Consider the following 72,089-nt stretch of genomic DNA (forward strand, 5'->3'; position numbering starts at 1 on the left):
CATCTTCTTTTTCCCTTATCACCAGAATTGCCAGACGAAATACTGCCAGCAGAAGCATTAGGAACATAATTTTTGCCACTTGCAGTAGAACCATAAGAAGTGGCTGCATTACTGTTACCACCCTTTCTTTGAGAAGCAATAAAGGCCTGTTCAACTGCACGCTGCCTAGTCCTGTTTTTTCTAGAAAGTGACTCTTGCAACAACAATGTGCATAATGCATCAAACTTGACAACTTCAGGATTTCCTTGGGTCATTAGTCTCCAAGTACTAGCAAATGTCTGGTAGGAATCTGGTAAGGCATCAAGAACTATCTACACAAGGGAACTATCTGAAATGACTTCACCTGCAGAAACAAGCTGCTCATTGATATCCTTGACACTAGCAAGGAAAGTGTCCATATCATCTTTCTCATGCATAATCTTCGACTCCAGCTCTTTACGTAGCAAAGCAATTTTAGCCTCATTGCGGCTTGCATAAAGACCTGCTAGAATATCCCAAGCCTGTTTTGCAGATTTTGTAGAACGGATGTGAGGAACAATGGTCCGCTTCATAGACAACGCAATCAATGCATGAGCTTGCGCATCCTTAACATCCCAACGAGCTTGTTCTGTCGTAGGCAAAACAACTCTAACAGCTGCAATCCTTGCAGCAAGACCTGCAACATCCTCAACATCGCCTACATCCTCAGAACCAGGACGTACATCAATGCCCTGCACAATGTTCCAGACACCCTTTGACACAAGAACATGTTGCATCATATAAGCCCACATAGGGTAGTTGTCCCCATCCAACCTGTCCTCAGCAGCAAACATCTTGAACACATCTGTGTTGTTGTTGTTAGCCATGGTAAATGCTGCACCTGATGTGAAAACTGCTCGAAAATAGGAGAAACGGAGCGGGAACAACCTGTGCTATATAGCACAAACCGTAGAAGATTGTAAGGCATCTGTTATGCAGAAAACGGCACTGAAAGAAATTCTGCACAAAATGACAAAATAGCCTGTGCAGTACTGCCTGTAGTGGAAACGGAGGCCGAAATGAGCCCAAATCAAAATTCTGAGCAGGTGGAATCGGAGAAGGTGAGCAGGCGTGTGCTGGAGCAGCTGGCGACTAAGCCCGGGAGGACGTGACCTGCTCTGATACCAATTGTTGGAATTAGGGTTGCAGAGAAACACACACAGCTTGGAGAAGACAAAGGAAGCTCAAGGCACACAATTGAGAGTGTGTTACTTAGTGTGCAATAGAAAGATAGATAGCCCTAGAGTGATGGGCGTATATACAATGCATGGGGGAAAAAACCTCCTAAAGAGGGAAAAAATGCCCCGTCGGTCCTAGTGTGTTCACACACATCAACACCACATGTATATGGTAACAGAAATCAGGAAGGCACAGAAATGTGTTGATTTGTGCATACCAAAGCTGCCCTTTCAGAGGATGGTGAGGTCCATTTGTGAAGAAGTTACCTAGGGCACTAAAAGGTGGAAAGTGGTTGCATTGATGGCTCTTCAAGAAGCAGCAGAGGACTTCCTGCTTGAGTACTTCAGTGACATGACCATTGTAGCAACCCATGCCCACAGGGTGATTGTAATGGACAAAGATAGTGAGACACTAAAAAGGATAAGGTGGAGGTATGACAAGCTTCTGGTCCCCAATGTCTGCAGGGATAAGAAAATGAGGGAAATTTTGCTATATACCCCTGAGCTATTGCCACAAATCACAGTTGTAGATGTCACACATGATGTGAATACAAGGGCAAGGGTAGCGGCGGTTGCTCGCCAAATAGAGGGCATGAGGGAAGCAGAGCTTAAGGAGAAAGAAAAAGTAGTAGTGGAGTCCCAGAGGCAAACAGAATGCAATGTGACCCTGTCCATAGAGGCAAGCAACAAAGAAACTCTACTTTCAATGAAGGGTGGTTTGCTTGCAGAGATACCATTTATAGATGGAGCCAGAAAGCTGGCTCTGGAAAAAGTGGGCATTAATTTATTTTGATGAATCCAGATGCTCAGATCTCAGATACAATTATCTATGCTTGTCTTAAGTAAGTGTTACTATCTTGCTAACTTTGAAAACTTAGATCATAGGTGTACTAACTCAGGTACACTGCCCTGCAGTTTGATCAAAAGTCAACTTCCACCGCACACCCACCAGGAGGTGTTTCTTCTTGATCCAAAAATGTCAGTGATTATTAGACAGAAGAACAGCCCATCTGGCACATTTGAGAGTTGGTTTCTCCACTGTGCTATGCTGGAAGTAACTATGATCATCTTTCCATATGAGAACAACCATCACTGGAGTCTCATATGCCTTGATGTTGAGCAGCCAGCAGTGTGGGTGTTCAATTCAATAAAAGGAACCCACCCTGAAATTAGGCTGTAAGTGTTATGTATCAGAAAGTGTTTCTTATAGATATCCATGTAAATTTGAAAGCCTCAATCTAACATCTTGATACTACTTTGTGCAGTTGTATAAAGAGGTTGTTGCTTGCTTATGGGAAGCTATGTGGAAGGTATGAACTATACAAGGCCCCAATCAAAGATGTACTTGTACCAAATCAAACCGATGGAACTTCTTGCGGTTGGAGATGTCTTCTCCATGCAGAATATGTCCTGCAGAGCTACTTTGCATTAGAACTTTTCATGACTAAGGTAACCATTTGGCAATGCATTCAGTCAGTTTTGGTTTTCTTTATACAAGACTTCTCACCATGTGGTCTTTCAATTTTGCAGAGTGCTGTGCAAAACTACACATATGATTATTTGCAAAGATATTGGGTAAGTCTAATACAACACCTGCTCACTATGGCGAACCCCAGAGAACCTGAAGATAGTGGCTTGGACGACCGCACAATTGATATGACAATACATGATGAGCCACCACGACAAACCCCTGCATCAGATACAGTGGAATCATAACGGGCCGAGGGGGTCATATCAGCCGAAGATGAAAGAGCCGAGGATGAAGAAAGGTCAAATGAGCATATGGAAGGTGCTAGTGTACAAGCAGAGGGGCTTATGGAGGAGACAATGAAAGAGCCAAGTAGGCTAGTGGAGGAGCCAAAAGAGCCCATGGATGAAACCCTGGATGAGGAAAGCAGGCCTACGGATGAGCAAAAGGATATGGATGAGGCAAGGATGGATGAGGAAAGCAGGCCTACGGATGAGCAAAATGATATGGATGAGGCAAGGATGGATGAGGAAAGCAGGCCTACGGATGAGCAAAAGGATATGGATGATGCAAGCCGGCCAACAGAGGCAGAGGAAAAGACCTTGGAGGAAACCCTGAATGAGGCAGAAAGAGCCATGGGGGAGACCCTTGATGAAGATGAGAATGATGACTATGACGATGAAGCTAAAGCAGAGGATAGCAACAACGACAACAACACTATAGAGACCCAGTATGGACCCTTGCTACCTATAGATATGGTTGTTCTGGTTATGTCTATTCCAGTATGGCAAAATATGTTCAGCTTCTAACTACTTATATGTACTTGTCAACTTTTACAGAGGTTGATTATCTTGGACATCAATGGATTGCTGCTGATGCCCGTGCCTTTGGGTATCGCAGACCCCTTCGAGGATTTGCAAACATTTCGGATGGGAACTTGTTGAGTCGTGGTTTGTCCAGGAACCAAAGAATTTATTCAGTTTCTTCTTCCACGCTTCAGAGTTTCCGTATGGTCTTCAATGCAAAGGCAAAACTTGTCACCACTAGTTACAATAGTTTGCGGTGTATGCGGTGCTCACACGTCAGATTTTTCCTTTTTGTATGATCAAAGAAAATGTGTTACCGTCGAGGGCCACTACCACCCTAAAAAACCACATTTACCTCTTTTTGTACAAACCGTTTAGCCAAATCGATGTACCCTTTGATGCAAATAATACACTACTCATTGATGATACTCCTGAAAAGGGAGAACTAAATCCACCAAGAACAACTATCTCACCACCCTCTTTCGAGGGGCATTCCTTTGATTTTTACCTTGAAGACATTTTGATTCCATACTTACAGAAATTGTATCTCAGTCCATTGTTCACGGACAAGTTTGTACTTTCTAATGAATTACGATGACTCTTCTATCATGTCTTTGTCTTGACTAACATTGAGAGAGAGAGAGAGAGAGAGAGAGAGAGAGAGAGGTGGCAATGGCTAAAGAAATGTATTTCAAGAACACTTATATTCACAGAGCACAATTGACAAATGAGCTCAAAAAACTTCATGTATTGAAAGTCATTAGTATACACTTGGGTTCACAAGAATCCCTGTTACATTGACACTATTTCAACCCGACCATCCAACTCTTTGCACAAAATATCCTTTTCCCTACACCGCATCAGCTTACGGCCAGCTAGGAAAAAGGAAAAATCTGAAAGGTCCCTGTCCATTGACTCTTCAATTATTTCATGCCGCAACTGCAGAAGACTGCATAGCTCCCTTATTGTAACCACCAACATTAGGCCTTGCTCTTTATCAATCACTTCCACATCCACAACAATATTATCTTCCAAACGTGCAGAAACCTGGTCCATAGGAATGTACTTACCTCTGAGCATTTGTGATCGCATATACCAAAAGGAGACTAACAGTGATTGTCTTGCAATCATGTACTTGACAACTAGAGTGTCAAGCGCAACCTCGCACCATATGCAATCTCTTCCTTTACATACCATCCTCTTTTAAGAAGTTTGTCACAGGATGAATGCTAAAATGACTTCCACATGAACATAGTTTTTGTAACACGTATATTGTAGTTATGAAACAACTCTATGAACAGTGCAGCAGGACAAAAGTTTGCAATTCTAACCAGTTTGGTGGGAATAGAGCTACGTAGAGACCTCTGTATATCCTTGTAGAGATTACTTTACATTTCATCCACCATTGTTTCCTCAGGAACTAGCCAGTCCACAGTGTTCCAGTCGGTTGGTAGAGGCACTTTCACCAACATCCCATTCTTATTCCTTGGGTAGAGTTGGTAGAAGTGGTCATAGAAAAATATTCCTTCATCAGCAAGGCTTTTACTGCTTCTGCCTGAATACTGTAGAGAACCAATGTGGGCATGAACAACAAGGAAGAGGCCTATTATGCACTCCACATGCTCCCATTGCTCATAAGAAGAGGGATAAACATCTGCAAAATATATAACAAGAGTTAAACTAAGAGTATCAATAAGTCAAAATGAAAAATCTAATGTAGTTGAGATGTGAAGAATGGAGCCATTGCTCATAAGAAGAGAGATAAACGTTGCAAAATATATAAGAAAAGTTATAATGAGAGTATCAATAAGTGAAATGACAAATCAAATGTAGTTTAGATGTCAAGAATACTTACAATTGCAACGTGGTTGATGTATATCTGACACATTTCCACTGTTTTCTATCACATCTGGATGGGTAAACACATGCTGAACAAGAACTTCCTTCACAGATCTTTTGCCAATTTCAACTTTGAAATCCAACACTCTGGCCTTCCATGCTAAGCGGTAAACATTGATAGCACTAGAACTCTTGGGTCTTCTTGGTTGCATGAGGACCCATGAACCTTTGTTTATCCTTTTTCCAACCCATTGGTTCTCTGCACTTATTTAAGTTGATATTGTAATTGAGGATATGCTACTACTTGGCCTTCTAGGCAAAGTGCAGGTGTTGGTAGTTGGTGTGAGAGACCATAAACACCTAGAGCTTGATGGGCGAGAAGACGTGGAAGCCGTAGCTCTGAGAGAAAAGCTTTATTGGAGGGAGATTCACTTTGAAAGCATTCTAATGGAGGGAAAGTGTTTTACAATTCCAATATCTTGTGCGGGCTTAATGGTCACCCTCCAGTACGTTAATGACCATAAGAGAATATCAGCAGTGGGACCACACACGCACCTACCAGCTCGATAAAAGCAAAGAAGTTACGATGCCACAATCCTAGATTCGTGAAAGTTTTTAGGATATTTTCCTATTTTTTGAGTTTTTCTACATATTTTCCTACGTAACGTAGCCCTCCTACTCATTGGACGCGATCTATTTTTCTCTCTCCTTCATATGGCCCTCCAAATGACCTCCGAAATTTCCTAATGTATCACCCAAATCTGCATGTTGATCAAGGTATGGGCTTTATGCCTTCTTTGATGCTTAAAAATAAATGGAATGTTAATTCTACTGTTGGAAACCTCAACGTTACTGTTCCTAGAGCCGTGGAGTCTAAAAATGCTATTCCTCCCTCTTCCCCTACAAAAGCCTCTTCTCCAAACGTCTCTAAAGATGCTCAACAATGGAACATTCCTATAAGTCAAGAAGAGGATAACCCTAATGCTCTGAATTAGGAGGAGGAATGTGTCACCATTAGCAAAAGCGAACTAGACTCCTGGCACAATCAGCTGGTAGTAGATAGAGTGGTTATAGGACTTTGTCATGGACCCAAACCATCAGTGGAAGTTCTCAAAAGCTTGGTAGCAGTCAACTGGGAAAATATAAATGTCTTCCCTCAACAAATCCAATATCTACCCATTAATTATTATTTGTTTTTCTTTGAGGATGCTAATAATGATCTGCATATCATAATTGAATGACAATGGCTTATTCGTAACACACCCCTTTCCTTTTTTAAATGGTTTAAGGGATTTAACCCCAAAGGAAATAAGCCTACTAATCTTCTGTATGGGTGGACTTCCATAATCTTTCAGATGAGTTCTACCCCTGGTTAATGAACATTGGTGCTTATGTTGGTAAGGCCCTTGGACAAAAGGCTAGAGGGGGAATCAATCCCAAGTAGGACCCACAACTTCTTATTGAGGTAGATCTTTGCAAGGCCCCTAAGTTGATTGTCCCTATCAAGGATTGTGAAGGCAACCTGTTGCATGATCGGATCGTTATGTATAGAAATCTATCAAATTCTTGCTTCCACTGCTTCCAGTAGGGTCACCTTATAAAATGTTGTCCTGCCCTTGCTTAGGATGTGAAGTTGCAAAACAAGGCATCTAAGGAGAACAAACCCAACCCTCAAAAGTCCTTTTAACCTGTGCATAAGAGAACCAATAATAAATTTCAAAGGAGAAGAGGTGCTAACAATGCTAACTCTAACTACTTTGATGTACTTTTGGAAGATGTCTTTGATCCTTACTCTATTCAAGGGGTCTCTAATGCTGATGGACCAGATATAAATACACATGAGGACAAAGGAGAAACTAGTTCACCTAAGAGCCCTCACCCCACTCAGATTCCTCCAGACAGCCCTAAATAATGACAATACAAGAGGATTGTCAGAATTTAATGTATTCGGAGCACTCAGCTAAATACTATGGAAGCTTCAATGGATGTCATGCAGTTTGCTAAAGAGCTAGATGCAAAAGACAATAAACAAAGATCTCCATGGAAAATTCCCCAACTCCTATTGTTGACACTGTCATGACTCAAGCAGAGGAAAAGTCTCTTCCTAATATGTACGTAACTAAAAGCATGAGAAACGTAGAGAAGTCTAATGATCCCAATACGACGTTTGTCTCAATGGACAAAACTAAAAAAATCAATAAGAAAAGATTTGCCCCAATATTGTTGGTTTTTCCTTTAATTGAAAAGGGTAGTCAAACCTTGCACTGACCTATGGTTATCAAAAAATGGATGCAAGATCTATCATTGCATCTTGATTATATTTGTCTCCAAGAAGTCAATCTTAGGTAAGGATCTAGAGATCAACCTGAACAGACTTGGTTATGGTTTTCAATGGTATTCAACTAATCATGCTGCAAGCATAGGAGGAGCAGTTATAGGAATATCTTGCAAGTGGTCTTATCTGATTTCAAACATACACTACTCTACTAAAGGGTTTTGGGTTTCCATCACCTTTGTAGCTCCTATAGAATATACATTAATCAGTGTTTATGCTCCTAACTCAATGACATAAAGATCTCAATGCTGGCAAGAATTGTCTTCTCTACCAAAAAATATGGTCCTGAAAAAAGACTTGAGCATGGTGGAGAAAATTATTGACAGATCAAGATCTCTTGAACATGTCATTTCTGGTAATGAAAACGTACACTAGCTTGACCTGGTTGAGTCCTTGAATTTACTTGATGTTTTTGAGGATGTTAGATTCACTTGGAATAATAAACAAAATGGGGAATGCTTCAGGTCATCTAGACTACAGAGTATACATGCCCGCCAATGTCTTGCAAGAACACTGGTTAGTACAATGCAAATTTGATGTTGCCATTCTTTTATCTGATCACAAGCCTGTTTTGTTTGAGTTCAAGAGATCTAAGAATAACTTTAATTGTGGGTGGTCTCACCTTGATCAATCCATGTTTGACATTGACTTCATTAAAAAAAAAGGTCCAACTCATTATGACAGAGTCCTTTGTTCTACACCCCTCTCTTGCCAAGGCTTGGGAGACTACTCTAAAGGAAATACAGAGGGTTATGACCAAGTATTAAAAAGTAGCTAAGGCATTAGGGCTCATATAAGGATGATATCTATGGAAATTTTTTAGCTTGAAGAATCTCTCTCCAAAGCTGATCCTCCCCCTTCTAGACTTTTAGAACTGAGAGTGTCTCTTAAGCAGGAAGAGCTCCTTGATGCTAGCAGTGCCCTTGTGTTCACTAGAGAATTTTGGGTAGGTAAAATTGACAAGCCCTCTAAAAACATGTTTGATCTATTGAAAAAGAAAAAAATCTAAAGATTTCATTCCTTTCTTGAGAAATAAGGATGGGATTGTGGCCAAGTCACATAAGGACAATGTCACATTGATCCATGAGTTCCTTGCTAATATTTTCATTGGTCTTCTTAAGAGGGATAGAGCAATACAAGAGGCTAGGGCTTATATAGCCAAGTCCAAGAGGAAGACTGTTGCTCCTCATCAAGCACACTTCCTAGACCAGTCTATCTATCTTAAGGAAATCAGAGAAACTATGATCAACCTCAAGACTGGCAAACCCCCGGGTATTGATGGTGTACCTAATGACTTCTATGCAATTCAAAGATTTTATTGTACCTTATCTGATCCTAGTGTGGCAAGAAACCGCCAAACTAGATAATCCCACAAACACCACAAACTAAAAAAAAGGCCACTAAATGGCACGGGTCTTTATGATGCCCATGCTTGAGATCCAACAGAAACAAATGTTTGCATCACATCTACGGTGCAGAGAGCACATAAGGGCATAGTCTCAAGTATGCTTGGATGTGTGCGGTCTCATCTCTTAGGGAACTACATGTTGTGAGGTTTGACTAACCCAAGTAAAAATCATACTTATGGGATTTATGCAAGAATTTAAGCCACTTTGAGGAATTTATAACTAATGTACCCAAATTTCACATTGAAGATTAAGGTTGCATGAATGTATGGCTAGGTTTGTACACTCTAAACAATGACGTGGAAACACTATTGATTTCCATTCTATATAACTATTGCATAAGCCGCCTGAAATGTGTAATGCTTATAGAGGAATTTATAATGAGATTCAAAGGGATATAGAAAGGTGACAAGCGACTCCGAGGAAGGTCCACAATCATACCAAAAATATTGGGAAATGTTACAAGATGAATGCCATGAGACAACATACTTAAAATGTACATATAATCCCAAGCTTGTGGGGGTTGGTATATGGGCATTCTCAAAGAAACCCTTCTCATGGAGGTTGATAATTCTAGAGCAATGAAGAACCTTTGCTTTTCTCAAACAATAAAGTTGTTACATCTTTACAATTGTGAGTATGGCAAAAAAGAAAAAAAAAACATGTTTCTCCACCTTTCAAAAACCATTTGGTTGAATAAAGAAATGGCTTTCAAATTTTTTCTTTTCTTGTTTTTTGAATGAAAGAAGGATTTTACTCATAAGAAAAAATTATGAGGTATTGGGACAGTGTCTCAACGTACTTACTATAGAAGGTTGTTTGTTGCTTAAAAGAGAGATAAAGACATAAATGCTACACAGAAAGCATACAAGAAGAAGAAGAGACAATGTCACCATTGCTACTTCCCCAAAAAGAGCATCTCAGAGCACATAATTGATAAATGTAAAAGTAAAAAGTGAGTCCCTTAATACAAAACTTAGGGCTTTATTTATGAAATGTATCCTTTCACACTAAGTGGCCCAAGTGCTTTCCCATCTCCATTCTCCACCTCTATATAATCAATCTTAAAAATTTTAAAATACATATGAAACTTTGCTTAAGGCATTTGGCACTTTGTATGAGACTAGCTAGAAAACTCTATTAGGACAACGCATCACTAGAAATCTAAATGTTTTGAGTTTTGATTTCTAAAATCTGAAAATTCTTGGAATTGTTGAAATCTGAACTTTCTATTTTGAGTTTTGATTGCTGAATTTTGAAATTCTAAAATTTTTGACTAAATTTTTGAAAATTTTAAAACTTTGATTTGAAATTTTTTAATTTTTGAAAACTCTATTTCTAATATGAAATCTCAATTTTTTAAATTCTGTTCAAACGTTAGTTTTTTAATCTAAAATCTAAGATTTTTTTCATTCAGATTATGGTTATGATCTGAAAATTCTGATATGTTTGCTGATAAATATTGCTCTAAAATCTTTTGATATTTGGAAATTTGAACTCTGATGATTCTTTGAAGTACCAACCTCTTCAAAACAGGATACCATCTCCACCCAAGGACCGATTGTTCTTCTGATTTACAATTCTGAATTTGGAATATTATGATTATCACTGAAAGAGAATTAGTGGCAAGGTTGTCTTCCAGATTTGATGCATTAACAATAGCTTGTATAGCTTCTATTATACACCTCCACCTGAATTCAATTCCCTTAGTTGGAAGAGACAAGGTTTTTTCTTTTTTGTAGTAGTCTTTGTTAAGTATGGAGCTTGTTTTACCCCTTGTAATTTTCTATATTAAAAATGCACATTTGTAAGGCTCCCATTATGAGGAGAAACCATCGTGCATGAAGAAAAATCACTCGTCAGAAACCAAAATTTTCACAGCCAACTAGAATATTCCTTTTCGCTAAAATATTATGGCTGGACTACGATCGAAAAGTGGTCGAAAAACGGCCGGTCATTTGGCCGGTGGTCGGAAGTCAATGGTCGGTGGTCGAATTCAAAAGCGGACTTGTCTTCTCAAAGGTGGCCACACATGGACGGATCGGAGGGTCCAATTTGGACTTGTCTACACAAGGGCGACTACAAATGGCTACCTCTCATGAGAGAGGGCAACCCTTTTGGCCTATAAAAGGAGGCCTCTTTTACACACAAAAATGGATTGTGAAGCATTGTGAAGTTGATGTGAGGTGGTGAGAGTGAAGCAAGGCGGGAGATCCAAAAGGGTATAATGCCTTTGTAACTTACTTTTTGTTTGAAGTACCTAAGCCATTGAGTGGTTTCTTTCCCATGGACGTAGCCCACATTGGGTGAACCACGTATATTGTGTGATCTCTCTCTCTCTCTCTCTCTCTCTGTCTCTACTCTATAATATCTCATGTGTGAAAATTATCTCTCTCCAAGAAGTAATCTACTCCATTATCTACTTAGCTACGTCCTATTTCCTAACAACTGGTATTAGAGCAAGGTGTGCTCGTAGCTAAATTGTTTTAATGAAATGATTTCTTGAATTGAGTGGGAGTAAAGTGGGAGGAAGGGAAGCTCAAGATCGAGAAGTTCAACGGTAAGAACTACCAACATTGGAAGATGCAGCTTGAAGACTATCTCTACCAGAAGGACCTTTATTTGCCACTAGGTGGTCTTGCAAATAAGCCCACAACAATGGCAGATGAAGCATGGATTGTCCTTGACGAGGGATTTAATATTTATGTAATTACGTCAAATTTTGTGTGATCTCACAAGGTCTTATTGACACATTTACATGATCACAGTAAACATGATCACATAGAACCCGATTAGTGGTGACTTGCAAACCCACAAAATTCCCACCGGGCTTTTTAATTTTCCCGACGGGCCCGCCGGGGTTCATTATTTTCCCTGCGGTCCCGCCGGGAATACTGAAAAGCCCGGCGAGGTGTTACCGTTATTTATACGCGGGCCCGATTGGGCCCGTTGGGTGTATTAGCGCTAGTCTTTATTTCGTCTTTTGAGAGAGAGAGAGAGAGAGAGAGAGAGAGAGAGAGAGAGAGAGAGAGAGAGAGAGAGAGAGAGAGAGAGAGAGAGAGAGAGAGAGAGAGAGCACTTGCGACCACCTTTGTAGGTACATCGAGAGGAGAGAGGGAGAGAGGAGGTCGTGTGGGAGCGTGCTCTGTGTCGCAGTGCACGGCAGCAGCAGAGTACCTGACCACACGATCCGGGTATGTGTTGTGTGTGTGTGTGTATGTGTTGTGTGGTAGCGTGCCTTTTGTCATAGTGCACGGTAGTAATAAGGTACCTTACCACACAATGGGAGTGTGTGTGTGCTGTTCTACGGAACAATGCTTATCACGGGGGCATCACCTCAATGACGCAGGGAAGATGGTGTCCTTGTGGTAAGTATTGGCTTACTGTCTGGGTACTACGTCGATAACACGGCGAATCTAGTTATCCTTATGGTAAGTCAACTTCCCTTCCCCTTTCCCAAAAAACATATGGGCACCGGTCGATAACGCGGCTATATGATGTTCGTATATAGGCCATTGTTTTTCCTTAGATTCAGGCGGCACTCGATCGGTAACACGGCTAATAAAGTGTTGTTTGTTAGAATCATATGTTTTTTCATAAATGTGGTGTTTAGGTCGTTAACCCGGCCGTACGAACGTCATATAATTTGTATGTACATGTGCATTTAATTTTTTAAGTATTAAGTATATGAAATACTTGGTCGGTAACGCGGCTGTGAAGAGTATTTTATATACAAAATGTATGAATTGTTTGATTTTGTTGTTTTTAACTATCCATTTGAAATTATATACTAGCTAGTCATATTCAAAAGAATACTTTATTCATCAATCATCGCTATTTTAAATGTTCCATTTATATAGAATACTTTATTCATCAATCATCATTATTTTAAATATTCCATTTATATAGAATACTTTATTCATCAATCATCGCTATTTTAAATGTTTCATTTATATAGAATACTTTATTTATCAATCATCGCTATTTTAAATGTTCCATTTATATAAATTACATGTAAAAAAATATTTGTACACAAATTACATGTTTAATATTTGTTTTTAATCTGTTTAATGGACTCTCAAGCATTATTGCTATTTTTAATGCTTCATTTACATAAACTCTCTGCAAAAAATCTAAATGCACATAATTTGCATGTTAAATATTCTTTTGTATCTTTTTAAAGAGCATCAATTATTATCGCTTTTTGATTGCTACATTTACAAAATTTCTATGTAAAAAAGTGTGTGAACACAATTTGCTAGTCCAATTTGTATACTTCCAATGTTTTAAATGTTTTTGAATATTTTAAGTCGGTGTGTGCTTTGTTTGAATTAGTATGTACGCACGGAGAAAAATATAAATTAAAAATTCAATATATACTGAAATGTTAAAGACCGTTAACATGTATTGTTTGATCTGAATTAAGTTCTTATAAACCACTTGTTTGAACTGCTTTTTACACGTGTAACGGATTGCAATTTTAAGTGAAGATTATATTCAATTTTTATCAATATTTCCTTGCACATTTGTTAAAGTCTTCAAGTGGTGGTTAAGAGTTTACCTGAGATAGTGTGAGAGTGGTAGTGTCATTTGCAACCATGAATTTGTATTTGATATGGTGTTTTTGTATTGTCCAGTGCAAATATGATGCCAGATCAAAAGAAATGTATTATGTGTGCCATTCGTAAAGAATTTATTTTGGCAATCTCATCATGTGTAGCTGATCGCATACAACAGATTAGTGAAATCGATGTCTACATCAAAGACATCACTAGTGCTATATGGGAGAACACAGAGTGCATGTTGCGACTTGAAGGCCAATACGAGTTGTTGAGTCCAGCTGGGATACGAGAATTTGACCCCCACAACAAGGTCAGGACAGTGTTGGGCAATATGAAAGTATGTTGCAGAGACATAAAGGAAGATACCCCACCTACTTGCGACATGTCAAAATTAGAGCTCTGGGATAAATTATGGGAAGAACAGAAGGTAAAGATGAATCGTGTGAAAGTGCAGGACCAAGCAGCCTTACCCAAGAGATTGAAGATGGCCCAAGATGCGCAAGCAGCTTTGGGAGGTCGATCTGATGCCAGCGGCACCGGCACAATCATGCGCACTGCTTTGAATGCAAAGTGCACTCATCTTGTCGGCATCCCTCACGAAGCCTTGGTAGAAGGTATGAGGATTGGAGCAAGCTCCTTCGGTGTGTGCACATTGTACACTATCAAAGGCATCTCATTTTTTCTAGACCACATTACATATGTGGGAAAATGTTACAAGGGAGATAGTGAGGCAAAATTTGACAACTTTCAGATAGAGCAAGGAATGCAAATGCTTCACCCTCCATTGTAAGGTGCATTGGGTTTACTACAGAAGCTCCTTGGATCACGATATTCCCATACTACAATGGGGGTACCATGGGCGACATGATGTGCCGCTTACCATTCACTCACGGATTGTTCAGATGACATATGCACATGCTACAACACGATTGGAGGTTATTTCCTATAGCAAACAACCCTGTAAGCGAGATAGACACAGTACGGATCAAAGCAGGGGTCGAGAAGATGCCGGCAATTTGTCACAGTGCCTTAATTGACGGCGTTGCGGCTACCCACTTGGTCGGTATAGTGCACAGTGACCTGCACCCATTCAACGTAATATTGGACTTTACTTGCGCCAATAAAACCCGTGTTGATATCATTGATTGGGGTATGATGCTGAGAACACGTGCTAAGTGCGTGGCAAATAATTATCTGTCTCCAAGCGCACAGTCGGACGAAGCAGTTTTGAATGCACAGAGAGCAGGGAATGCCGAGATGGCTAAGTGACCGTGGATTGCTCCCGAACTATACGATCCACGGTGTGTAGATGCATATACAAAAGCGAGTGACATTTATGCATTGGGATACCTGTTCGACATGTTGACAGATTTTTGGAGTGCAGCCAGAAAATTTTATTTTCCAGAAGAAGTTTTTCACCACCCGGACGAAGATGTTATGAGGGCTATTCGAATTAAAGTAGATTGTTGGATGAAGTTAAAAGAGCGGGACCAAGAAGGAATGCTTATGACGTGTTGATATTTTTCAAAGAACATTTAAAGACAGACCCTAACCCTATCCAACGTCCACTTGTTGAACTTGCACCATCATTTTATCCGATTTAAAAATTTCTATGATATACATGTCTTGTCAAGTGTATTCTTTTTTTTATTGAAGTATATTATCTGGTTTGAAGTGGTTCACCTAATTGAGTCAATTATCTTTAGTCATTTCAAATTTGTCATTTAACTGTCAGTATTTTAAATTTTCCTCGTGGTTCAATTAGTTGCATTTGTTGTGGTTTGATTTAGTGGATTTCGCGCAGTGTCCCAATGAGTGAGAATACATATTTGGCAATGATATTGAATATTTGCCACTCTATTGACTGCAACTCTAAGAGAAAATGGCCGATCAAGAACAAGATATTGGCACCCAATCATTGCTTGATGATCAACAACAAGTGGCTGTTAATGCATTTCAGCGCATGAAGTCTTTGGCACACGGCATGTCGGCACAACAAGCGACACGTACTGCTCCTCGCCGACTCTCAAAGTGGGAAAATCCAAACCATATGCAGTGGAAAGAGATCAATAAAGAAGTAACAAAGGACATGATTAAGACAATATGGCCATGTGAGAACGCAGAGATCAAGAAAGGAAGGTGTAAGGTTTCGAAGTGCAACCATGATGGTATCAAAGATAATGCTGAGAGGATCTATTTAGAGGTTTATGGCCATCCCCTGCACAATGCAGTGTGCACTATATTTTGCAAAAATTTTATATGTTCACTTTCTGCAACAACGACCAATAAAATTCTCATCAAAGGAGACAACTATTGCCACTCATGATTTAAGGGAGAGTTGTGTCACTTTCACCCGAGATGAGCTCGCATTGATAGTGGAAGGCGCCAACCTACAGTTTAAGAGAGAGAAGGATATTTACATGACACAATTGGCAGAGAAAGATGCAAAAATAACACGTCTTTCTATAGCCACCCAGACATCGCAACCCTCATAAGTCCGGATGGAGAAAAGCATTCACTGCTTAAGTCAGGACGTTCAAAACCTGACATAGCGAGTGAATCCAACACCTGTACAAGGGACACACGTGAGCCACCTTGTCTTGCATCCGGTTGGTCCCCTCGTCTACTTCAGATGCATCCTCATCTTCCCAATGTCCAGTTTGCTACAAGAATTTTGATGGATGGAGTGGGTACTATACATTGACATGTGGTCACTATTATCATTTAGTTTGTCTTATTCCTTTGATGCAAAACATTATCCGATGTGCAATCTGTTCACAAGATATTCCACAAGGAATATATATTATGTTTGGCATGGAAAATGAATATAAATTCAAGCAAGCACGCCCAGATACCCCTAGCACAATTAGAAATCTGTTTGATGAGCAAGATGTTGCTTCAGGGCAACACAATTGAGATCGAAAAACTATGTAATATCGCGACAAACTATGTACTATCGAGAATATGAAGCATTGTAATTACTCAAACCACATTTGAATACAAGGTCTTTTACAATGGTTTTTGACATTTACTCATTCTACTCTCAAGCTATATTGAATCAGTTGAGTTGTTATCTGGTTCTAAGTCTGAGTGTTGTGGTTCTCCTTGTAATTCAACCTCCACATCTATTATCAAATTCTCTTCTATTTCGTCTACAGTGCATTAGAGATACACCAACATTGAAATCTTCTTCATCTTTGTTTTGACAATCATACAACCAGGTTGGCATTTCCTCCTTGTAGCCAGCACTTTCGATGTGATTCAGTATCTTTTTGTTGCAATACATATACACTAATTTCTCTGCTCTGTCTGCTAATAGTCTGTTGCGAATAGTGCTGTGATACTTGTACATACTCCAGTTTCTCTCTGAACTTGAATTTGGTGCATATTGTGCAAGTACTTTCATTGCAAGAGGACGTAAGGTAGAGTAATGCTCTCCACCATTCATCATCCACCACTTCCATGCAGGTTGCTCTTTTGCCATTACCTATACAAAATCATTCGCAAAAGGAACTTCTTTTAATCTAAATGCACTCATTTCTTTGATGCAATCAATTCGGTCCTGAACGTTGGAGTAGAACGTGTTGACCATGTGATAGAAATCACCTACCACCTCTGTATTGGACATCAGATCTAAATTCCAATACTCTGGATCGAGCATGTAAGCCATGCTATGGAGTGGACTATGAGTGATCTTCCACCTTGCATGAAAATACTTAGCCAAAATTTTCCGCTGTTTGCCAGAGAATGGTAATCGCCACTCCTTCTCTACTACAGACTCTTTCAGCTTTCAAGATTTTCAAGACTCTGTTGGACTGACCACCATGTCATCCACACTTTGCCCAAGTTTGGCGCCCTTTGATCAAGATTATGGATCGCAAACATAATGGGCATCATTACATGATATGCATCCATTACACTCCTCCACCAAGCAACCTTGCTTACATTGCCACATAGAGATGTAATTTTATCTTTCACTGTTTCTTTCTGCTCAAGCTGCCATTCATCAAAGGCCGCACAATTGAATGTGTCAATCACAGTACATTTATTACGGAGAAGTGATTCCAAGGTATAAAAGTGTGTGCAGAATCGAGTTTCAGCAGGAAGTTTCAGCATCACTGACATGCGCATCCTATACAAATTGAACACTCTTTGTCGTTTCAAGATAAATTTCACAACCTGACATGCTGTATCAATTATTTTGGCGAACCATGTGGTTTCTTCGCTAGTGTACCAATCTTTCAGCACCAAGTTCAAGTTGTGCGTATTACAACCATTGGCAAAAATGTGTGGAAAGCACTTCTTTATTAGTTTACTGGCATTTTTACAATTCTTTGCGTTGTCCATCACAACTTGAACAACATGTTCAACACCAATTTCTTTAATTACATTAACAAGACCTCAGAAATATATTTCCCACTTTTAATTGCACCAGAACTATCAATCGCCTTTATAAACGTTTCTTCCCTTGGACAAACCAGCATTACATTGATCAACGGTCTTCTCTGAACATTTGACCAGCCATCACTCACAATCGTACATCCTATAAGCGAAATATTCCCAAGTATTATTTTGCCAAAACGCTCTTTGACTTCGATGTAACATTTGTCCAAGAAAACATTTCTTATCGTGTGATAAGTAGGAGCTGAAAATCCTCGACCAAACTCACCGATTTTCTTCCAAGCAGCCTTCCAATGATTGCTGTCTACCATGACCAAAGCACTTCCAGTAAAGAATATTGCTTTGGCGAGTGTTGTTTGTGCTTCTTCTAGAGAATGCACTCGAAATCTTTGATGTAATGATTTTTGACGCATTTGACAAAGTCCACCTTCATTGTGACGTTTAAAAGAAACACTGCCCGGAATTTCCTCTCCTTGCGCAGGTTGCTCTCCAAGGTTAGTTGGCGTCACTACAGGATCTGCGGAGTTAATATTTGGCTCTGGGAACTCTTGATTTGAAGGCACATAGCTATATATCTGTCGTCTCTTGCCACCCTTTTTGGTGAGCTCTTCTCTCAAACGCTTTGCAACTACAGGTGCGTGAGAATGTTCACATTTTTTACAATTGTTTTTAGCGCTACCCATAAAATGATCCCTAATACGTGGTGCACCGCCTGATTTTCTTGTGTGACAAAATTTACATTGCATCTCCATATATCGGCTGCATATGTTGTGAGCATAATCCCACTCTTTGCCAGGAGATTTTTTATTCTTTGGCTTCTTTGTACTACTTGTGCCCACAGTTTTCTCCATTGCTTTTAAATTAAAACTGAAGACAAAAGAACAAGATGTTCAGTTCTGAAAATAATTTTTTTATTTTCAATATATATTATAATTTAAAAACCATTCAATATGAAAGTAACCATGATGCACAATATGAGATTTTCGATGTAGGCTAGTCAATCCATATATCGATCACCTATATTGTGAGCAACCATACACATTGCAATGTAGTCTATACATGGCATAATAACCATAACGATGCTATGAATCTCTCTATGCAATTATTATTATAATGATTATTTATATGTCCACTTTGATTTGCAAACAATAAGACACATCTAATTTCATTTTCTACAAAAAAACAAAAAAAAGCAATAAAATATATGATTGGTCATTTAGGCACTAATAATCTATCGTAATACATAATGCACTCTCTGTATAAACCAATGCATGAACTAATGCAAATAAATCTTTAATATAATCACCCAATTGGGGACTACTTCTACCCAGTGAATGATTGTAGCCCACCCATGCAACCAATTCAATATATAGAAGCTATTTTAACCCAATCAAGGATTTTAGCTCTTATATTGTAAATCAACTCAAATGCAAGACTTCAAGGATCTTTATATGCCCGGTACACTAGTAGAGGACATGCAACCCTTGACTATCAACTCGTCATTTACATATGCTCATCTTCTAAAACCAATTACAACCCTCATTTGGACCAATGGATTCTTCGCAATGAGCATGATTCCCCAAGTTTTAGTTGTTTTGGAATGCAAATCCAACCAAGAGCCATGCTTCAATGCTTAAGCTTGCCATCTTCTCCATCTTCATTACTCTGCTATTATGTATGCTAGCAAGAAGAGTGATGATAAGTGAGTAACTAATTCTTTCTTCTATGGACTGTTTCCTCTTCCTCTTCCCTATCCTCATTCCCCGCTAGCTCTCTCCACTTTCAAAGGTGTTTGAGGCCTTGGGACTGAGGCTTGGGATAGTTAATGCTTTCTACAAAGTTTATTTATGCTTGTGATGCATGAAGCTTTCCATCTTCATTGCATCACCAAGGTCACAAGGAACGCAAAGATTGTATTCTACCAAGTCTCTCTTGATGGGAGAAATGATAATACAAATGCCTATTGGAGGGGGGACCGGCTCCGTATGAATCTGGTCCTCAACTGTTGTCATATTCTCTAAACTCTCTCTCTTGCTCACAAAGTAATCTCACAAAAGTGATTTATCTAATTTCCTAATTCTGTTACTCTCAAAGTTCATAGGCCATTCCCATTACATTGGTATCAGAGCATTTGGTTTCTCCTTTCTTGCTTCAGAAGAGACGTCCTTAAGTAGCCTATTAATGGTTGATTTCGTTGATTATATTAGGGTAAGTGGGATTGAGATGTATTATTGGTTTTGTTGAGCCCACTATGTGGGATATGCTGCACATCTCGAGAGATTTGGTTTTAATAATGGAGTCTTTCTAGACTTGCCTACGGCTTTACCATTATTGAGCCATAAGAAGTCCAAAAGGAGCTATCCCTCAGCAACTTCACTATGTTAGACTCACTTCACTACTCTCTATAATTAACCAATTCGAGCCATGTGTGCAGATACTTAAGTGCCTATCTTCAAAGGCTATGTGTGTAGATACTTAAGTGCCTATCTTCAAAGGCTAAGAGGAGTAGCAACTAAGGTTTTGAATTGCCAAAGCATACACTAAGTAAACACATAAGTTTAATTAACATGGCTGACAATAACCTAGAGAGTAGAATAAACATTGATAACTTTGATTTTGCACATGAAGGTGCTAATGATGATGCCTCCATGTTTGTTAATTATCTTGTCACTAGGTTGCAACAAGCTATGGGCAACCCCGCTTTGCAAGCCGAAGTTACTCAACAACTTCATTCTTATAAGATTTCCTTTCCTCTCCAAGAGGAGAGAGAGCTTAGGATGCCTCTTGATGAGACCCCCAAAAGAAGACTCTCTCCCATATGAGAGGAGGAATCCAAAGATCAAGAAACTAATGAATCCCTAAATTCCTCCGAAGATATAGCTCCACAAAGAAGGTGGACTAAACGATCGCCAACTCCTCCGGTGCCTCAGGTAGAAGATCTATTTGATAAGTTACAAGGCTCTACCTACTTTAGTAGGATTGACCTTAAGAGTGGCTATCATCAAATAAGGATAGTAGATGAAGATATCTTAAAGACCGCGTTTCGCACAATGTTTGGTCTTTATGAATATCTAGTCATGCCTTTTGGTTTGACTAATGCACCGGCTACATTCAATCGTCTTATGGAGAAAATTTTTATACCGTACTGCAAATTCACTGAAATGTTCTTTGATGATATCATCATCTACTCCAAGTCTTTGGAGGAACATAAGCAACATCTCTCAAGATGGTATCCGTATGGATCCATCGAAGTTAGAGGTAATAAAAGCATGGTGTAACCCAAGGAATCTACATGAGCTAAGAAGATTTATTGGTATGTGCGCATACTATATACGCTTTATAGCAAAATTCCCCCAAGTAGCAGGAACATTACATGACTTAACTAAGAAGAACGTTAAGTATGTATGGACTGCTAAGGAGCAAAATGCTTTTGACAAGCTCAAGGAAAAGCTTACCTCTCAACCAGTCCTCATGCTTCCTGATCTCTCAAAGCCATTTGAGGTCCAATGTGATGCTTGTGGTGATTTCCTTGGAGCAGTTTTGCTTCAAGAAGGGCATGCCATAGCATATGAGAGCCGACGACTCAATACTGATGAACAAGTCTTGGACATTTATGAGAAAGAGCTTTTAGTTGTTCTACATGCCCTAGACACATGGAAGCACTACCTATTTGGGACTCCATTTATTCTGCGAACCAACCACCAAAGTCTCAAGTATTTTATGAAGCAAACCAAGCTCTCCGACAAACAAATGAGGTGGGAAAATTTTCTTGAGTAATTTAATTTACATATTGCTGACATTGTTGGTAAGCACAATCAAGTGGCTGATGCACTTTCATGACGATCAAAATTTAATGCAGTGTCTATAGCTATTCACAATGACCTATCCTCTATGATAGGCAAGTATGCTAATGGCCCTGACTTTAGAGACATAATTTCAGCCCTTGCTTTGGGGAAGAAAGAGGAACCATTTACCTTGCAGGATGGTTATCTTCTCCATGGCAATAGGATATGTGTTACACATTCCCTTAGTGACAAAGTAAGGTATGAATCCGATGCTCCTCCATATGTGGGGCATAGAGGTATTCAACCCTTCTATTGGCTACCATGAAAGTGGACATACAAGAGTATGTTTCAAAGTGTATAGTATGTCAAAAGACCAAATATGATAGAGGGAAGAAACCTCAATTACTCATGTCATTGCCTATCCCAAATTCACCATGGGAGAGTATATCCATGGATTTTATCTTTGGATTAACCAAGTCTATCCATGGGAATACGGGAATATGGACAATAGTCGACAGGTTTAATAAACATGCACACTTTATTCCTGTAAAAAAGACTATTAAGGCACATCAAATGGCAACTCTCTTCATATGCCAGATTTTCAAGCACCATGGATTACCCACATCCATCGTGTTAGATAGAGATCCTAGAATGATCAGTAATTTCAAGAAAGGCCTCTTTGAAAATCTAGGAACAAGATTGAGCTTCTCTTCGGCCTATCACCCACAAACAGATGGCCAAAGTGAGATAGCCAATCTAACAATACTCGATCTACTAAAGACTTATGTTACATAAGTAGATCAACGCTCACAATGGAAAAAGTACTTACCACTTGTAGAGTGTGCTTACAATAATATGGGAAAGAAAGCTTTTGAGATCATTGAGGGAAGACCAAAAATTCCCTTGCTACTTAAAGTGCATGGGAAGATCTTCACCTCCGATGAGTATAGCCGTGACCTACAAGAATCTTTTCAAAAGATTAAGGAGGCTATATCCATCTCTCAACGCAGGCAAAAAGCTGCCGCTGACAAGCACAAAAGGGCCTTAAAATTCCAAGAAAATAATTGGGTCTTACTTAAGTTTCCTAAGGCTCGATAAAAGCAAACGAGGGGCAAATCCCTACGGGCCATCAAAAGTATTATGCTAAGCTAGCAAAATGATACTATGGTCCTTTCCAAATTTTGAAGCCTATCAAAATGAGATGGCTTATCAACTCAAATTTCCCAACCATTGGCTCATACACAATGCTTTTCATGTGAGCCTAGTTAAGCCCTACAAAGGAGAGGCACCAAGTGAACGAATTATTGAAGATCCACCCGAAGTTGAAGACCAAGAAGAGGTGCTACAACCTGAAGCTATCCTTCGGCATGAAGACAAGGTACTAAGACATGGTAAGATTATCCAACGGTATCTTATTAAATTAAAAAATTATCCTTTTGAAGATGCTAGATGGATGCAAGGAATACAACTTAAGGATAGTATGAACCTTGTCAATGCTTACAATGCTACATTAGAGTAAGTAAATGTACAAATTTCTTTTAAATGACTCATGTTTTTGTCTTATAAGACTAATTATCTTTTTATTGTGCACAAATTTAAATAATATGCATGCTTAGAATCATGATTGTGACGACGACGTCTCTCAAGCACCAAGTAGAAATTGTCACTCTACTTTGGGAGAATGAAATGGACTAAAGAGTAGACATGCTTGCGGGCAGCTATGTCTCCAAGCACCAAACGGATTAGTCATCCATCTTGGAAAGTTGTCGTAGGGTAAAAAGGGATCCTCTACCCGCTAAGTAAAATTGACTAATGACTACGAATTTATCTCTTCTACCTCATAGTTGAGGACGACTATGATTTCAAGAGAGAGGTAATGTCATAAAATCTAATATCTAGCGAACCCAAATGATTTTCTCATATTAAACTGATCACTTAATGTGGGAGAATAAACAGGAACAAGGGTTAAGATATAGATGTGCTTATAGATCTATTCCAGTACGGGGCCAATGGTAAAGGGGCCCAAATGAGAAAAGGTCTATCAAAGAGAAAGGTTAACCAATGGAGAAAAAGACCTTAGGGTTGTCTTCATTAAAGCCTCCAAAGGTAAGTGTAAAAGCCTTAAGACATAGTCTTTAATTTTTACTCTTTAGTCACTAAGGTCCAAGCAGGCAAGGAGGTAGCTTGCTTAAGCTAGGGCTGTGCTTAAGCAGGGGGCCTGCCTGCTTACCAAGATCAAATATCTTGCTACAAAGAGGGGGGAAAGCCCTACAAAGGAGGCATGTGCGTAGTAAGTATGCACCTCACCAAGGACCCATACTCTTATGAAAGGAAAGGGGCCACATGTCAAGTGTAGAGGCACATTGCTCAAGCAGGCAAGGGGGAAGCTTGCTTAAGCAAGGGCTATGCTTAAGCAAGGGGGGTGCTAGCTTAACCTCACAAGAGGGAAAGTAGGACACTTGGAAGGGGGTCAACCTACCTCTCTCTCTCTCTCTCTCTCTCTCTCTCTCTCTCTCTCTCTCTCTCTCTCTCTCTCTCAGCATCCTACGAGCTCTCTCACTCTCATTCTTCCCTTCACACACTATTGTGAAGCAAGAACTCCATCTCCTTCTCCAAGCTTGAGAAGTTGAGTGTGTACTACCACAAGCTCTTGGCTATGGATGAAATCCACACAAGAGAATGCTTATGCTTGCTTATCAATCTCTCTAATCTCCATTATCACTATGCTAAGCTATGCTACAAGAGCTATGAGTGATTATGTGCAAGGGGTTATTTCTTTCATGTAGAGCTACTTCTACTTTTCTCTTCTTCCTCACTCCCTACCAGCTCTCCTCACCTTTCACGGTGTTTGAGGTCTTGGGATTGAGGCTGGGAATTTTCCAAGTTCATGTTAATCATGTTTATTATTGTTACCATGCAAATGATTGGTGAGTGAATCTTACCATCTTCATCTCATCAATAAGGTCTCAAGGAACACAAACAGTTGTATTGTAAACAAGTATTTTGTCATGGAAGAATCTATAATACAAATGCCTATTGGAGGGGGGACCGGATCCAACTAATCCGGTACTCTATTGGTGTCAATTTCTCTAAACTCTCACTCTCTTTTACAAGTATTTCTCATGCCATGTTAATGAAGTAATGTGTTAGTGTCGCTCTCTCCATCCAATCACTTTCTTTCTCACTATAAATCTATACTCAAAAGAATGCTCAAGGAAATGCACAATATGTTATTCACTTTATGCTCCAACTCAAGTTAAAAGACTAATTCCATTATATAATTTATACATAAGTTTATTTAGCATTGTTGACAATAACCAAGAGAGTAGAATGAACATTGATATGTTTGATTTTTCATGAAGGTGCTAATGATGATGCCCCCATGTTTGTCAATTATCTTGTTACTAAGTTGCAACAAGCTATGGGGGCCAACCCTAATTTGCAAGCCAAAGTTACTCAACAACTTTGTTCTTATGGGATTTCCCTTCCTCTCCAAGAAGAGAGAGAGGAGAGAGCTTAGGAGGCCTCTTGATGATACCCCCAAAAGAAGACTCTCGCATACGAGAGGAGGAATGAGAAAGTAATGAATACCTAAGTTCCTCTAAAGATGTGGCACCACAAAGACGACAGTCTAAACGGTCGCCAACTCCTCCCAAGAGGAAACAGTCAACCCAGAGGCCTTATCCTTGTCACTTCAAAAGGGAAGAGAGGAAACAAAGGAAGAAAGGGCAAGAAAGAGGTCACCCTCTTCTCCTTCTTCTTCACCTTCCTCCTCTTCTAACAAAAGCTATTGTTATTCTCCTAGAGAATACAAGAGGGGAGGACATCACCAATCTTACCCTGCATGGCGAAGGTTACAAAAGCTCAAGAAGAAGGAGGAAAGAGTATCTCTTTTCTCACCTACAATGGCATCTTTGGTGCCATGGATAAAGTATTGGCCTTCATTCAACAATTTGATGCGGCCTTTGGAGACGAGGGATTCAAGGAGTCCTCCAAGCTACGCCATGTAGCTATGAACTTCCAAAAATCAATTTGTCAATGGTGGGCTAGCCTTCATGGCAATGGAGAAGCCCCAAAGACATGGAAAACTCTATGAGTTTCCATCATGATTAAATTCCTTGCAAGCGATGCAAAGGACAAAGTGCTTACCGAATGGTGCAGTTAACTGAGTCAACGTCAGTTTAACAAAAGTTGCTAAAGACCGAAGTTTTAGGGATGCACATTGAAGATCAACAAAAAGAAGCAGTAAAGATTGGAGTTACACATTTTTCGCATTTTTCCAAAATGGTCATGTATTTTAGATTTTCGATATATTTCAAGCCACTGTAATATTTTAATGTGTTACGGGGTCAATGGGAGTTTCAAGTTGTAAAGAATAGGTCAGTTAGTGTGCTTAGGTTGCAGATTCAGTAAGTGGTGGAGTCATAAAGCCTTGGGTGTCCGGACATTGCATATATTTACCCTAGGTATATAAGGCAGGTAGTGTGTAAAACAAATGAGGGTTCTCAAGCTCATTTATTGAGAGCACTCTTTGGTGAGAGCTCTTGAGGTGTGTGGCTATGGAGTCCTTGAGCTTCTCCTTGCTCATGTGACTTGGTTAACACTAATAAATGCTTAATTCTCTTTCACTATGTCTCTCTCATGCTTCTTATGATTGCTAATGATGCTTTGATTAGCTAGATCATAACTAATTAGTGGTTAATCTCTCTAATCTTGTGTGATTATCCTCTTTTGCTTGTGTGTGCATGTAGGTTTGATTGGAGTGTGGTGCTCGATAGATCTATGTGTGTGTGCTTGCTATTAGTGTGTTGCATGATAGGGTTAGTGTAATCGTTAGTATGTGTGATTGGGTTTATTGGAGGTGAAGGAAAGTGGATGTGGAGATTTCCCTTCATTGTGGCTTAAATCCTCCATAGGCCAAGAAGCTCACCTCGTAGAGTCAACCATTTGTGTTGCCATGATTAGCTCACTAATCGTGTGAGTGTTTCCATGCCATAGCTGGGTAGCTCATTCCTCCGGATTGATAATTTGGTTGGTCACTAGAGCTATGCAACGATGGGACCCCCAACATTTGGCGTCGTTGCCGAGGACGATGGCCTACGCTAGTGTAATTGTGGCATAATTGGATGTGTTTCCTCACTAATTTCACTACTAATTTCACATGTGTGTTTATGTTTTTGTGGATTTTGGATGTGTGTGCATGAAGCAACGTGTTCATTATTCCCTAATTTGTCACCGTACCTTTTCAATTGTGTGTTTACACACTCTAATTTCACACTAATCCCTTGCTAATTTCACTACTTTTGCTAATCTACATAGTAATTTGCTACCAAGGATTGGAGCTTTCAACCATTCAATCGATCTTCATTGGAAAGGTAATCAAGGTGGTATTCTCAACCTCCTTAGAATCTAAAGATGTGTTGAATTGTGTAGAATCTCCACCATGATGCAATGTAATGTTGATGCTATGTTATTGCAATGCAAGGTTGATGTTATGATGGTATGAAATTTTTGGATTGTTCGTTTTCATGCCGTTGTAATGCCGAAATTTTTCAGATTTGGTGGTGTATGAAATTGACAAGCTCATTTTTGATTGGTGATTGTATATTGATAATTGTGTGCCTAATTGATCTAATTGCATGCTTGAATGGTCAATTACAAGTGTGTGTGCACTAAAATCAAGCGTGTGTGCATTTTAATTGAGTGTGTGTATGCCTAATTTTAGGTGTGTGTGCACTATTTTACCCTTGTTTGTACACCTAAAAATCAATGTGTGCTTAATGATTTTTCAATTGTGATGGTTGATTTCTGTTGTGATCGTGCCAAGTAAAGATTTTTGAAATCACATTGCAATTTCAAAAAGATTAACCCTTTTGTGTGCGCACCTAAAGATTGGTAAAAACTGCCAATTATTAGTGTGTGTGTGTGTGTGCCTAAAAAGTGCTTAATGTGCATAATTAATTCAATTTTTGATTGCACATTTGATGTGTGTAATGGTTAATTGCTACGTTTTTGAGCTTGAAATAGGGATTTACACACTCCAAATGCATCAAATTTTGACCTAAATTTGTTGCTAATTTTGCAGATTTAATTGCCTACTTTGGATTTTATTGATAAAATTGTTCGGCAATTGAATTGATGTGCTTCTTGTGATTTTATTTGGCTGCACTAATCTCTTATGTGTGGAGAATTTTTAAAATTTTTTGGATATTTTTTAATAAAATTTTGGTAATTTTTGCATTAATTTTTTCTTAATTCTGTAAAAAATTGATAGCTTGCGATCGTTACGAGCTGTTTTGAATGCATATTTACGGCTTGATTTCGAGCGTATTTGGGCTTTTGTTCGTCAAACTTTGAGCGTTTGGCTATTTTCGGCAGTCGGGTTGATGATTTTGTCATGAATCAGGTTTTTGGTAATAACTGCTATTTTTGGTATGCTTATGCGTGTGGAAAGTGTTCGATTGTGATTGTCGATGATTTTCTAAGATTTTTAGAATTTTTTGGATTTTCTGACAATTTTTGGGATTTTGGAATGATTTTTGGTGTTTTCGGGTAATTTTCGGCCTATTTTTTGACATTTTGGGACGAATTGAATAATAAGAAAACAATTTTCAAGCTTGATGTTTGTGCCTTGCGGCACATAAAAGTTCCTCATTAGTGGATAGATCTTTATGGTCTGTTGGGATAGTTTCCGTCTCGACATTAAAATATTGTTCTTCTTCTTTTTTTCTCTCTCCGCGTGAACACCCTCCCAGTCCCACTCTCACTCTTCCTCCACTGCAAAAGCACGATTATTTGCTCTCTATGTCTAACTCCCTCTTTCTTTCTCTCCGAAGGCGATTAGTTTTCCTCTCTCACCTCCCCCCCTCTCTCTCTCTCTCTCTCTCCCTTTTCCTTGTTTTATTAAACAACACACATACACACACTCTCACTTTCTCTCTTCTCGCTCAGCTGTGTGCTGCCAGTGACACGCTCAGGCCTGTACACGCCTGCAATTGACTGCTCCTCGCCTTCACCTCGCCCCGCAGCTAACGTAGTTGCCACGTCATTCTGTCTGCCATGTGACCCCCACGGCTGCCAGAGCCTCTCTCTCTCTCTCTCTCTCTCTCTCTCTCTCTCTCTCTCTCTCTCTCTCTCTCTCTCTCTCTCTCTCTCTCTCTCTCTCTCTCTCTCTCTCTCTCTCTCTCTTGCGCGTGTCTCGCTGCCAGAGGCGCTCTCTCTCTACTGGGCGCTAAGAACCCACCTAAGTTCGCCTTCAGCCCGCAGGTCGAGAGCCCACCCCACGTGCACGCCATCACGACCCCGCGTTCAACGCAACTCCCTGGTCAACCCCACCACGCGCTAGGTAAGCTTGCAAGTTAGTTAGTCTAAATATCAAAATAAAATAAATATAAAAATTCACAAAAAAACATTAAAAAAACAGAAACAATAATAATCTATTAAAAAAAGTAAATCCTTAAAAAAATAAAAAAGGCAAAAAACAAACAAATAAAAATAAAATAGAAAAACACACCAAAAAACTCATAAAAAATAAAAAACTCATAAAAAATAGAAAAGGGATTAAAAAATTACAAAAAAACTCAAAAAATATTCACAAAAAAATAAAAACCTCAGAGAAAATCATCTAAAAAATAAAATTGACACAAATAAATCCCTTAACATTGTAGAAAACTCATAGAAATTCACAGAAAATTCAAAATTGTCCAAAAATAACACAATAAATCACAAAAATTTCATAAAACCTTCAAAAATTCCATAAAAATTAAAAATCACAAAAAAATTATAAAAATTCACAAAAAATTCCTTAAAAATCAAAACTTTTTATAAAAAAATCATAAAAAGATAGAAAATTAAAAATGTCATAAACAATTGATAGAAATAAAAGAAAGTCGTCGAAAGAGCTAGAAAAGAAAAAAGCAAAGCCAGAAGAGTTGCACACCGAGCACACATCACTGTAATGGCTATTGCCCACAAAGGAGAAATAGGCATTACGGGAATGATTACCCGCAACTACATTATATGAACATCAACATATAGAATGACAAGAGAAGGAAGTACACAGTACACAGGCCCATAACACCTCTTGCTTCATTCATGTATATCCAGAAACAGAGTTACAACAGTAGATGCCCTGAATATCATAGAGATTGGTTTTTGTTACATCAAAAGACAGGTATGCCCTCCATATACAACCGCTGCTCCAGCACAGATTGGGAACGGTGCACACACTCCTATCCCATGATATCCTGTGAAGAACTGCCGCTACGGCCGCCGCATACCGCATACCCTTGATCCGCAGTGTCAAGACCTCCGTAGGACCGCAGGTGCGGCTAATGCCGTAACACCTGGCACGCACGATGGATTGCACGAACCCACACTCAGCCCCTCCAGTTGGAAGGTTTCGGTGGTTGCTCTGCACCCTGCTTGGTGAAGAGGAAATATCAATATAGCCAAAGCCTCTAAAATCTGCAGTATGTGCCCGATAGACCTCATCCAAAAGACGTGGACCTATCTCAATATGTTCCGGCCAGGGAGCCCGAGGAATAAACTGCGTTGGCAAAGAAATAGATTGAGGCGCCTGTGGCAGAGGAGCAAGAGGTGTATGTAAAGGATAATAGCAAGAAAGGTATCTATTAAGAGAAGACCAAAATGGAGGGCAAGGTGGTAGACTGAGAGAAAAAGAATGAGCAAAGGTCTCCACCCAAAAACAGACCCTGTGCCGCTCCTTGCGAAATCGACAAATCATTTTCTGCAAACGAGATACATGAGCCTGGGCTTCAGCACAATCCTCTGTAGCTTATGCCCAATCCCAATCAGCAACATCAAAACCCTCGGGAACAACACTCTTACCTCTGTCAGTGTTGGATGACTCGGGGTGTTGCACCACAACCTGCTGAGTGGGTGGCTGTGCTCTCACCTCAGCAGCCAAGCGTGTGCTCCAGTTTTGTAGTTGATTATCCAAAAAAACTCAGAGATCTTCTTGCATCTCCACTGCCAACGCATCCAAGTCATTCATATTGATCATTACATCAGCAGGGTGCGAGGCTAAGTAAGAGGCTAGGCTATGCTGCGTTCTCAACTGGAGAAGTTCCTGTTGGATAGAGGCCACAAACTCAGCATTAGCCCCTCGTAACATTTGTATTTCTGCCCCTTGTTGGTGAGTTGTTGCAGTCAGCTCTTCATTTTAAGTGGACAACTCGGCAATGCGAGTCTGCGAGGCCGCTACCTGCGGATTGACTCTTCCCTGTGGCGGGGGTTGGCTAGGCCGCACGAATAGACTCTGCAAGTCTGCTCAAAAAAGTGCCGCATGCCTGCAATTGGTTAGCGAGAGTCGCTCCAGTAGCCTCCCACGGTAGCGCTGTGGGAAGAGTACCTCCCGTCGAGGCAGCCGCATTGGTAGTGCCAGAAGTTTCCGGTTGAGCGGGAACATCTGCAACCGAAGAGCCCGTCCTCATTGGAGTAGCGCTGCCCACTCTCTCCTGCATTCGGCGGCGCCAGCGAGCCACCGTAGAATCCTCCGAAAGAAGAGATGCCGTCGCCGGAGGTGGTGTAGAAAATTGATGTTCCTCCCTGACGTGCTTGCGGCTTGCTGATCCTACACCTGTAGTGGCCATCTCTTGGGCTCCAGAGGATACCACTGCCGTCGATTCCCCAGTGCCCACATGCTACTGCTGTGTTTCCCTCTCAGCCGGCACTACCAAGCTTTGGTTTGCGACAGAGGAGCATTAGTGCCTTGGACCACCAAGAGATCATCTTCAAAGTGGCAGAGAGGACGCAGGGCGAGAGGAAAAACTTCTCTTAAAGGAAAAATCAATGTGAGAAGTTGGCCAACCTTTGTATTGGTTGGGGTATTCCTCCCCAACTGTGCCATCACTCTTTGGCACTCCACCAACAGGCATTCTCTGACCACCGCTGCCCAAGCTACTGGCCCAAAGTTGACCGAATGCAAAACATTTCTTGCTCGGGTCGAAATGGTATAGGTTTTGGCTTGCAGCCAAATCGCCTCGAGAAACCATCGATACGCATCCCTGGTTGCTACATCTGACAACCTTGAAAGCTTATACTCTCCTTTTACTTTCAAACCAAATTCTTGCTCTACATCCGCAACAGGGATCACATGAGAGGCGTGCACCATCGATACGCATCCCTGGTTGCTACATCTGATAACCCTGAAAGCTTATACTCTCCTTTTACTTTCAAACCAAATTCTTGCTCTACATCCGCAGCAGGGATCACATGAGAGGCACGCACCACGCCATCGTTGGGCAAACAACAACACCTTGAGACCCTTTCTGCTGTCAAATGAATCTGTTGATTATTCAGCACCACCATATCGCCAGCAGCGAGTTGCTCAATCAAACCTGCTGCCTGCGGGTGAACTGGGATCCCTTGCCAATCTAGGTTGGCGAACACACGTAGCCACAAGTCTTGCAGCCATGCGTCCACTCGTTGAAGCGATAGTAGCTGCTGTACAGGCGTGAAAGAAATACATTGCAGGAGAGAAGCTATCATGGTGGCGATGAGATGAAGGAGCAGAGAGAATAGAACTAAGAGCGCGCGACACACTAAACAAGAGAAACACAATAAGAATCGTCTGCATGTAGTAGTAACCTTTCCACAATGAGTTCCCAAAATAGGGCGATCCATGGTGTCGCAACCATCATAGATCCTTTCCCGCTTTCCAGGATTGCATGCAAAAGAATCCCCAATCATGATTAGGGCGGCTTCTGGCTCATGTACCACAACAAAGGGGCACTGAATCGTGGTAGGTGAAACATAATGGCGCAGTCTGAAACCATTGACTGGCACAGAAATAACCTCCCCCCGTAAATGCGCCAAATAAAAAGAGATGGGTCCGCATGCTTGAAAAATCCAGAATGGTCCTGACCACCGTAATTTTAAGCTTCCCCGGCATCTTCCCGAGGCGGGAATTGAAGACAAGGACCAGCTGTCCCCGAACAAATTGCCGTGCTTTCGAGCAATCCAGCCATTTTTTTCGCCTAGAGTGCAGATCCTGTAGCACCGCAAAGCTATTCAGCTGCTCTTTGTCCAGTTCTTGCAAAACATCAAATCGATAAATCACGGAATCCTCCGGAAGAAGCCGATCCGCAATCAACATCCGCATACTCGGAATCACATGCTCCACCGGAGTGATTGCCTCCATGCCAAATGCCAACTTAAAAGGAGTCAATCCTGTTACCACTTTATAAGCTGTCCGATAGGCCCATAAGGCGGAAGGAAGTTTCACATCCCAATCCGTTCGATGCATATTCACCAACTTTGTTAAAATCCGAATCAATTGGTTATTAGTTGATTCTGCTTGCCCATTCGCCTAAGGATAATATGGAGAAGATTTCCTGTGTAATACAAAATAAAACCGTAACATTCTCTCCATCACCTTATTCAAAAAATGACTTCCCCTGTCACTAACCAGCTTAATAGGGCAGCCATATCTAGAAAATATATCCTTATATAAGCATCCCGCAATAGAAACTGCAGTGTTATCTCTCAAAGGCCATGCCTCCACCCATTTGGTAGCATAATCCGTGGCTGTCAAGATATACTTATTTCCTGTGTGAGCTACCACTGGTTTAAAAGGACCAACAAAATCCAAACCCCACTTTTGAAAAGGCTCCAAGGGCAGAACTGGCTGAAAAGGCATTCTGGACCGTTTGGTAGGTTGCCCCAACCGTTGACACACATCACACTGTTGCACATAATTTCTCGCATCCTGAAACAATGTGGGCCACCATAATCTAGATTGGAGAACGTTTCGAGCTGTGATTAATGCTGCAAAGTGACCTCCCGCAATACCAGTATGGACTTCCTCTAATACTGCTTCCTGCTCCTGTGGTAACACACATCTAAGTAATACCTCTGCCACCGTACGATAATAGAGCTTTCCCATAATAATCTCAAAATTCCTGCTTCTAATAGTCCTACGTTTCCTCTGATGGCTGGACAAGAAAGAAGGCATTTCCCGCTGTCGAGAAAATGAAACATCTCCTCATACCATGTCCATGGGATGCTAGGAATGACCCTTGCCTATTGCAAAACTTTGATATCCTCTGCAGCTACTCCTATTAGAAACAGAGACGCATCCGGAAATTCATCAGCTACACCCATCAGCGGCTCTCCGGAATCTAACATGGATAGGTAGTCAACCACCGCATGCTGAGCCCCTGGCCGATGTATGACCTCAAAGTCAAATTCCTGCAACAAAAGCACCCATCTTGCCAATATTCCCGTCAAATTATGTTGCCTTACCAGGTATAAAAGAGCCGAATGGTCCACATGGAAGAAAATACGTCGGCCCAACAGATAGTGCCAGAATTTCTTTACTTAAAAAATCATTCCTAAACATTCCCTTTCGGTTATGGAATGATTTCTTTCTGCGGATCTACAGGCATAATAGACAGGTCAGAACCATCCTTGACTTTGTTCCTGCATCAACACACTGCCAATAGCTCGATCCGAAGCATCCACAAACACATGAAAATCCTGACCCCAATTCGGTGCAACCATAATCGGAGCTTTGGATGGCTGAAGTTTTAATCTCCAAAAAGCCAAGTCACATTCCTGTGTCCATTTAAAATCGATAACATGAGCTGATCGGGATTGCTAAATGCGCGACAAACCACAAATGCCTCCCATGCCAACGAGCTTGTCCCAGGAAAATCTGGCACTGTTTCTGGTTCCGTGGTGGAGGTGCTTCCATAATTGGGGCAATTTTATCCGGATCCACGGAAATACCATATTCATAAATTATATGCCCCAATAGCCGGCCACTGCGAACAGCAAATGCACACTTTAAAGGATTCAAACTGAACTTCACCTCTATGCATTTCATAAAGCATAATCGTTATTGCTTCAAATGCTCCAATTGCGCTCCACAAAAACTGAGATCATCCAGAAAAATGCTCATAAAATCCGTCAAATAAGGACCAAAAATTTGAAACATATCCCTTTGAAAAGTGGAAGGTGCATTCCGCAATCCAAACCACATCACTGTGCAGACAAACACACCCCATGCGGTAATAAAAGTTGTTTTTGGCTGATCCCGCAATGCCATTCGGATTTGATTATATCCACTAAATCCATCCAAAAAAGTATACATCTCATGTCCTGCTACATCATCCAAAATGGAATCCAAAAATGGAAGAGGACAAGGATCTGGAACAATAGCTGCATTCAATTTCCGGTAATCCACACAAATTCGGATTTGCTTATTTTTCTTTGGTACTACCACAATTGGAGAAATCCACTCCGGACTATCAATAGGGGTAATAAAATCCACTTCCAACAGGCGATCAATTTCCATCTTAACTTGCTTTGCCACATTCGGATTCATCCTATATAAGTGCTGCTTCAATGGCACCGCATCCGGTTTCAGATTGATCGTATGCTGATAAAACTTAGGATCTAATCCCTGCATATCCGCATATTCCCATGCGAAAACATCCTTAAACTCTGTCAGTAACTTGATCAAATCATCTCTAAAACTGGCCTCCAGCTGCTTATTAATGTATATAGGCTGCGACTCAGCTTGCTCCCCAAGAAAAACCTTCTCTAATTCATCTTCTTTAACCCTTGTAATTTTTTCCATTTGCGCCTCAAACGCTCGTTCTTGCTGAATCACGTCCTCCAATGATTCAGGACTTGTAAGCACCTGTTGTTGCTCCCCTATTCCTGCTACAGTTCCTGAAACCCCCACCGAATTCCCTTTAGGAATCAGAGAAATATCCGCAAGATATAAAGAAACCAAATCCGGATTAGCTTTGAGAAATTGTTCCTCTTCATCCTCTTCTAATCCTTCCACCATATTGACTGTTTCTGCTATCACCGGCCATGCTGCCTGAACTGGCTGTCTGCATGTTCCCTACATCACACACACTTTTCTTCTACCCTTCTTTACTGTAAGCATATTTGCTTCCCAATTATGCTTTACCCTCGTTTGTCGTAACCAGGGTCTCCCCAAGATAATGTGATAATCCTGATTATGATCTTCAATATTCAAGACTACTAAGGAAACAGCAAAGGATAAGCCCGCCACATCCAAAACAATGCCCCGAAGTAAACCCACTGGTTGCACTCTTCTTTGATCTGCCATGCGGACTACAAAGGGTGCAGGCTCCCAATCACTGAGACCAAAATGCTCACAAGCTGCTTGGGTGATAATGTTTACTCCCGCTCCACCATCCAATAGTACCTTGTCAATGTATGTTCCATGGTATCGAACTGAAAGCTCCGAAATGCAGGTATCTGTGATCCTATTCACCGGCAACGGGGCTGAATCATCCTCCTCGCTTTCAACTTTCCCAATGGCGACTCCCCTCAGCTCAGTGGTTGTTTGTCGCAGCAATGCATTATGGAAATTCGGGACCAATTTCAGCAATGAACCAAGAGGTACTTGAATTGGTGATGTGAGGACCTCCTTCCAAACTGAATTCCAATCCTCCTGTTCTTTAATATCATTCTTATTTCCAGCTTTTCCTTCCTTTATTTCCAGGCCCACAGTCGATGGCATAGTCGATGGTCCTGCTGTCTTCACTGGTGGTGCAGATTGTGGCAACCAGGACACAGGCTTTTTCCGCACCTCTTCCTGAGCCGTCCAATCCGGAATCTTCACATCGGGAGTTGGAACCACATTTTTATCCGATCGCGTGATTAATGAGACCACTGGATCACACTCCTCCAATCCTTCGATCTGAACCATAGCCACATGCAGCACGTTCCTGCTTTTTTTGATCATATTCCATAGCTTCAGTACACTCAGATCACCAGTGTCCATCCCCTAAACAGAAAAGGCATGTCTTGGGGCGATTAGGATCTCGGCCCGCTCTTCCGCAACCTCGTCCTCCCCCTTGACCCTGACCTCCTGCTTGACCTTGCACAGGCGTCTCTGATATATGATCATGAGCCATCGCCACAAAAAACTCTTGTCCCTGCCCTATCTATGGTTGTTGCCAGATAGAAGAGTCCCCTCGACTCCGACGACCCCGGCCATTGAAATAACATTCCACTGTATTATGAGTATTGGTCGAGCAAATCGCACACCACTTCTGATTCATTGCGCACTCCTGAGCAGCATGGCCTGGATTTCGACATTGGGTACACCATAGTTCCTTCAGACTTTTAGCCACCGCAGCCGATCCCAACGATCCGGATGAAATACCTTTCCCGTGACGCTGGGATTTTTTCCGCGGTGTCTCTTCCAATTCTTTCCCCGAATCGCTGTTGCCTGAGTTCGAAGAATCTGATACTGTGGATTTCGACTCCGAACTATCACTGCCACTGTCTTGCGACTTGCGATGAGATTTCTTCCTGTCTTTTTTCTTTGATTTCTTTGGAGATTTCGTATCCTCTAAAGCCTCGCCTGCGACTATAGCCCTAGTGATTACATTATCCAGTGGAGTAGTTACCTTATCCACTGTTGCCATAGCCGTTCTGAGATCCTTGTTGAGCCCCCGCAAAAAATAATCATTTAGCACTTCGGCTGTCGGCCTTTGTGCCTGAGGTACCCTCTGCAAAAGCATCCGAAATTTTGCAGCCTAATCCTCCACTGGCAATGACTTCTGCCGGAGCGTTCGAAGCTTCTCCAAATGTTGAGGGACTATCTTTTCCGTTCAAAACCTTCATAGAAATGCTATGGATCCGTCAACATACATCTGGAAATGATCATCAGGGTATTTGGACAACCATTTCGCAGCTTTCCTTGAGAGTGTAGATTCAAACACTGATTGTTGATGGTGAGGAATCACCACCCCAGGATGATTCAATCCATAAGGTTTATTGAATTGGCGCAAATGTGCATCAGGGTCTTCACTCGAAAGACCTCGAAACCGACTATATTTAATCTGAGGATGAGCCATCACCCCTTGCCCAACTGTTCCTCCTCCTCCCGAAAAAAGCTGACGAGCACTAGGAGGTGGAGACAGTGGTGGAGATACCCCCGGACTGCTTACCGGAGACGGTGGTGGAGCAACCTGTGTGGGTGAGGGTGAACGTATGACAAGAGGACATGACTGACTGCGCGGAGTACGTCTCACTCGCTACAACCGCCAACCACGCACCGGGCTTGGTGATGGAGATACAGATTCCTCAATCTGCGATGAAGAAAAAACAAATTCATCTGAATCGCCTCTCCTCCGAAGTCTTCCTACAATTGGAACCATAGGGTCAGGAAGACCCTGCGACCTAGTGTGCATGCATATTCATCGCAGGCCGTCCATTACACATCGTGGTAGCTAGATGTAATGGCTATTGCCCACACAGGAGCAATAGGCATTACGCGAATGATTACCTGCAACTACATTATATGAACATCAACATATAGAATGACAAGAGAAGGAAGTACACAGTACACAGGCCCAGAACACCTCTTGCTTCATTCATGTATATCCAGCACAGAGTTACAACAGTAGATGCCCTGAATATCATAGAGATTGTTTTTTGTTACATCAAAAGACAGGTATGCCCCTCCATATACAACCCCTGCTCCAGCGTAGATCGGGAACGGTGAACACACTCCTATCCCATGATATCCTGTGAAGAACTGCCGCTACGGCCGCCGCATACCGCATACCCCTGATCCGCAGTGTCCACACCTCCGCAGGACCGCATGTGCGGCTAATGCCGTAACAATCACGAAAGCGCGCAAGTAAAAAAAAAAAGCAAAGCGGGAGAAATTACACACCGCAAAGCGAACCAGATCAGCAAAAGAATAGCTGGAAAAAGCGAGAAAACAACCAACTCGAAGCTGTGAGCGACAGATAAATTTCTAAATTGATCAAAATCAAGCCAAAAATCGACCAATCACAATGGATTGCAGATGAAGCTATTCAAGAAAGGTTTTCATCGTTTCAAAAGGTTGCAATCAATTTTGACAATGTCGAGCTAGAGTTAATCAACTCTTGTGAGTCTAAGAGCACTCCACTGCAAAAGTGCTTTGACACAAGAAGTTTTATGAAAATTGAGCAGGAGAATTTTTGTTAATCAATACCAAAATCTACTAGGGGATAGTTTTTATAGAACCAGCCATCATGGGGCTCAAATCGAGCCGAGAGTTCAAGTACAATAGAGCAAGCTAGTAGCAGTGGCAACACATGCACAACTATAACATAGTAGATTTTACAACTATATGGCTACAATGCGATAAATTTTTATATGCAGATTCAAAAGGTCATAGATACTTGATGATGAGCAACAAAAGCAACACAGGAGCCACGATCCTATTGATCATGGTAAAGTCAGATTCAGAGAACTCCCAGATGTTCACAGACTTCAGTGGAGCCAGGTACTGCAAGCTCAAAGATGAAGTGCAGATAGAAGTTCAAAAAATTAACCTAAGTGGTTATCCAAAATTCTACGCAAGCCAGCAAAACATACAGTTGGTACATATGCAATCAGGGTCATTATACATGGATTACACTAGTCAGATTTATAGTCGAGAATCAGAATTGCAAGATCCGACAGATCAACCAATAGAAGCAAATCTAATTGGAGAACCCGGTCAAAGACAGTACACAAGTCTAGATGGAGCATTTTACAACTTGATTCTTAGTGTTCTAAAAGAAGAAGCCGACAACTTGGCAAAAAGTACAAAAGAAAAAACTTCTTAGCTAAAGCTTGACATGACAAAACCAAATAAAATACCACTAGTCATGGTGTATTGCTCAAATTGTGGACAAAAAGGTGGACATTTTTCTGAAGATTGTCCAAGAAATCTCGACAACAAGGATACATCAACTGCCAAGCAAGACACAAAGCAGATTGGAAATGCGAATCTCGATGTAATTGCATCTAACTTGTCATTTTTAATGCAATCAGATGATTATGCATTACTGTTAGAAGCACAAGTAAAAACACTACAAGTTCAAAATCAACATAAATATCCACAGGAACCTAAAAAACTTAAAATTGATTCTTTGAACAACAAATTCCTGCATGAATTTGGTCAAGGTGTTCATATATCACCGAATGTTGAAAAGAATGTTAGGTTTGCAAATAATTCTGCATCCACTACCACAAGTGTGCAATCATTCACGAGTCTTAGGGACACATCAAACAGAAAGTTGTTAGCTTTGTATGGTATGTAGACCAAAAAGGAAAACTGTACGAAAAGGATCAAACAGTGTTTGAATGGCCCACATACCAGCTCATAGAAGTGCGTCCATTGATAGATCAGAAATGATGGTTCATTTCAGAGGAAAGAATTTATTGTAGCCCATCCTCTCTCGAGCTGAAGGATATTACCCGAGTGAACCCAGGAATATGTTTCGAGCCAAACTCTCCTCCATCAAAAATCAATCTTTGATGTTGTAACCCAATGAGCATATACTTTGACCAATACAATCGTAGATATAAATGAGAGTCTAGCATCTATGATGCCTTGGGTCCTGAGACCACAAAATCTCATATCATAGGAGACCCATGGGATAGACAATATCAGGGCAAAGATAATGCTATCTATAGCTTGACTTGGAAAATAATTTGTCATGTTTCATGGAGATACATAGGAAACTATGCAGAAGGTTTACAGATGCCAAACATCAACAATGCTACCCAAAGTGTGCCTTCACAATCCCAAAAGGTGAGACTAAATCAGAGCCAAAAATTTTTGAACTCTTACAATGAAGCAGGCTAAAGTGATCACCCTAGGAAGGGGGAGCTGCGAATCCATCAGCTCAACTTATGTACTAGGAAATGCTACAGCAGTTAGAAGCCCTAGAGCCTCTACCCAATAGACCCCTTCAAAGCATAAACCATTGAAAGATCATATGGTTGTTGGAAGTTTCTAGTTGACCTGGATTCCCTCAGAATTTGCAGACAAAATGCTTATATGAAGATTATTAGGGACAAAAGTTTCAGCCGATCTCCACAAATCAAAGTCAAAAGCTGACAAATCCAATAATGTTCAAACAATTACATGTGACCAAGCTCATATATGCATATCAAGATGCACATGGTACAGCAAGATCATGATCTTGTGCAAACCCATACGGATGGCCCAACTGAAGTCAAAGACTATCTGAAGATGATGCAAAGCCTCAAGCTGCCAGAACAGGTGACAAAAAAGTCAAAGTCAATAGAAGCTAAAGTCCAGAAAGCTACACAAAAGTCACTACCAAAATATCCTCCAAAGAGATAGATTCTACCAAAAAGTACAATGGATCTATTAAGATCAAAGGTTACCTAGATGCAGGTGTACAATGCAAAGAAAATGCAGATAAAATTCAACAATTGCAAACAAAAAGTGCAACATCATAGCCAATGGAGTCAACATCGTTTGAAGCAGGTGATCAAAGCAAAGAAAATGCATATAAAGTTCAACCAAAGGACACTGCTGCAGCAAAAGTAGTCAATACAAAAAGAAATCTTCAGACGATCAAGTGCAACATTGTTGGTGAAAACAAAGAAAAACTTTCAAGAGAAGTAAAGCTAGATTTTCAACAAGACAAGAACCTCATGTCATTTCGTACTTGGAAAAGATGTGGCCAACCACAGCTAGAAGATGCTCCTGAATTTGTGAGCATATCAGGAGAGACAAACGAGCAGAATGCTGGGGAATCATCTCCACCACCATTGAAGTAAGTTCACAGATCATCATAGCTCAATTTCATGTAATCACAGAAAAGGATATGCCAGACGACATCATAATGGGAATGCCAATGGCCCAAAAGGTCCTAGAGATACAGAGTTCAATGAAGATGCAGTCTTTAGAGACAACCAAGAATGAAGACCAAGATTGGTCACCCGTGGATGATAGCACAATTAGAATGGATATTGATATCAAAGCAGATCTTATTGAAGATGATTCATCTCCAGTGAGCAGAACTTTAGAAGAGCTTAAAGCAGATCAGGCATCAAGAATTTCAGATCAAAAAAAGAAAAGAGCAACCATGATAGCTATTGAGCAGAGAATTCCACCAAAGCCAGAAGTAAAGAAGAAGAAGGTTACATACAACCAGGAAGTAATAGGAAGTCTAAAGATCAATTACTCATTGCCAGTCGAATCAACCGATGCAAGTCAGATTGGAAAACAGAGTCTCAAGTTACTCTCTATAGAGACACAATTAGATCAAGATGAGACCATGTAAAAAGCTAGACAAAGATCTTCAATAGAACCAACAACAAGAATAGCTATAGTTCTTAGCAGTACAAAAGGAGCGAGTGTTAGATGCAATGATCTACTGGATAACAAATCAAAGTACAATATGGTTGCAGAAAACATTCAGAGAAGTCTAGAGATTACTTAGGGCAAACTAGATAATAGAGAAATAAGGGGTAAGGCTACAAGTCAAGAAAAAATGGTTGCTACCCTTAGCATCCAAAATCATGAAGAGCAGGTAAAGTTTCAAGTGAAGCCTTCAAAGGAATTCCTTGCATATGTCATCATTGGACATCAGTGGTTAGACCAACACAAGGCCTACAAAGAAGATAAAATGCTAATACTCTCTTTTCCAAGAGGTAGCAAGCAACAATTACAGATATCGTTGTGAGGGGGATGAAAACCCACACAGCACCTCTATAATGACCCAACACACACTCTTGGGAAGATATACACACACACACACACTATGGGGAACCACTCGGCTTAGACAACACACCTGGCCGAGATAGGGAACACACCTCTGGAGTGAGAGGAGAGAGACTATCCACTTGCCCACTCCACACAGACACACACACACACACACCCAAAAAAATCAGCTCAAAAGAGGATAATTTCTGATGTTTAGATACAATTGAGCTTGGGCCAAGACCAATGGGGAAAATAGCTCACACAATATGGGTAAAATAAGCCAGATACAATCACAAACTAGAGCAGAAACTTCGCTCATAAGAGAAACTTACACAGAAAAACAGCAGGAAAATAGTGAGGAATTTGGAAAAATGGACAGCACCATCGCGTCCGGAACGGACCAAAACCCCAGTCTACAATGTCAACGTGCTCAAATCCGACCTCATATGAGCAGTTTACAGCCAAAATAAGCTCCAAAATGAGCAAAAACACACCTGCAACTGTTTCTCCTCTCTTCTCCACGTTTTTTCTGGTCTTCTCTCTTTTTTTTCAGTTCCCACACTTAGCTTTATTATTTGGGAACCCTTGGCCTTTTAGATGACCTCAAACGGACCCCGAAAAGGCCAAAAACTGACCTCGCAGTGCATAGTTGTCACCTTTTTGCATCATCCGCACACCTGACACTCATTTATTTTCAATAATGCGTCTCGCAACCACGTGAAGTGGCCCCAGAAAGTGGTCCTAATGATGACCTTTCTGCATAACTCTCACAAGAAATCACCCACGTTGTGTTCGTCCTCATCCGCGTGCAAATATTGACCCCGTTCGCCCTCCTGACGCCACTAGATGCCATCTGACGCACCTGCTTACCTCATGTCGTCGGCCCGCGGATAGCTTCCTCGAGAAGTTTTACGCGCTATAAACTCCTCATTATTGTAGAAAAAACATACTGGTACTGGTGATAGTGAAAATCGATGCACTATGTACATGCTGTCCTACCTGTACACATGTGGGCCCCGCGTAACGACCTGGCTCTGGAAAATGGGCAATTCTTTATTTGATGCACCATGCATGTGTATGTACATATGTGCAATCCCTTGCTCCAAAAAACTCTTGACATAATTTGCCCCTCCCCTAGCTTGCTAGATCATTCATGATCAGCAGCAGCAAAGAGAGATATGAGACTCGCCGCATCACAGGTCTCCTCATCCCTCACCAACACTGCTTTATCCATAGACAACTCATCTTGCTCCACCATCATCAATCTAGCATGATACAATTTAAGACGCAATCCATTTACCCTTGACTTATGTAGAACACCATCCAGGTTAGCCAGCTGATATGTGCCATTTGGAAAACACTCCACTACCTTGAAAGGGCCTTCCCACTTAATTTGAAACTTCTTTTGGAAGGTGTTGTCCAGCTTACTGTTGTAGCGCAAAACCAAGTCATGTTTCTTGATACCCTTACTTTTGACCTTTTCATTTATCTTTGCCAAAGCCTTATCCTGCATGTGCCCATAATGCTCCAATGCGCTCATCCTATCCAACTGGACCTCTTGTAACTGCAAGAGCCTCTCTTTGAATGCATCACTAGGCGGCCCAAGCAACTTCTCTAACATCTTGACCGCAGGCAACTCTACCTCCACAGGCAATAGTGCTTCCTTTCCATACACCAAATGAATTGGAGTAAACCCTGTACCTGTCTTCATCGAAGTACGGTAAGCCCATAATGCACTAGGCAATTCCAAATCCCAATTCTTTCCTTGGTGCTCTGTCACTTTAGAAAGAATTTGTACCAACTCACCATTGATTCTTTCATTTAATCCATTACACTGCGGGTAATAAGGAGTGGTATGCTGGTGCCTAATCTTCATCTTTGTGCATAAGAAGTCTAGCAGTTTAGCTCTAAATCCTGGCCCCTTATCTGAAAGTAGCTCTAATGGCACCCCAAACTTGCAACATATTTCATCATACACAAATTTTGCCACATCCTTTGCAGTGATCTGTTTTACTGCTATAGCCTCTGCCCATCTAGAGAGATAGTCCACTGCCGTCAAGATATAGCTTTTGCCCCTACTTGTGATAGGTAACGGGCCTATTGCATCAATCCCCCACTTTTCAAACACATCAAAGGCCATAATGGTTTTTCGTAGCTCTGGCTTCAAAACTCTCTTCCCAAATGCTTGACACCTATTGCAAGATCTACACCAATGGTGAACATCCTTGTGCAAACTAGGCCATACATACCCCTCTTGCAAAATCTTATGCAAGGTGATCTTTAGAGCAAAATGGTCACCACATGCGCCTTCATGATTCTCTTCCAACACTCTGTAAAGCTCCTCCCGCCAAGGTACACGTCTCAACACGAGATCAGCCCCTTTCATGTATAAGACATCACCAATCAATTTGTACCTATATGATCTACGCACAAAGCCATACTTCTTAGACTTCTGAATCTCCTTTGGAATGATTCCTATTAGCAAAAACTCCTCTTCTTGAGCCAAACTTTCCTGGCCATGATAAAGAGGTAAAGTGGTCCTCAACACAAATAGCTCCCCAATCATGCCTTGAGCTGCTTCATGTGCCTCTCCATTTAGAGCACGTTCAATGTGTCAGATGCTCCATGCTTCGAACTTTTTTAACAGGCCTTTAATTCTGAAGCACATTTCCTTCAATGAGGTGTTCTTGCTCTTCCACACACCCAACACTTGCTTCACCACTAACAAGGCATCACCTTTTATGCTCAACCTCCGAACCCCATGCTTCAAAAAAATGTGTAATCCGGCTTCCAGAGTAGCATATTCAGCCTCATTGTTACTATGAGCATCCAATTTGAACCCTCTCTTGCATACTAGCTTCCCCTCTGGATCATAAAGTGCTATACCCCCTGAAGCTGCATCATGGCTCTTTCTGTATGAACCATCAAAGAACAACACATGTGCATTGCTAATCTGTGGCACTTCTTCAACTACCTTTCTCACCACCTCTTCCTTAACAATAAGGGGATTCTCCTTGTAGGTCAACAAATCAGCTAGGGTAGCCCTTGTACTATCTTCCACTAGAAAAGAGAACTCAAACTCTTGCAACTCAATTACACATTTCTTCACCACATTTGACATGCTAGTACCATTAATTAACTGTGGCAAAAAGGCATAACTCATCAAGAAAACAAAAGTCTGTGGTAGCAAGTAATGAAGAAATCGTCGACAAGAAAATATTACACTGGCCATCACTAACTCTACTTCCGAGAAATTTCTCTCCGCTACCAACTTCACTCGGCTTGCACAATCCACTGGCCTCATATAATGGCTGCCCTTCCCCCTTTGCAATAGCATGGCTCCAATGGCATCATCCCCTACTGAGGGATTTACATAAAAAACTTTCTCCCAATCAGGAGCTTACATGGCTGACAAACCCCCTAACACCTCTTTCACCTCTTGAAACACTTCTTCACACTTGTCATCCCATTGCAATGGATCATGCTTTGCCACTTGTTGTAATGGATAAATAATATGAGAAGACAATGGAATGAACCTTGCCATGTACTTCACTTTGTGTATAAAGGTTGCCAATTGCTTCGTACTCGTAGGTGATGGAAGAAGAATAATAGACTTAACCTTATCTGGATCAGCCTCAATGCCATTTTCTGACACCATATGGCCCAATAACTTCACCCTTGGCTGTGCTAGATGACATTTCTTTGGATTTAGTTTTCCTCCACATTCATCATATCGAGCCAATACCATCTGTAGCTTCTCATGGTGTTCAGCCCTACTGCTATAAACACAAAAGTCATCCATAAAAGCTTTAACACAACTACCAATGAATGGTTCCAACACCCAATTTTCTCTCTCTTGATAGAAGGAAGGTCCATTTGACAACCCAAATGGCAATACTGTGTAGCAATAGCAGCCCCATGGCGTAGTAAAAGTGGTCTTTGTGCGGTCTTTAAGAGCAATCTTCAATTGAAAATAGCCGGAAAAACCATCACACACACTGTACCTATCATAACCTGCCACTGAATCCAAGATTTGATCGATGAATGGAAGAGGATATGGGTTCTTCTTAGTGGCTGTGTTTAAGGGCTTAAAATCTACACAAATCCTCCCTTTCCCATCCTTCTTTGGACTGACTAATACTGGACTCACCCATTCTGTGGTCTCCACAGGGACTATGAACCCTGCCTTCAACAACTTGTCCACCTCTTCTCGCAAGGCTTCCATTTGCTCTTGAACCATCCTTCTTAGCCTTTTCCGCACTGGATTAGCACCTTCTTTCAGCTCTATATGCATCTCTTCACCCTTGAACCCTCTGATCTATTCATATGAAGTAATGAACAAATCAGGAAAACTAGCCAGCATATGCAAATATATATCCTTCTCCATAGCTGAGAGGTCTCCACTGATCATTTGTGTCATCAATTCCTGCTTCTTTGACAACTCAACCTTGGTTTGCATCAGCCCTTCAATCACTTCATAAGGCCCTTCACTTTCATCTTCAACCTCATTCGGAAATGCAACTAAACCAAACTCCTGTATTTCTTTGTCCATCAAAAGAAATGCAACATCAGCATCCTCATCACTGCTGGTAGTGCTATCATTGTCCTCATCTGTCACCGCGGAAGAGTCTTCATCACTAGACTCATCCTCATCTTCATAAAGCTCCTCTAATCGTTTCCTTGTGTCCATATTATAAAGCTTCTTGGTACCTGTCTTTCCAGAGAGGCTAATCGTACCATGTCGCCAATCTTGAACAGCTCCCACTGCACGTAACCATGGTCTGCCCAGTATAATAGGATATGCTCCCAACCCAGCTGGCATCACATGAAAATCAACCACTGCCTTTGCATTATATGCTTCCACTTCTAAGCTCTTTACAACACCCAAGCATTTTACTTTTTGATGGTTTGACAATCTGATCCGAAAACTTGACACCCTAGCCACTGTGAGACCCATCTTCTCAACGCATGAGTGTGTTATGATGCATATTTGGGCTCCGCCATCCACATAACCTTGTCCCAAATTTTTCCTTTTATGCCACACATCTACTATTGGAAAAATGTCTGGTAGCTCATCCATTGCTAACACCTTTACTGAACCTCTCTCTGGCTCTTTCTCCATTGGGTTAACCATCCTCTTCCACTGTCGCTTTAGCTTAGGCACCATCTCTATAAGCTGCCCAAAAGTAACATCTGCCTTTGTGCTCGTCAGATCCTCCTTCAAGTCATATCTTAATTGCCCATCCCCTAGTGGAAAATCTGAAACATGAAACTTTTGACGAGCTCTCCTTTTCCTCTTGGCCTTGACATCCTCGCCTTCATGGCTCTTTCCTTTCTTCTTACTAGGACCTGGGGCACTTCTTCCTTCCTTATCCTCTGTGGTCCTCTTCCCAATAGGCATTACTAATGTATCCTCTAGCTTTGATGCCTTCTCCAAGGTGACTACACTTAGCACTTTTGTCTTTCCCTTTTCCTCCTGGGTCAGTCCACTGGTTCCTTCGTCTCCCTTAATTTCGATTCCATAATCATTTGACCTAGTTAGCACCTTTCTTGGCATTGGATACATGTCTCCCCCCATCCTTGGTGGCTTATCACATTGCGGGCTGATGTGACCCAGCTCTCCACAATTATAACATGTGGGCGTCTGCCTCCAAAACCTACCATTGCTTTGTCCAACACCATTCCTAGGCCTTTCTTCACCTCCTGGATGATTTGCAAACCTCCCTCGACCTCGATTATTTCCCACTTGACCTAGCATGTTTAGGCTCAGATTCTTCATCTAATCTACCATTTGCCTCATGTCTTGCCTTAGCCCATCATTTGCACTGCTGTAGTGACCACTGCTGGCATAACCTGAGTAGTAATAGGAACCACTGGTTCGTGATGAACCCCTGACATGGGACCTTGTAAAGACTCTATAGGATGAAATTCAGACCTCATGGGAAAAGACTCCACCCCTAACTGGCTCATTTTCCTCAACTTCCACTCTTTGTTCCTTGATACCTCTAGTGCATCTTCATATGTCCTAGGCTTCTTTAGCTCCACTCTCCAACGTATATTCTCCCAAAGACCAGCTAAGAACCTGTCCTTCTTCATCATGTCAGGCGGGGGTACCTGTGGTGCTAAGGCCTTGCACATTCGCTCCCATGCCAATGAAAACTTACGTATGTACGCATCTACTGGCTCACCTTTCTTTTGCACCAAAGCCTGTACTTCTTGCCACACTTTGTCAGGATCTTCTATCTTCACAAACTCCACTTCCAACCCATGTCGTAGATTGTCCCAACTCAACCTTACAGGTGGATCATCCACACACAACTCCTCTTCAAATGCTTTAGACCAAACTCGTGCATCACTCTTCAAACAAATTTGAAGAAGGCGTAACATCTGCGCAGGGTCATGAATCTGGTTGCTAATGCAGGCAACCTCCATCTTTTCCAAAAAATCTTCCACATCTTCATGACTTCTTCCATGAAACTCCGGATAAGAGAAAGACATGGCTATTCAAGTTACAATGCTTTGAGAACCCCTTTGAACACACATGCAAGAAACCAAAACTTTTGACTACCCAATCCCCAAAAACTTCAATGGAGCTCAACTTTAGATAAGGACAAACACATGCACATCAAATGAGTTTTCATAGTTGATCATCGGAATTACAACAGGCAAAGGACATTCCAAGATCTCTCGTAATCTTCTTGGCCCAAACATAAAGACTATGCGCTGCTGGAAAAAAATCTTCTTGGACACATGGCCATTTATCTGGATTCTTTGAGTTAAATGAAATGGAGTGAATTGAGGGCCATTTTGATCATCCATTAAAGCCAACCATGAACCTCCCAAGAAGGCACACCTGACTTAACCTCTGATTTTTCCAAAATTTCAGCAGCATAATAGCATAAATGGCTCAAAAGACCAAAAAACCAGCCATCATACCTTGGAAAAATTTTGGTAGAGTTCCCCAGAAATAGAGAAGTAGGAACCCAAAATATAGACTGTATATGTATGCATAAACTATCAACAATAGAAGTCGAGCATCAAGTAGGACTCACTAGTACATAGCCTATGGCGAGGTCACAAAAAGGGTGCTCCAGCTACCTGTATCACCGAAAGGATCTCACATTTGAGAATCCCCCAGCTCAATAAAAACCTCACGCTATCGACCCTCACACGAAGGCTAATGCAAATCGCGTATAGTCAAGTCTCAGAAATGACTATCTTCCAGACCAAGTCTCAGAAATGGCTGGGACTGCCAAATACAACCAAGTATGGCTCCACAAATGCGTACAATGGTAGTTTCCACAAGTAACGTACAATCTAGCAGACAATGCGCTCAAATAGGCGCCAAGTGATGCATACCCACAACAACTGCAAGTGACATCACTGCTAGTATATCACTGTACTCCAGCTACCTGTACCTGTGTGAATCACCTGTACCTGTACCTGTCCCTGTAACCTGTAACCTGTAACCTTGAATCTTGAATCTCGAAGCTCGAAGCTCGACGCAGAAGGTACTCAAAGAAGATCGTCCGTGGGGGCGCCAAAAGAATGTGAGCGGGATGAAAACACACACAGCGCCTCTATAACGACCCGACACACACTCTTGGGAAGATACACACACACACACACTATGGGGCACCACTCGGATTAGACAACACACCTGGCCGAGACAGGGAACACACCTCTGGAGTGAGAGGAGAGAGACTATCCACTTGCCCACTCCACACAGACACACACACACACACACACCCAAAAAAATCAACTCAAAAGAGGATAATTTATGATGTTTAGATACAATTGAGCTTGGGCCAACACCAATGGGGCAAATAGCTCACACAATATGGGTAAAATAAGCCAGATACAATCACAAACTAGAGCAAAAACTTCGCTCATAGGAGAAACTTACATAGAAAAAAAGCAGGAAAAGAGTGAAGAATTTGGCAAAATGGACAGCACCATCGCGTTCGGAACGGCTCAAAACCCCAGTCTACAATGTCAAAGTGCTCAAATCTGACCTCGGATGAGCAGTTTACGGCCAAAATAAGCTCCAAAATGAGCAAAAATACACCTGCGGCTGTTCCTCCTCTCTTCTCCACGTTTTTTCTGGTCTTCTCTCTGTTTTTTTAGTTCCCACACTTAGCTTTATTAGTTGGGCATCCTTGGCCTTTTAGATGACCTCAAACGGACCCCGAACAGGCCAAAAACTGACCTCGCACTGCATAGTTGTCACCTTTTTGCATCATCCGCACACCTGACACTCATTTCTTTTCAATAATGCGTCTCGAACCACGTGAAGTGGCCCCAAAAAGTGGTCCTAATGATGACCTTTCTGCATAACTCTCACAAGAAAACACCCACGTTGTGTCCGTCCTCATCCGCGTGCAAATATTGACCCCGTTCGCCCTCGTGACGCCACTAGATGCCATCTGATGCACCTGCTTACCTCATGTCGTCGGCCCGCGGATAGCTTCCTCGAGAAGTTTTACGTGCTATAAACTCCTCATTATTGTAGAAAAAACATACTGGTACTGGTGATAGTGAAAATCGATACACTATGTACATGATGTCCTACCTGTACACATGTGGGCCCCACGTAACCACCTGTCTCTGGAAAATGGGCAATTCTTTATTTGATGCACCATGCATGTGTATGTACATATGCGCAATCCCTTGCTCCAAAATACTCTTGACACCATTAACACTAGAATGGTAACCTAATAGGACATAAAAGTGTCCTTTCAGGGTTTTGAAAAGAAATTCCAAAATCATAGTAGATCCACTCATTTTGAAAAATCCTTTCATGAGCTTATAGTTCAATAACTACTACATATGGGAAAAATGAGAAACTTGTAATTTTTCTCATCCCTTGGTCACTACAAGCCTCCAAAGTTGATGGACCAATGCATTTTCCCTAAAACAACAATTTCTTACGGTTGATTGCATATAAATAAGAGTGGAGATTTTTGTAGGACATGAGATAAAATGCCCCGTTAACTTCAATGGGTTGGTGACCAAAACATATGGTTGCTTTTACCTCACTAATTTTTTTTGGGCAAAAAAATAGGTACAAAAAAGTTGCATTTTTGCCATTCTGCGGACCTATCATCAAAGTTTCTATAGTCACGCTCAATACAGATACTATATACATGTTTTCTTAGTTCCCTTTGGGCCTCTTGATTCAAAAGGAGCCATGGAGCATGTCAAAAGGATAATGGATCTCTTACAATTGGAACCTTGGGGGCAATGATAAAGTGCTAAATACAGCAAACATGAAAAAACTGGGTTTAGAATTATGACCTCTAGAAACCCATAGAAACTACTCAATATCTAGCCAAGTTTGTAGTCTATGATTAAATATGGTTACTACCTACAAAATACACACAATTGGCCTAAGAAACTAGCAATATTGAGAAAGTTATACTTGCTACTCTAAAATGTATCGTATTATTCAGCAATCAAAAAACTCAACCATCATCATATACTATGCTATATAGCATATTAGGTCCCCCAAAACTCAAGGAAGATTAGCTTTATGTTATACATTACACTTACACAATCAAAACTGAATTTGGATATCAAGAAAGCCACCAAAAAAATCATAACAGTGCTAATTTTGGATGAAAAACAGGATTATGCAATTCTTGTAAATTGGTCATAACTTTCAATTTTAACACTTAGCTCTCCCTACAAGCATCAAAACATGTTGAGAACTATGAAGGCCTAACCTCTAGCCATCTAAACCTCACAAGCATGAAGTTTAGAGTGGTATAGTTGCCAAAAATTGAAAAAAAAAGCCAAAAACAGGACCCTTTTTTTCACACAGTTTAGGTTCAAAAATATTGTGCAAGAGTAAGGTTAATGGTGAGATCGATACTCAAAAAAAAAAAGCTAAATTTTTTTCAGCTCATAAGGCAACTTTGTGGATATATAGCACCTAGAAATCCATTTTCATACTCTTCAAATAATTCAAGCAAAATGGTCACTTAACAGGACACAAAAGTGTCCTGTTACCATTCTAGTGTTAACGCTAGATTTAGAGTTGCAAAAGTCACAAGAATCAAAGACAAATCTTACAGACAAACTTAAAGCTAAAGTGGACCCTCCACCGGTCAGCAAAGAAGGTGTGACATCATATGCCTCTACGTCAAAGAACCCTCGTGGATCAGATGCTCTAGCAAGTCAGGCTTTCAAATCTTCAAGTCAATTGCTGACCCAACTGAAAGCTCTAAGGAGACACCAAGAAAAGCAAAGATATATCAGCCCAAGTACTCAAGAAAGAAAAAGATAGTCAAGCAAGTGTTTGTTCCAAGCAATTTAATCAAAGTCAATGATCTCATTTGGGTTAAAGATAGGAAATCAACACAGAAGACAAACACATGGGATGGATAGCATCACAATGGAGCTTGAAGGAACATGAGTACTATAGAGGGAAAAGAAAAATATGGGTACCAAAACCACAGGTTAGAGCATATGAAGTAATGTCAAGTCCTTCCCAAGAAAGAGGGCCCACAAGGTATCAACCTCGACAATATCCTAGGATAGCTAAGAAACAGATATACAATTTAACAACATCGAAAGATGCTGAAGTCAACCAGAATTCTCAAGAGGATAAATAAAAAAGAAGGATCTCAAAGAATTTTCCTCTTAGACAAGGATTCTATACAGGTTATACAAAGATTTGGCTACCAGTCAACCACACGCCAATTGCAATTACACAAGGTCTGCATGAAGATCTAAAGAACTCAACAAAGTCAACAATGGAGATACAAAGGTCATCAATAGATTTGGATTCCTAAATCTTTCAATGATCCTAGTCAAAAGCAGACGTCGATAGTGAACAGAGGCCTACAACAACATCAAAGACTCCTACCAACATGCCTAATTGGAGAATCAAATAGATAATGAAGTCTTCACAATCAAAGAAGGGTCACCCAACCAACGTGAATGTAGATTCAAAGAAGATAAAATAGGGATGGAAAAAGAAACCTTCAATGCCAACTTGGTCCTCCACTAATCCTCTTTTTGAGGATTCAAGCTTTCTTTTACCTGAAGAAATGTTTGTAGTAAGCACAAGAATGTAAAAGCCCGGGGCGATCACCTTTTAGAATGTGTATGATATCACGCGAGTTAACCGGAGAGGATTATTAAAAGACCAAAATGTATACTTTTATGTATACATTAGAGGGGGGTGGGGTTTTTTAAATAGGCTCATAGTGTAAGTATAGTATGTATATTGGGGTATTATTAATTACCTCTTGAACGCACGTGATATAGGGATCTTTTGATAAGTGACTGCCCCGGGTGTAAAAGTCAAGTCACGAGGGTACAAAAAACACTGTTGAGCCATAAAATGAGCAAAGCATTAGTCCCAAAGCTTCAAGTCATATTAAACTTTGTGCTAAGAGTCGTAGTTATTAGGCATATGCTCAAGCTGGAAGAGTTGAGCATATCGAAAGTCATGTCTCTCATGCTAGATGAGATGAGCATAAGTATCGAAGTCTATTAACTTATAATTGGTGGAGTGTCGTAGAGTTCAACGTACACTCACGCACAGTGCACAGTAAGATGAGAGAACATATCCTCGTCAACAAAAACCATTCTTAAAGGGGTGCCAGCTTGGAAAGCCAGGTCATATGCTTTTATAACTACACCATCTTTCTGAATAACCCCTCAAAATCCTTCTTGCACAGCATATTGTTTTCCATGCATTTTTGTGTATGCATAAATAGGATGTCCCATCATTGGACATATGCATTAGACACTCCTTTCTGCTTTCACCTATGCACCTTGAGTGGACTACAATAGGAAAATCAATGTCATCCTAATCGACAAGTCATGCAGTGGAGTCAATACTGGGTGAGTAGGAAGCTTGGTGACTGCCCAATGCTCCCCATCGCTTGGTGTTGATCTTGGAAAATTGAGTGGACTACAACAGGCAAATCAATGTCATCATAATCGACAAGTCATGCAGTGGAGTCAATACTGGGCGAGTAGGAAGCTTGGTGACTGCCCAACGCTCCCTATCGCTTGGTGTTGATCTTGGAAAATTGATATCAGACCAGTAAACTTCCACGGATATCACATTGTTTAATTCTATATCTATCAGCAAATAATCCCTTGAGTAATTTATTAATATTTCCAATGCTAAGTACCCCAATAATGTGCATATCCCAAAGGCACTTTGTTTCCACTGGGCTTTTTCCCTTTGATCATCCAGACCTGTTCGGACCAATGAAGATGCTGCAGTAAATTGAACCTCATCAACAAATTCAATGAAAAATGATACAATCAGCCCATCAACAACCAATCAAAAACCTTCCATATCCTCCACGGACACTTTCCTAGAGTGCTTGCGGACGGGCACTAAAATTGAAAGGGGGGAATGTTAACTGAGTCAATGTCAATTAATAGAAGCTGCTAAAGACCAAAGACGTATGGATGCACATCAAAGATCAACAGAAAGAATTAGTAAAGATTGGAGTTACACATTTTTCACATTTTCCCAAAATGGTTATTTATTGTAAATTCCTGACTTATTTCAAGCCATTGTAATATTTTAATGTGTTACGAGCTCAATGGGAGTTCCAAACTGTAAAGAGTAGGTCAGCTAGTGTGCATAGGTTGCAGATTCAGTTAAGTGGTGGAGCCCTAAAGGCTTTGGGAACTTGAAAAATGAATATTTTTACCCTAGGTATAAAAGACAATGTGTAAAAGAAATGAGGGTTCTCAAGCTCATTTGTTGAGAGCACTCTTTGGTGAGAGCTCTTGAGGTGTGTGGCTATGGAGTCCTTGAGCTTCTCCTTGCTCATGTGACTTGGTTAACACTAATCAATGCTTAATTATCTTTCACTATGCCTATCTCATGCTTTTTACGATTGCTAATGATTCTTTGATTAGCTAGATTGTAACTAATTAGTGGTTAATCGCTCTCTAATCTTGTGTGATTGCCCTCTTTTTCTTGTGTGTGCAAGTAGGTTTGATTATAGTGTGATGCTTGATAGATCTATGTGTGTGTGCTTGCTATTAGTGTGTTGCATGATAGGATTAGTGTTGTGTGCATCTTGCAATCATTAGTGTGTGTGATTGGGTTGATTGGAGGTGAAAGGAAGTGGATGTGGAGATTGCCCTTAATGGTGGCTTATCTCCTCTATAGACCAAGAATCTCACAACAACAACAACAACAACAGCAACAATCATTCCAGGGAGAAGTGTGTTTACAAAGGTAAAAAAAACTCTCTCTAGAAGAGCTTGAAGCTTTTTGCAAGGACCATAAATGTTTTAAGTGTGGGGAGCAAGGACATGGCTATCATTCTTGCCCCAAGAGAAATGCACGCAATGAGACTCCTAGAACTTCCACCATCAAAGCTCCAAAAGAGGATGCTCATTGCAAAGGATCACCTGTCTCCTATGCTTGGGGAAAGATAAGGGAGCATGATGCTTCATCTTGATTGACCTTGGCTCTACTCACAACTTCATATCAATGGAGTTGGCCACCAAGTTGGGTATTCAAGCTTTTGAGATGGGAGATACTGTAATGGCTGACACCACTTTCAAGGGATAGCAAGCCTCCATTACTCTGTTGATTGGAAAGTTGAGACTTCATGTCCAAAGCTATGTCAACAAAGAAGACGTTTTCATCTCTCCTCTCCAACATGAGGATGCTATCCTAGGGGCACCATGGCTCAACCTCATGGCTACCAACACAAAGTTCCCTGAAAGGAGAATCTACTTCATCTACAAGGGAAAGAACATGTATATAGATGCTAGTGAGTCTAGTCGTACTATACCACTTGTAAATCCTCTTGCTTTTGATAAATCAATGAAGGGCTCAGTTTTTTGCATACATGATTTTTTTCAAAGAATCCCTAAAAGTTCCTAATGTTTCATCAAATGTAAATGGTAGGAATCAAGAAGAGTTATACTTGTCTAATTTTCTAAAAGGATTTCAATATGTGCTCATTGATAATATCCCTATGGACTTACCTCCAAAACAAGGGGATGATGACCATCAAATTGAGCTCCTACCATGAAGCTCACCACCTAACAAGCCTCCTTATCCAGTTTCTCAAGCTCAACAAGAGAGATAAGTAAAATAATTGGTATACAAAGGGATGGTGAGGCCTAGATCCTCTCCATTTTGTTCTCTAGTCCTTTTAGTGCAAAAGAAAGATGGTACATACCGTATATGTGTGGACTGTAGAGCACTAAACCATATCACTATCAAAAACATATTTCCCGTGCCTCGGGTAGAAGATCTATTTGAGAAGCTACAAGGATCTACCTACTTCAATAGGGTTGACCTTAAAAGTGGCTATCATCAAATAAAGATAGTGGATGAAGATATCCTAAAGACCATGTTTTGTACAACTTTTAGTCTTTATGAATATCTAGTCATGACTTTTGGCTTGACTAATGCACCAGTGACGTTCAATTATCTAATGGTGGAGAAAATTTTTAGACCCTACCGCAAATTCACTGGAGTATTCTTTGATGATATCATCATCTACTCCAAGTCCTTGGAAGAACACAAGCAACATCTCCAAGTGATTTTCCAAGCATCGAGGCAGAAGAAGCTTTTTCTCAATCAAAAGAAAAGTAATATTTTCCTTTAAGAGATTCATTACTTAGGTCATATTATCTCTCAAGATGGTATCTGTATGAATCTATCAAAGTTATAGGCAATAAAAGCGTGGCCTACTAATCCAAGGAAGCTACATGAGCTAAGAAGATTTATTGGTATGTGTGCATATATAATTTTTTTCTCAAATGGCAGAACCACTACCTGACTTAACAAAGAAGAAAATTAAGTATTCATGGACTGCTAAGGAGAAAAATTCTTTTGACAAGCTCAAAGAGAAGCTTACCTCCCAACCGGTCCTCATTCTCCTAGATCTCTCAAAGTCATTTAAGGTCCAATGTGATGCTTGTGGTGATTTCCTTGGAGTAGTCTTTCTTCAATAAGGGAATTCCATAGCATATGAGATCTGCAAGCTCAATACGGATGAATGAGTCTTGGGGATTTATGATAAAGAACTTTTAGCTATTCTACATACCCTAGATACATGGAAACACTATCTGTTGGGGACTCCATTTATTTTATGAACAGACCATCAAAGTCTCAAGTACTCCATGACGCAAACCAAGCTTTTCAGCAAAAAAATGAGGTGTAAATTGTTTTTTTCACAATTTTATTTTCATACTGCGCAGGTAAGCATAATCAAGTGGCTGATGCACTTTCATGATGACCAAAAGTTAATGCCGTGTCTATAGAAACTCACAATGATCTATCTTCTATGATAGATGAGTATGCTACTGACCCTGACTTTAAAGACATAATGTCAGTCCTTGCTTTGGAGAAGAAAGAGGAACCATTCACCTTGTAGGATGATTATCTTCTCCATGGCAATAGGCTATGTGTTACCGACTCCCTTCGTGAGAAAGTTATGTATGAATCTCATGCTCCTCCGTATGCAGGGCATGTCATTAAACCTACTCTTTGAGGAGTAGAGATGTATTTCTATTGGGCTACCATGAAAGTGGACATACAAGAGTATGTTTCAAAATGTGTGGTATGCCAAAAGACTAAGTATGATAGAGGGAAGCAACCTGGATTATTGCAACCGTTGTGAATCCCTAATTCACCATGGGAGAGTATATCCATGTATTTTATCTTTGGATTACCCATGTCTATCCATGGGAGTACAGGAATATGGACAATAGTCAACAGGTTTAGCAAGCAAGCACACTTTATTCCTGTCAAAAAGACTATCAAGGCACACCAAATGGAAACTCTCTTCATATCATACATTTTCAAACACCATGCATTGCCAACGTCCATCGTGTCAGATAGAGATCCTAGAATGACCAGTAATTTCTGGAAAGGTCTCTTTGAAAATCTAGGTACAAGATTGAATTTCTCTTTGTCCTATCACCCACAAACGGATGGCCAAAGTGAGATAGCCAATCTTATGATACTTGATCTACTAAAGGCTTATGTTACAGAAGCAGATCAATTCTCACAATGGGAAAAGTACTTACCTCCTGTAGAGTATACGTACAATAATAATGTACATACTTCTACGAGAAAAGCACCTTTTGAAATCATTGAGGGAAGATCTAAAAGTCCCTTGCTACTTAAAGTACATGGGAAGATCTTTGCTACCAATGAGTATAGCCGTGACCTATAAGAATCTTTTCAAAAGATTAAGCAGGATATATCCATCTCTCAGCAAAGGCAAAAAGCTATTGTTTTGACAAGCACAGAAAGGCCTTAACGCTCAAAGAAAACGGTTGGGTATTACTTAAGTTTCCCAAGACTGGATTGAGACAAACGACTGACAAAAATCATACGGGCCATCAAAAGTATTATGGTAAACTAGCAAAAAGTTACTATGGCCCTTTTCAAATCTTGAAGCCAATCAATGAGATGGCTTATCAACTCAAGTTTCCCAACCTTTGGCTCATACACAATGCTTTTCATGTGAGGCTACCTAAGCCCTACAAAGGAGAGCCACCAAGAGAACCATTTATTGAAGACCCTCCCAAAATCAAAGACCAAAAAGAGATGCTACAACCCGAAGCTATCCTTTGGCACGAAAACAAGGTACTACGAGATGGTAAGATTATATGACGGTATCTTATTAAGTTCAAAAATTATCCTTTTGAAGATACTAGATGGATGCAAGGAATACAACTTAAGGATAGTATGAACCTTGTCAATGCTTAGAATGCTACATTAAGTAAGAAAATGTACAAATTTCTTTTAAATGATGAATGTTTTTTTCTTATAAGACTAGTTCTCTCTTTATTGTGCACAAATTTAACTAGTATGCATGCTTAGAATCATGTTTGTGATGACGCTATCTCTCAAACACCAAGTAGAATTTTGTCACTCTACTTGGGAGAATGAAATGGACTAACGAGCATACATGTTTGCGGCACCTATGTCTCCCAAGCACGGAATGGATTAGTCATCCATTTTGGAATGATGTCATAGGGTAAAAAGGGATCCTCTACCCGCTAAGAGACATTGACTAATGACTAAGGATTTATCTCTTCTACCTCATAGTCGAGGATGACTATGATTTCAAGAGAGAGGTAATGTCATAAAATCTAATATCTAACCAATCCAAATTATTTTCTCATATTAAAATGATCATTTAATATGGGAGAATAGACGGGAACAAGGGTTAGAATATAGACATGTGCTTTCGAGTCTATCTCAACACGAGGCCAATGATAAAGGGGCCCAAATAAGAGATGATATGTCAAAGACCAAGGTTAGCTAATGGAGCTTAAAGTCCTCAGGGTTAGCTTCATTAAATACCTCCAATGGCTAGTGCTAAAAGTCGTTTGAACTTAGGTAAGCTAGGGTTGTGCTTGAGGTGGGAACCTAGCCCAAGCTTGAGGTGCTTCTCATGCTTTTTGACTAAGGTGCTTGAGGTGCTTGTCATGATTGTTGACTAAGGTGCTTGAGGTGCTTGTTGTGTTTGCTAACTAAGATGCTTGAGGTGCTTGTCGTGCTTGTGGAGTAGGGAGCTTGAGATGCTTGTGGGAACACTACCCAAGCTTGAGGTGCTTTGTCGTGCTTGCTGACTAAGGTGCTTGTGTTATACAAAGTCAAAGTATCCCTACACAAGGGGGGGTGAGCCCTCATTCTAGGGGCTAGAAAGAGAACACACACACCCTCACACAAAGCAAGCTTTGTACCAAGAAGGAAAATGGGAAACTTGTCAAGCTCCTCCTCATGTTTCCCTCATGGTGTGCATAAAGCCTATTGGTTGGCCTCCAAAGGGGTCCAATGATAAAGTAGTTAATTTAATTAATTTTTTTAGCATTTATCAAGTCCTCTCTCTCAAAGGGAAAATGGGAACACTTGTCCCAAGAATACCCTTGTTGCTTGATATGCCTCTTGCATGTGATTGGATAGGCCTGGAAGGATCCAATGAGCTTCAAGCATGAGCTACAAGGGGGGGTCGACCACAGCAAGAAGGGGGGTTTCATGGGCAGTATACTCTCCCACACACACTCACACACACTCTCATTGTGGTAAGTGCAAAGTGCAAGAGCTCCTTATCCTTCTCGAAGCAAGTAGATAAGTTGAGAGCCTACACCAACACTCTTGGCTATGGAATGAAAATCCAACCAAGAGCCATCCGGTAAACCTTGCACTTTTTGAACACTTTTTTGAGGTGCTCAGTATGTTCTCCTCTCAAGAGAGAGTGTACACATAAGTCATCCATGTACATTTCCAAGAAAATTCTCAAGTACTCCCTAAACGCATGTACCATCAATCACTGGAATGTTGCTGGGGCATTTGTCAAGCCAAAATGCATCACCCTATATGCGTATATACCCCATTCCATGGAAAATGCTGTCTTTTATTGATCCTATGGGGAAATCGCGAGATGGTTGTTACTTGAGAACCCATCTAAGAAGGAGTATGCCCATTTTCCTGCTACTCATTCTAGGACATGGTCTGTAAGAGGCAAGGGATAATTATCCCTTATCATGGCTACATTAACCTTCTTTAGATTCACAAACTCATAATTTACCATTCTTTTTAGGTACCAACACAATGGGAGATACCCAGTCAATGTGTTCTATTCCCATGGGATTCACAATGGAAAATTTACCGCACCACGTAAGTGCAGGGGAGGGTTTTTTTTTACAAGTTACATAAGCGTATAAGTTAGGGGTAGGCCTCCAATAATTTATCTCCCAAGGTTAAAAGTAAGGGAGAGGGGTATCATATTTGTTTGGGGGGGGGGGGGGGGGGGACTTGACTCGGGTTGATTACTAGTAACGATTGGTCACCAGTGTGCACTAGAACTTGGATGAATTTTGGGGAAGTTTTTTATTATATCACACATCAAATTTTGCATCAAGTCGATCATAGATAAGGGTTGATTTGGAGAAGGTCAAGGGTTGATTTACACCAACATTGGATGGGGTCAAAATTGTATGAGTAGCTAGAGTGCAGGCTGATAGAGCACATAGTTCAAAAGTTAAACTAAGACACATTGAGGCTACATCTAGTTATCAACAAAAGTGATTCCTTAGTATGTTTCCAGTCATTATTGTACACACTCTTTGACTAGTTTTACTTAGATAGATCATGAGAGACCTAAATTTTATATGTAAGATAGGGGTATGATAGTTTTCTTCATTGATTATCTTATAAGCGTAGAAAGAGGGGTCTTATTCCCTAATATGAGTCATATATAGGGATTTTATCAAAGTTGTCCGCTCGCAGGTGGAATCCTATTTTGTATATAGAGTGAATCCCCCGGGGTTCTATCTCATAGATGAACTCGACGTCTCTTTATTTATCAATCTCCTCTTTGATGCACTTAGTGAATGTATCATTATACATGTATGGTCTCTATCATCTAGGCTTGGCATCAAGTTTTAAGGGAATTGTGTGTTGACATATCGTAGGATCTGCTCCTTTTAGGTCCTTGTATGACCAAGTGAACACGTCTTTGTGCTCCTTGAGAAGACTTTTGAGCTTTTCTTCCTCTCCTGGACTTAGATCCGTTGCGATGTAGGCTGATCATGATCTTCTCTTGGTTCTTTCAAGTCTATCTTTTTTGCATTCTCTGGTCCACTGTAAGACTCCTTGTCCCTTTGCTCCCGGAGAGGTTGCGTCATCACTATCTTCTTGTCTTGTATGGTAAATTTTTTGTATTGGGATGGCACACTCATTTTTTCCTCATTATTCTTGTTTTCTCATTCACCAATCTCTACTTTTTTTGTCCATACTTCCTTGAGAGTTTTCTCAAGCTCTTTGTACTTCTCTTTTTTCTCTACCTTGGTCGACTTAGGCTCTCCACTTTTATCTTGCCCAGGTTCCTTTGTTTTCTTGGGTTTTGTTTGAGACTCTCAAGCTTGTTTTTTCATTCTTGATATTTTTTTTTTGATCATGGGCCTGAGAATATCTCCCTGATATTTTGTCCTTGATACAATCGTTAGATTTTACAAGCATCAGAAACTATGTTTTGTCCCTTATCCTAGGCATGATGTTCTCTCTCGCTCTATGTCTAGCTCTTTTTTTCTTGTAGTGCTCTTGACATCTAGGTTTTTGGTTTGAAAACTCGTAAAACCGGACATCTGCTCTTGTTTCCTCTTGTTCACTCAAGTTGTCCAAGCACTCGTTGTTCACATCATCTTCACATTCAAATTTCTCTCAAGAGTTGTAAAACTCTCCTTTTGCTTCTTTCTCCATCTCATAAGCCCTAGGTTGTTATGAGGGTTTCTCTTGGTCTTCCCCTTACACCATACATATCATATAGTATGGAATTGTTGGGTTCAAGCCCATGTTTGTTAGCCCGTGAGAACAAGTCTCAAGGCATGCAGGTATAGACCATTAGTTAGTTGAGTTTGCATGTGGAAAAAGGTGAGGTAGACATCATCTTCCAAAGGCTATGTAAAGGATTCCATTAATAAAAATTAGTATAGCGTGTTCTTTTGCTTCAAGATGTGTCGAGATCTCTCTCTCTCTCTCTCTCTCTCTCTCTCTCTCTCTCTCTCTCTCTCTCTCTCCTTCTGTTGTGCTCAGCACCACGCCATGGCCCTTAGGCTGCATCCCCCATAGCCTCAGGTTCCAACAACTGGTATCAGAGCCTTGCCCTCGGCGCTCGACAAGTCACGCGCGGGTACTGCCGCTTAACAGCAGGAAGGCATCACCATCGACCTGCACAAAACGAGACAAGCCCGGCATCAATAGGATCGCCCTACCATGTTGGGCATTTTTCGTCTCTTCAAGAACCCCAAGAGGTGCATATCCTGCTCGCCATGGTCATCTTCATGTTTGCGCAGTACACAGCTCACTGTTTTTCGTGAGTTCTTCACTAAAACTTGATATTGACTCCATACTAAGGCTCAAATTTCAGTCTTTTGTCCTCCTCATCCCGCTTGGCCACCCAATTACTATTTCAAGCAAGGCACTATTCCCACCTCGAGCATCCTCGACCCTGCAATACGGCACTCAGCATTAATAACCGGATGCTCGTCAATGCTCATAGTCTCTTAGCAGATCGAATTTCCAAATTGTGGAGGGCAAGCTACCTGCGTATTAAAAAAATGCAGCTATTGGAGATTTTGTTGGTGACAACGGAGAAGTTAAACAAAGCTTTGGGCCTTGTCAACCACGGTGGTTATCAAGAGCTATATGGTACTGGAGAACTAGATTGGACAGACAATAGCTTGATGGAGATTGATCCAATACTACATGTTGATTTGGAGAAGATGAAAAACATCCATAAACCAACAGTTTGCTTCGAGAACCAAGAGGTACTTCAACAGATGATGAACATCAAGATCTCCTTCGAGATTGCACTACAATTTTTCACAAATTATTTTACCACTTTAGTGTCATAGATTTGCCAGCTTTTGTCTATTGTTCAAACAAACATACATTTTTCAGTCAAAGCCTTGTTTTCAGTTATTGTCATGCTTTTTCACTATCATGCCAAATTTTGTACGGGTTATAGACACTGCCACAAAGATAAGTGGTAAGACCTCCCATTTTATCAGTTCTCAGCCCATTTTTGCACGCTCATGAGGTTACTGGGTACACCTTAAACCCAAGGTTTGGTAGTGAACCAAAAAACTCCACTTTTGGTAGCTAATGTTTTGACCTACACCCTATCTGTTCAAGGGGGGGTTACTGACCTAGCACCAGGTTATGGATAAACCAAAAATCCTTGGTTGTGAGAAAACCTAAAACTCACTGTTGACGAGTATACCAAAAACTCGAGGTATCATGAGTTGCTTGTCCAGTTCGGGCTTGAGGGGGGGATTGTTGGGTTCAAGCCCATGTTTGTTAGCCCGTGAGAACAAGTCTCAAGGCATGCAGGTATAGACCATTAGTTAGTTGAGTTTGCATGTGGAAAAAGGTGAGGTAGACATCATCTTCCAAAGGCTATGTAAAGGATTCCATTAATAAAAATTAGTATAGCGTGTTCTTTTGCTTCAAGCTGTGTTGAGATCTCTCTCTCTCTCTCTCTCTCTCTCTCTCTCTCTCTCTCTCTCTCTCTCTCTCTCTCTCTCTCTCTCTCTCTCTCTCTCTCTCTCTCTCTCTCGCCTTCTGCTGTGCTCAGCACCACGCCATGGCCCTTAGGCTGCATCCCCCATAGCCTCAGGTTCCAGCAGGAATCACATCATATCCGTCCTTGTCGCCGGACTTTGTAGTGGGGCCATCTGAAATAGCACACACATCTATGGTTGCTAGTATTTGGGTCCACTCTAGTTTCTCAAGGGCCTCTTTTGGAAAAGGCTCAGAATGTATTCCTTATCTTCAAGTGCTCTTTCCAATATCCACTCTTCTAATTTCAAGATTCCACAATTTGATGTGCTGCATATCCACAACTCTTTGGGATTGCCTAACCAAGCTAGAAGCTCCAACCCTGCTAATGTAGCTGAATCAAATTTCTCCACCGGTGTTTGGTTCACATCTTTGTAAGTGTGGTCTTTTAGATTTATGTTGCCATGGTTTCCATGTGCCTGAGGTATATGTGATCATACCCCCAATCTTGAGTTGTCTCTTAAAGGGTCATCCAAGTATGATGTCATAATTGTTCTTCATGCAAAAATCCACTATAGCAAAAGTATGCTCATACTCAAAGCCATAAGAAATCACAATCACTTTCTCTAGAAGCCCTAGGGGTCTCTTAGTACATCCATCAGCTAGTTGCAATTTCATCCTAGTAGCTCTTAAGACTGGTTTCCCCCATTTTTTCCAAATCTCCTTGGTGGCAATAGCAACACCAGCTCCACTATCAAGAATTTCCATTGTTGTTACACTTTGGAATCCTACTAAAAGTGTAGTATTGCCATCTTCACCCTCACAATACTCTATAACCTTGTTTAAGGGCACATGTCTTGTGTTCAATTGAGGTTTTTCTAGTTCTCAAAGCCTTCTTGAATTCTTAAATTTGGGTCCTTGACTCCAAATTTCTCTTAGAATTTCCCAACAGTCGCCCACTTGTTTGGTCATATCCTAAGAAGTTCAGCTAACGTGATGGTGCAAGTCATTGGTGTTGACTATCCACCCTTTTGAGTCCATCAATTTTTTTGAAGAAAGCATTTGTGTTGGCACAACCTTCACATTAGAACTTGCTTTGTACTCACCCATGTAGCAAGGTAGGGTTTTCAAAGATTGAGGTTGACTCTCTAAAGATCACAAATCCTATATCCCCCAAATAAGAGCAAATATCCATATCTACTTGGGTTCCTGCCTCAATCCTTCTATTGGTGGAAGAAAGACATCCCTCCCTTCACTAATTTGGTTAAATCACTGACTCAGTCCTGTTGCTTCATTTTATAATCCATGGTCCTCTCTATAGGCCTAAGGTATTGTGGAATGGAATCCCTTAGACGCTAGATCTGTGGTATTCATCGCTATTTTAGGCTTTTCTAATTCAACCAAGTGTTCCTGATCTGTTTCTTTCATCCATGCCCCAATGGAGTGATAGGTGTTGGAACTGGAACTTCTACCCCAGTCTTTGGTTTACCTTCATGTGGTTCCAATAGAGTTTGGGTAGTTTGGATAATTTTCTAACACATCTCCAATTTTTGCTTCTCCAATTTTGTGTAGGGATAAGTTATCCATTTGTGTTCTTGATTCTGACTCGTGTTAATTCGCTCTTCATAGACTTTCATAAGTGCGTTGATGGGCTCATTCACTTTCTCAACTAGCATTGATTCTCTTGAGCTTGTGCTCCTCTGTTTCTTTATCTTGTTGTGTCATCAAATATCTAATATCTAACTAACCTAAATGAATTTCTCATATTAAACTGATCATTTAATATGGGATAATAAATGGGAACAAGGGTTAGAATATAGACATGTGCTTACGGATCTATCTCAACACGGGGCCAATTGTAAAGGGGCCCAAATGAGAGATGGTCTACCAAAGAGCAAGGTTAACTAATGAAGCTTAAAAGAACTTAGGGTTAGCTTCATTAAAGACCTCCAATGGTTAGTGTTAAAAGTCCCTTTGACCTTGAGCAAGCTAGGGTTGTGCTTGAGGTGAGAACCTTAGGCAAGCTAGGGTTGTGCTTGATGTGGAAACCCGAGATAAACTTAGGCAAGCTAGGGCTGTGCTTGAGGTGGGAACTCCACCTAAGGTGCTTGTCATGCTTGATGACTAAGGTACTTGAGGTACTTGTCACATTTAATGAGGAAGTTTCTTGAGAAGCTTCCTATGTGTGGGGGGTAAGATGCTTGAGTAAAAAAGAGAACCTACTCAGTTAATGAGGAAGTTGCTTGAGAAACTTCCTATGCATAAAAGTCTCAAAGTTAGGAGAATTCTAAAAGAGCACATGGGACACATGTCAGACTATCACTAAGCTTAACCACATGGGTGCTTGAATGCTATTGGTTGGGCTAAAGAGGGGTCCAATGAGCTTGCACCTAACAAATATCTAGATATTTTCAAGCTCTCTTTCTAAGGGGTAAGGAGGACACTTGTCAAAAGACTAACCATATGCTTGACTGCATGCTCTATGTGATTGGCTAAGGGGAGAGGGGTCCAATGAGCTTGTAGCAAGTAGAATTTTTTCCCAAAGCAAGAAAGGGGGGTGCTAGGGGGATATACAACATCACACACACTCATTGGAGACACCATTCTCACTTGGTGAAAGTTGAGGAACACCACCTCCTTCTCCAAGCTTGTAAGAGTGAAAGCCTACACTTACACTCTTGGCTATGGAATGCAAATCCAACCAAGAGTCATGCTTCAATGCTTAAGCTTGCCATCTTCTCCATCTCCATTACTATGCTATTATGTATGCTATCAAGAAGAGTAATGATATGTGAGGAACTACTTCTTTCTCCTTTGGAATGTTTCTTCTTCTTCTTCCCTATCCTCATTTCCCTGCTAGCTCTCTCCACCTTCAAAGGTGTTTGAGGCCTTGGGACTGAGGCTTGGGATAGTTAATGCTTTCTTCAAGTTTATGTTATGTTATGTTTATGATGCATGAAGCTTTCCATCTTCATTGCATCACCAAGGTCACAAGGAACACAAAGATTGTATTGTACCAAGTCTCTTTTGATGGGAGAAACTATAATACAAATGCCTATTGGAGGGGGGACCGGATCCATATGAATTCGGTCCTCAAATATCGGCATGTTCTCTAAACTCTCTCTCTCTTGCAAAAGTATTGTTCATGGCAAGTTAACTAAGTACCATGTGTATGTTTCTACCATCAATTAAGCTCACCTGCTATTCTCACAGTAATCTTGTAAAAGTGCTTCACCTACTTTCCTAATTCCGGTACTCTCAAAGTTCATAGGCCATTTCCATTACATTGGTATCAGAGCATTTGGTTTCTCTTTTCTTGCTTAAGAAGAGAGGTCCTTAAGTAGCTTATTAATGGTTGATTTTGTTAATTATATTAGGGTAAGTGGGACTGGGATCTATTATTGGTTCTGTTGAGCCCACTATGTGGGATATGGTGCACACCTCGGGAGCTTTGGACTTAATAATGGAGTCTATTTAGACTTGCCTATGGATTTACCATTATTGAGCCATAAGAAGTCCAAAAGGAGCTATCCCTTGACAACTTCGCTATGTTAGACTCACTCCACTATCTATAACTAACTAATTCGAGCAGTGGGTGTAGATACTTAAGTGCCTATTTTCAAAGGCTAAAAGGAGTAGCAACTAAGGTTTTGAATTTCCAAAGCATACACTAAGTAAACACGTAAGTTTAATTAGCATGGCTGACAATAATCAAGAGAGGAGAATGAACATTGATAACTTTGATTTTGCACATGAAGGTGCCAATGATGATGCTCCCATGTTTGTTAATTATCTTGTCACTAGGTTGCAACAAGCTATGGGCAACCCCACTTTGCAAGCCCAAGTTACTCAACAACTTCGTGCTTATGGGATTTCCTTTCCTCTCCAAGAGGAGAGAGAGCTTACAAGGCCTCTTGAAGAGACCCCCAAAAGAAGACTCTCTCCCATACGAGAGGCGGAATCCAAAGGTTAAGGAAGCAATGAATCCCTAAATTCCTCCGAAGATGTGGCTCCATGAAGAAGGAGGACTAAACGATCGCCAATTCCTCCCAAGAGGAAACGGTTAACCCATAGTCCTTCTCCTCGTCACTCTAAAAGGGAAGAGAGGAAACCAAGGAAGAGAAGGTCAAGAAAGAGGTCACCTTCTTCTCCTTCTTCTTCACCTTCCTCCTCTACCGATGAACTAAGTTGCATTATTCGTTATTCGGGAGACATATAATACGCGAATAATGGGCGTATTATTCGTTTATCTAAATTATACGGCCGTATTATACGGTTCCACATCAGCAGAAATGGCCAATCGTATAACTTCTTAATTTTTCGATCGAAAAACTTTTTGATCGAAATTATTTTCGAACGAAAGTATTTTCGATCTAAAATTATAACGATCGAATATGTTAGTATATATAGCAACACGCGAAAGGTCTCATACCAGCTTTCAAAGTCACTGTTTTCCATGTGAGTACTCTCACCAAACGATAAAAAAATGTAATTTGTAAAAATAAAATAAAATTTGAATGCAATAAAAATTAAAATTCAATAGAATTTTAAGTTTTGTGATTCAAATATATGAATATGTTTTGAAAAACTTAGTAAATAGTTGAAAGTTAGTATTTTGTGAAGAGTTTAATCTCTCACCTGATACAAACTGTAATTATAAGAATCACTTGTCAATGTGTTCAATTAATTGACACTTGAAAGTGACTAATAAAAAAAAAGTAAGATATTATCATTGTGTGTAGAGTGTACTCTCACATGAGATAATTAGTTTAAAAATATAATTACATAAAAATTAATTTTATGTAATTTAAAGTTCGATTTTGATGTGTAGAGATTTTCTCTCACTTCAAAATGAATATAATGAAGCAAAATTATATTTTTACGTTTTGTGTAGAGCTATTCACATTGCTATGCTCTCACTAGAGTAAAAATTTAGGAAAAACATGTCCAAAAATAATGATATTCAATTCTCTTATCTTTATTTGGACTACAAAATCTACCGTACTGTGTGAGAGCATACATATGCTTGCATTGTAGATAGATAATCCCTTAAAAATCTATGGTAAAGTGTAAGAACTTTTTGTTCGCACTTTACATAGATACGATAATTATCAAGTATTGTAAGTGATTATCGTTTTGACATTTAAAAATGTCACTTATAGCTCTTGTATGTATAGTAATTTATAATGATAATCATTTTAATACTTGATTTAATTATAATTATTGATTATCATAATGTGTTAAAGATACAAGCTTGCACTTTAGATAAATCGATGCAATTTATATGTAATCCAATGGTATTGTTTTTTATTATTGTATTTTTGTTCAATCATTGTTTTTAATTATTTTAATTTTGTTCAATCATTGTTAGTTAAATTAATTTAATGTTTTAATTGATTTTGATTATGAAAATGATCATTGACTTTGTTTTTACTAGCAAACTATTTTTGTGCATCATGGTGAAAGGACAAGAGTACTGGAGTTATGTGCATGAGTTGAAAGCTGGGAGAAATACATCTCGACTTAAATGTAAATCTTGTGGCCACGAGTTCAGTGGTAATGCAACCAGAATTAAAGAGCATTTGTTTAAAGTCCCTGGCAATGTTGAAAAGTGCGGGGCACCACCAAAAGATATTCATGAAAAATTTGCCATGTATTCTCGCAAAGTAAAGTTGATTCTTGCAGCTAAACATAAAGGTGATGTTTCTAAAGATATTCATGTGAATATTGAACCATCTGTATGCAATGAGGCAACAGAAGAGGTGTGTACCACTCAAGTAAATGATCAAAGTTCTTAATTGAACCCTCTTCATGGACATGCTTCTACATCAGGAGGAGTTCCTAGCACAAGAAAATCCGGCAGAGCGTCATCCAATGGACAGACAATGCCTGAAGCATTAGGTAAACAATGGTTGCTTGAGTTGCATTTAAAATGGACACAAGCATTTGTTGCGTGTGGAATATCGTTCAATGTTATGCGCAATCCAATATGCCAAGATGCTTTGATGAGTACAACCAAAAAAGGATTTGTGCTTCCTGACTATAACAAGATGCGAACTGAATATCTTGATAAAGTCAAAGAAAGTACTGAAGCCATTCTCAAACGCACAGTCCTAGAGTTTGTTCCAGCATATGGATGCACCATAGCATTGGATGGATGGACTAACTGTCAGAAAAAACCTTTAATCAATGTAATGCTTATTAACCCTAGAGGGTCTATGTTCGTGGAAGCAATTGACAGCTCATTGAAAGAGAAGACTATCACCTACCTAGCAGGGGTGTATGAGCGTGCAATTGCAAAGGCAGGTGGACCAAAGAATGTGACTGCTATTGTCACAGATAATGCGGCCAACTACAAAGGAGCAGGAAGAGCTATTCAAGTCAAGTATCCGGAGATTTCTTGGGTACCATGTGCAGCTCACACTTTAAATTTTCTTTTAAAAGATATTGGTAAAATGGCATGTGTGAAGCAAACTTGATTGGATGTAAATCATGTGGTGAAATTCATTAGAGAGCATCAATTTTCGTATGCTCTTTTTCGAACCAAGTCACCAAATAAAGCTTTGCAAATATTTTGCGCAACAAGGTTTTCTACGGCATACTATGTTCTTGCTGCTTTGCAAGAGTTGAAGCGTGCATTGATGGAAACCTTAGCAGACAGAAGATGGGATGGATGGCTCAACAAGTATCCAAGTTATCAGGAAGCAGCTGGTCGATGTGCACAAATAGTAAACTCACCAGTCTTTTGGCGTAATGTAGAAAGAATAGTAACTGTGTCTAAGCCATTTGTAGATCTTTTGAGAGAAGTTGACACAGATTCTTTTATTTTTGGTCGGGTCTACTGGTATATGTCAGAGGCTATACGCAAGCTAAGAGAAAATGTCAGTTTTGGTGCAAAGGATAAAGCTACCATGATTACAATTGTTAACAAGCGTTGGGTGCAGTTGCATACGCCATTGCATGGTGCGGCTTTTGTATTGGATCCTAAGTTTCAAATGCATCAGCAATCTGCCAACAAAGAAGTTATGTCCGACTTCAAAATAGTGTGCTCCCAACTCTTAGGGCACGAAGATGGAAAAATAGCTTTTCATCAGCGAGTAGATTATGCCAACAGAACTGGTATGTTTCAAGATCCGTGGCATATAGATGCTATTGGCAAAACAAGTGCACCTTTATGGTGGAAGGAGTATGGTGGAGAGAAAGTGGAGTTGCAACACATTGCAGTTAGAGTTTTATCAGTAGCTGCATCAAGTGGAAGTTGTGATCGAAATTGGTCAGCATTCGACTTTGTGCACACGAAAAAGCGAAACAGACTTCATACTAAACGGGCTGCTGATTTGGTGTATGTTTTTTGCAATATGAGACTTATTTATAAGCCTCAAAAAATTGCAACTAGAGCCGCTCAAAAGCAATATGGAGTCTTCCAAACGCATGAAGCTATTTTTGCAGAAGTTGATGATGAAGATGATATGGAATGGGAGATAGTTTCAGAATGCTCAGATATGGACGAAGTAGATGATATGGTTGCAGTTTTTGAAGATGGAGATGATTTGTGAGAGTACCATTGTAATACTTAACAAGTTTTGCATATGATGAAAGAAAGTGGTATCTCGTTGTCGTTCACATAAAAACCTCTCTTTCTTTCTCTCATACACACATATTTACTCACACACAAATATAAATTGCCGATAATATCTTGTCGAATAAAAATTACATAAAGTCGATGTAGGTTTAAAATTACAA

This window comes from Adiantum capillus-veneris, chromosome 5, assembly GCF_014529385.1.
Source record: "Adiantum capillus-veneris isolate H3 chromosome 5, ASM1452938v2, whole genome shotgun sequence".
Taxonomy (NCBI): domain Eukaryota; kingdom Viridiplantae; phylum Streptophyta; class Polypodiopsida; order Polypodiales; family Pteridaceae; genus Adiantum; species Adiantum capillus-veneris.